Source organism: Meleagris gallopavo, chromosome 7, assembly GCF_000146605.3.
Source record: "Meleagris gallopavo isolate NT-WF06-2002-E0010 breed Aviagen turkey brand Nicholas breeding stock chromosome 7, Turkey_5.1, whole genome shotgun sequence".
Taxonomy (NCBI): domain Eukaryota; kingdom Metazoa; phylum Chordata; class Aves; order Galliformes; family Phasianidae; genus Meleagris; species Meleagris gallopavo.
Window position 1 is genome coordinate 32,040,813 of NC_015017.2, and position 64,623 is coordinate 32,105,435.

Below are 64,623 nucleotides of genomic sequence, written 5' to 3' on the forward strand. Positions count from 1 at the left end.
CAGGGAAAAGGCTGATGGAGGTGGAAGCATGAGCTTGGATCTGCATGTGGTAGGATGAAAAGATCCCAAGTTCTTATGGGTGAGTATTCAGCACAGGGAGCACGTTGATGGAGCTGTGGTGGGTGCAATTGCACTGGACAGATTATAAATGCACTTAAATATTTAGGGACTGAGCTCTTATACCTTCAAGAGTTGTGTGAGCTGCTCTAAATCTCAGCCTAGCATCAGCCGTTGACGTTCCCATCAGCTCTTCAGTTGTGGAGCCCTGGGAGCTGAGCCTAGCTGATGTAAATTGGCCAGGAGCTCCCTGATAAGTCCATGGCTGCTCAGCACTGCTGGTTGCTATTTAACATTTTGCTTCTGTTTTACATTTCTTTAAGTAATTTAGATGTTTAGATTGAATAAGGCATTGATCCCTTGATGTATCTGCTTTATCAAAAGGAAACTTTAGTTTTGGAAGATAGCTTTTTTTTGTTTATTCAAAAATATATTTTTTATTCCCCAGTGAGCTCCATAGTAGGGGGAAAAGCTACCTGAGTTTAATCCAATTTATACCCTTCCTAATCAGTGGTTCAGCAGATTCCAGGGGAAAGTAACATTTAGTGTTTGTTATTGTATGTCTTTTTGTAATGAGTAATTTTACTGAAGATAGGTAAAGACAATCCTGTTATCTCTATCTTAATGTTATTTCATTTAAGAAACCACTGTTCTCTCTTCAGCTGTTAGGATGCAGACCAGAAGGGATCTGATATTCCCAGTATCAATTCCTAGACATCAGCAGTTGTGTACATAAACTGATACAAGCATTCATTTGACCACATTACATCTACTATCTAATCATAGAGAAAAGTCTTCCAAAGACCAAGCTAACAAAGTTTAGATCAGAAATATCAGTGCCTGAGTAGATAATACCGATTGCTTGAAGAATATATTATGCTCTCTTTTATTTGATAGAGAAGAAATTAAATTTGATTTTGATGTTTGCATGCACTTTGTCTTTATGAGGATGAATGTATATTCATCCATCACTGTATGAGTAAACTCTATAAACTCTACCCTTACTCAGCCCAGACAGACTTATTTGTATCTTCTCAGACATATGAACTTGTGTATTCAGAGTAGCCACAAGGTAAATCAGGTCATAATAGATAGCCTATGATTATCATATTTTGCAAACAGATAAATAAGACATCAAGAAATGGCATGATGTCCTGTGGTTTTTCTCCTGTCTGAAGCACCGTCTGCAAGGCCAGCTCTGAAATGGGAGGCCAGAAAAATGCAGTGGAAAGAAGGGTCAGGTGTTTGACTTTGCTTGGGGTTTTGGAATTTGAGCTTAATCCCTGGAAAAGTGAATCCAGAAGCATGGTAAAATGAGGGAATACATTATTTCTCTGTAAAGCTCTGCAGTTTGTGAGTAAATTGCCTCAATTGTGAGCGATAAGTGTAGAAAAGAGGATGGTAAGGCTGCCAGTGAATATCAGGGTCTGAATAGGAGATTCTGGAGGGGATTGTGATTCCTTTTACTTACAGCAATTAGTGTAGTGTATATATTCAGGGGAGAACAAAATTATAATGTATGTTACAAAAGCCCAAATCCCAGGCATGTTAAATAAACCAGGAGCAAAGATAAATCTGCTCTTTACTTGCATTTAGTGTTAAACTACAGAATCCAACAAATCTTTCCTGACTAAGCTCATAGTTAGCAGCTGGGAACCTGTTTTCACTGGGTCGTGCCTGCTGGCTTCACATGATTTATTTTTGATTTACGTTAAGTGTGAGTGGAAAATATGGCCTGATTGCTTTTACTCAACAGTCATAAAGATGGCTTAGAGCACAGTGGAGATCATTTGGAGGTTGTACAGTAAGGTCTTTCCAAATAAAGTCATTGTTCTGACTTTGGTCATGGTATCTACAAAAATTAATTAGAACAAAGCACCAAAATAGAACATACTATTTATTTTTAAATAATATGCTTTGCTGAGGTCTTCACCAGATTCTGTGTCGAAAGATCTTGCAGAGAAAGAGAAAGATTTAAAATAAACTTTGAAGAGAGTAGACTCTACATCTGAAAATTAAGGATTACATATAGTAGAAAAGCATATATTTTCCATTCTATTGAACATTCATAAAAAGTCTGTCCCTCCAGTGATATCTATTTATTTATTTAATATTAAACATTGTGTTAGGTTGTATGCATCAAAGTTCTGGGTAGGGATTCTATTGCTGAAACTGGAAAGAGCAATTCTCTGATAACCTAACTGTTGGTGTTGTATATTTGCATCTACTTGTTTCCTTCTATAGAATAGAATAACCTTTAACAAAGGCATCCCAGGTAATGTTTTTGTACGCTGAAAATCAGAGTAAATTTAATCTTCAACCACAAAACCTGACATTTTCCCAGAATATTGTGTTCACTGTCAAGATTCTCTGAGAGAAGCTTAATGCATTTCATTGACTGATCATGGCAATAAGCAGGTTTGCTATGCAGAAAGTGAAGAGCTAGTCTGCACCTCATTTACCAAAATCCAAGTAGTTGTTTCTGCAAAGTCACTGAGCACAGTAAGCAAGGTGAACTTTTTTTTTTATTTCACAACTTTCTAATGTTGTCTGATATGCTGAGATGCTGTTAGGTCAATAGATCCTGCCCCCCAAAAATCCAGATTACTACCCTCAGGTGCTTTCATTAACTACTCCTCCTTGCAAGCACATCTTTGCCCAAATTACTGCTTTGTATTTTTTCATACTGATTTCAGCAGTTTTTGTCTTATTAGTGAAGTATGAACATAGTTCCTAACAAAGGCAATTCCTACAGGTATGCTAAATGTTCAAAACATTGCAAAATATCATTTTTGTCTTTATAACTAGTGGGTAAGTTTATTAATAAAGCCCTTACAGGATTTAATTAATGAACTTCCATCCTTCACCAATATTTAATTCCCTTATGTCAAGCAAATTTTGGAAGCCCAATTTTTTTTTTTTCCCTGGAAAATTTAATCTTTCATAAAATCATTGCACCTGTTAATTTTATTTTATTTATTTGTTTATTTATTGACTTTTTTTTTAATTGGCAAAATGTTAATCAAGATACAGAACATCATAGGGTGTCTTTATTTTAAATGTTAGAATCTTCTTGCATTTCTTTGTAAATTGAACACAACTGTTCATGAGTTCTACCTTGGATGATATTAAATAGGTGTTTTGTTCCTACTGTGAGAGAAACTCTTGCAGATGAGAAAAATGTGGGACGTGTGATGTGTCACTGCAGTGTAAAAATTGTCTGACTTGTGTTACAAGTGGCTTTATCTGCTTTAAAGCCATTGAAGAGAAAAATTGCCTTAAATGACTGTGGATTAATGTTCGGCCATATGAAATAAGAAGAGTGTCTGCTACAGACCACTGAAAGTAAGAGGTGTCATACTCTGTAGACATCTGTCAGTAATATTGGGGGAAAATGCTGTGTTGTCAGAGAGGACCTCAATTTGAGTGACATAATACTATTGGCCTCATGCTGCCAATTCAAAAATGTCCTTGGAATTTATAAATATTATCTGTGGCAAATTCCTATATTATCTATTACACATGGAGGTCTTCTATAAGAATTCTCACTTTGAAAGGGAAATAGATACTCATCATAGAAGTAAAAAGCTGTTCTTGAGTTGCTGAAAGTAATCCTAATTTGAAGCCTTAGATATGTGCTGAAAGCTTTGTACCCTTATTCATGTTAATATTCTCAAAAGCATGGACTCAGTGCATCATGTCACAGGCATTTTACATGGAGTGGTTTCACATTCTGAAATCAGTTATGAGCCTGGTCAAAGCAGGACAAAGAAATAAAAAATAACTAAGTGGAACATTAAAGTGGAATGAATAGAAACACACAAAAACAATTAGCACTTGCTTGTCCATGAAACTTTATCTCTGTTCTTTTCATAGAATCATAGAATTACCAGGGTTGGAAAAGACCTCCAATATCATCCAGTCCATCTGTCCACTTAACACCAGTATTTCCCCACTAACTCATGTCTCTTAATACAGCATCTGAACATTTCTTGAAACATTTCTTTTGCACGTCTCTTCTGCATGTCAGATTTCACCTGACCCTGAGGACAGTGGACATGAACAGATGTGGCTCCTGACAGTCACCTCGCAGTACCAAGCACAACCATGTGCCACTGCTGATTCTGTTCATTTGTTTGATCCCTCAATAGTCCTTATTGTTGTCCTACACAAAAAGGAATTTCGAACTTATGTGAAGATTCTTTGAAGCAAAGCCACAGGCTTATTTTCTGATTTGAAAAAACTGTTAGTGCTTCAGAATGTATTCAATTTTTTTGAATTCTGACATCTCAAACAATGATGATAATATTTCCTTGGAGGTGCTCTTATGCTTGAATTTTCAGCTGTCTGCTTTTGCTTACCTTCTGTTCAGCCTTGAGAGGAAGGAAGCTTGCTTTGGCCAGCAGTGATGGCTCAGATCTGGGGAAAAAAGTTACAACACTTTGTCAGGACTTTTTACCACTATTTTCTTTGAAGAGCTGTACACCCAACAGAACTGTTTTATGTGAGGGTGTAGTGTCAAGTCAGGTTGTTTGCCCCAGGCTTGTGGCTGCTGCCCTTCTTCCATCCTTGAACTATCACGAGCCAAGTCTACCATACTTCCTGCTTGGTTGTTTTGTAATTCCTCACACTGGTTATCTTGGAAACAGAGAAGTTGTAATGCTGGTTTATGAAAGGAAGCAGAAGCATGTAAGATGTCAGCCTACAGCACTTTTAATTATCATGACACTGATGGGGCAGTGCTGCTGCCAGGAATTCTAGATATGTTTTTGCTATAGGCTCTGTTACATGTGGTGGTTAAGTACAAGAATACTGTCATCTATCTAACGTGTTGTACAGGTGTGCTCAAGCTACGAATGATAATTTAGGAAAAATGAAAAACGTGGTATGGAAACCTCTTTGCCTTCCTGACTGATTTGACAAAATTATGACTGATCTTTCCACAAAGACTTCAAAGACATATTTCTGATGTTTTATATAGATTTTTTGGCAATGCTGTATAATTGTCACACCAATAAATTGTTTTACACTACACTGTAAAATAACTCACCATCAGGAAATGCCAACTAAAGGCTGCATTAATGATACAGCTAACTCCCCTGTGTTTAATGCTTAATGGAGTTAAGTCCAGTTGGTGACCCGTTTCAAGTGGTGTCCCCCAGGGTTCAGTACTTAGGCCCATCTTGTTTAATATCTTCATTGATGACCTAGATGAGGGGATTGAGTGCACCCTCAGTAAGTTTGCAGATGACACCAAGCTGGGAGGTGGTGTCGATCTGCCTGAGGGTAGGGAGGCCCTTCAGAGGGATCTAGATAAGCTGGATCGCTGGGCTGAGGTGAATGGGATGAGGTTCAACAAGGCCAAGTCTTGGGTCCTGCACTTTGGCTGCATTAACCCCATGGAGCGTTACGGGCTTTGGGACGAGTGGCTGGATGATTGTGAAGAGGAAAGGGACTTGGGGGTGTTGGTCGATGCTCGGCTGAACATGACCTGACAGTGTGCCCGGGTGGCCAAGAGGGCCAACGGCATCCTGGCCTGCATTAGAAATAGTGTGGCCAGCAGGAGCAGGGAGGTGATCATCCCCCTCTACTCAGCACTGGTGAGGCTGCACCTCAAGTATTGTGTTCAGTTTTGGGCCCCTCACTACAGGAAAGACATTGAGGCCCTGGAGCGTGTCCAGAGAAGGGCAATGAAAATGGCGAGGGGTCTGGAGCACAAGTCTTATGAGGAGCAGCTGAGGGAGCTGGGATTGTTTAGTCTGGAGAAGAGGAGGTTCAGGGGAGACCTTGTTGCACTCTACAACTTCCTGAGAGAGGTTGGGGTGAAAAGGGGTTTGGCCTCTTCTCCCAGGCAGCGAACAGAACTCGGGGAAATGGCTGCAAGTTGCACCAGCGGAGGTTTAGATTAGACATAAGGAAAAACTTTCTCTCTCAGAGAGTGTTCAGGCACTGGAATGGCCTGCCCAGGGAAGTGGTGGAGTCGCCGTCCCTGGCAGTGTTTAAGAGGCGTCTGGATGAGGAGCTGCGAGGTATAGTTTGGTAGCTTGTGGTAGCAGTGGTAATGAGAAGACGGTTGGACTAGATGATCTTATAAGTCGTTTCCGACCTTGTGATTCCATGATTCTATGATTCTACGTCCAACAGATGTGTTAAAGTGCATACAAAGCTCTGACTACATTATGAGTTTCTTCAGTCCCATTCTAAAGAAAAATCACTATCAACTTCATTTATTGGGAAGAGATGCCTCAAAAATGATATCTGGATCTCTTGGAAGAGTTGAATCTAAGCGTGCATCACGCAGTCCAGAAAAGTTAGTGCAGGGTCTGGGTTGGATTTTGATGACAATGCACTCATTTCACCATAAGAGGTGAGAGAAAAAGACTAAATTTACAAACTGAGTTTGTTGGGAGAACTGGCAGTCTCCAGACTGATGGTACTGTTGTTTCAGCAGGAATTTTGTTAACAAGGGCTGGAGCCAAATAAGAGCAAATCTGAGAAACAGACTCCTTTAGCTACTGTGATTGATCTTCAGCATTGCCAGAGGAAGTTCCTTGAGTTCCTTCCATCGGAAGTAAAGACCACATTTCTGTCACACCATCACACCTGTGCTACAGCATTTACTTTGCTTTTTAAGTCCAGAGAAAGAGAGGGCAACAGGAAAGAGGAGGTGTGAGACAGATTCTTAGTTGAATCCTTTTCATCTCTATTGAGAGAAAGGTAAAGCAATTTGTCAGAAGGATTCAAAGACACTGAGAGGAGTGTGGCTATCAGATGTGTTCAATAGCTGCTTTAAAACTCTTTGAAAAGTTTCCAGTAAGGAGAGGAGTCTGACAGGTTCACCACTCAAATGGACAAGGAACGGAACTGGGAGGAGAGGGGCATGAATACCGTGTGGATTTTAGCCCTTCCTTTTCCAGTTTTCTGTGGCTGCATCATAATATGTGCATCTCTTTGGGTACAAAGTAAAGCACTTTAAGGGAGTGATCCAACAGCGTCTTTTGAGTATTACTTTGCTGGTGGCGTTCCAACGTTCAGAGGAAAAGCAAGTTTCCACTGTTTTCAATCTCAGGAGAATCCAATTAGCAAATTCTTTTAAAGTCAAATTAAAATCTACTTCTGTGGGATGATCATAGTATGTCTGCATGAAGATACAAGATGTAAAATGTACACATATGCTTCAGAACCTTGAAGCAAAATATACATCATGTCAGCAAAAGGGGATTGTTTGAATAAAGGATAGTGATTATTTACAGCCTTGGAGCTTTACTTAATGATTATTTAAGAATGACACATAAAATGCTTGAATACATTTAGAGCCTATTCGAACATTTTTTGTTGTGTAGATGAAGAAGTCTCTTTTTTCCTGAGATGGCATGGTAGCTGTTACTAGTGGTTCCTTTGCTTAATGCCAATCCAGTGTGCTCTCTTGTGCCAGTAAGTTAGAGGGTAGGGAAATGTGGCTGGTGACAACATCCAACAAGCTGTGTCATCCTCTGCCCAGCTGTCTGGCACTTTTGAGCCCTTTCTGCCTGTTTTGAGTGATTAAATGCAGATTTTTCAGCGCCAGTCCACATGCACTTATTTCACAGGCAGATAGCAATGCAAAACACAGAAAACAATGGATGAAACAGCAGTGGGCTTACAGACACAAATAGAATTAAATATTTTGAATATTTAAACTTTGGTGCCTGCCAGTTTGGCAGGCTAGACTTCTTGATGTGGCTTGGGAGAAACTCACCCATGAGCCTGTTAATTTAGACAGCTTAGGGGTTTGTTAGAGGGACTGTGAGCCAATGTGAATCCTAGCAGGGAGCTGCTGCCATGGGTTTGTGCACTGTGGTTTTGCATCTTTTTCTCTTCCTTCTGCCCACAGCTGGTGATATTTCTTGGAGGCTGGACTCAACCTGGGCTTTGCTTCTCCTTTGTCTCTTTTAATGTCAGGATTCCTGAGCCTCCTTACTGGGGGCCATTTACTATCAAATAGCTCCTTCGTGTTTCTCTGATGTTGTACTCTCAGAGTCTTCTCCTCTCAAAGCCTTTGGTAACTTTGCTTTGTGTCTTTGCGAAGCCAGCAGCACACAGGTGAACCATGGATAACCATGGTGAATGTGTATTGAGGTGGCAGGACTGATCTGGCCCTGGAATTTTGTAGAAAAATGCATGAATAGAGTAGTGGCGACACATAAGGCAGAAATAGAAGTGATTGGTGTCATCATTTCAAAGGGAAAGGATGTGGTTGCTGTGGTCTTTTATTTCATTATCATTTGCAAGGCTCATTTTTGGATACACATCTTTTTATTTGGCTGAAAGAGCGCATCAGATGGTAGCAAATGCAGTGATACATTTTGTAAATCATTTACTGTTTACTTTTTTTCCCCTGTATTACTTTCTGTCCATACACACTACAATTTTGTTGATGGTTTTGGGGTCAGGAAAAGCATAACAGCACTTCTGCAGATTCTAAAACTTTGGCACAGGTAGGGATTATGTTATAAAGCAAAATGTGACATGAGTGGCCCATACACACTCAGTGAAACTCCCAGAGAGCACTATATGTCACTTTTCTCTTACCTATTTTGATCTTTCCTGTTGTGCACTGGTAATGTCAGAATAGTTTGTGCAGCCACCACTTCATACCTTTGTAATCAAGGTCTTTTATCGAATAAGAGCACTTCGGTAGAACATGTTACTTCTGAGAAAAATTAAATAATAGTTTTGATGCACCTCTAAGAAATCTCAGTGTGTGTCCCGGTTAGGTGTATTTCATACATCTCTTCCACAGGAAAAGAACCATGCGAGTAAGCCGTGTCGCAGATATATTGCCATTGTTCCTGCAGGGTAGGGGATTGTAATCTTTTATAGTAAATTTTAAAAAAATGAACTGCACCGATAAATTTCGTGTTTTACAATGAACACACTCAACATGTTAATCTTTTATATGGTCATTGTCCAGAAGAAATATACATGGTGGACAGTTAAGACATCCCTGTAAGGCACCAGGGCAATATGCCTTCTATTTTAAATTAAGGTAGCCAAGCAGTTTTATTCTTTAAGGCTGCTGTAAAAGCTTATCTAAATGAAAGATATTAAAAGGTGAAGTTACATACAAGAGTGTTTCATTAAAGTCTTCCTGGAAGGTGATTCTGTTTTTTTAATTCTTGGTGTATCTTTAAGGGTATAGAATAAAGCTAAGGAATTTGTACTGGCCGAACAAGCTTTGCACATTTATTGCTTAATTGAAGGTAATTGGCCTGGCCATAGAAGTGTAGACCTTGCCATTCCAAGATCATGACATATAAAGGTTAAGTATCACTTCCAGTAAAACCTTCTCAGGGAATTTAAAAGTTGCAATACAAAGTTTGGTAAGACATCTAATTTTCTTGCTGACTGTGATTTTGCTATTTTTAATTTAAAGTTACTCTGGCATCTGGTTATAACAAGTATAACCTGATCAAAAATTATTATTAAAGCATCTAATGTTACTTTAATAATAGCCTAGATTTTTTTGTTGTTTTCTTTTTCTTCTCTAAATGGCTGCTAACTTGTTAAAACTTATCTCCGTGTAGCATTATTGTGGTGAAATTGAATAGGAGAAAAACGATATTCTTCTATGAGGAAAAAAAAACAATGAGAGAAATTTAATATTTTCATCTGCAAATAGGACAAACCTTCTTCTTGGACAAAACAAATTGTGAAATAGCCACTCATCAACATCACTACACTGAAAAGTTCATAGATATTTTACATTGCTACCTCAGAACAATCTACCATAATTTGGTGGCAATACTTGTGTAACACAATTTATTTGTGTTTGCCTCAATAAACTGAGTTAGTGACTGACTTAATTCTCAGCAAAGGCTCATTTGAACTTGGATGCTGCAGGAAAACTCTACTGAAGTGCTGCACATGCCAGCCAGAAGTGCTATACATTAACTTATATGGCATTTCTATTAGAAAACAAGACTTTTAGGTATTTATGACTAAGCTGTAAGACTTGTTTCAAATGAAATGCAAAGACTTTCATCTTATCTAACAAGTTTGCCTCTCCTATTTTCAGATAGAACAAATTTATTGTATTGTGTGTTGTTTGCGTTGCAGTTAATGGTTACAAACATAACATGAAAGATGATGATTTTTTGCAAGTTATAATTGCACTGCCCATATGTCCCTGTAATATGGACATCAGATGCAGATGGATCAGGCTGCAATTTTGTAGCTAGTTTGAACAGGTCTAAGTCTATATTAGCATAGAATATATCTTCCCTTCATCCCCAGTTCTGTCTGTGTCTAACCTCTACCCTTCTTGTACATTAAAAAAAGAGAGAGAAAAGGGGAAAAAAACATCACCCCAGTGAATATCAGTGCTGGCATAGGAGAGGGTCTGGATGCATGCAGCCAAGATGAGAGAGGAAACCTGTTATAAAACTGTGTGCTCTATTTAATTTCTCTATAATAACAAAGTGAAAAAATTCATATCACGGAAAATGGAGAAGGATTTGCATTATTTTCCCAGTGGCATATACTGATCACCTTCAGTTTTCACCATGTTATGAGCTGCCAGAGGTCATTTATGGCCATGTGAATAATTAGAAAATGTTCTTATGCAGGTGGATGTGTTCTCTGCTAATCACATTTGTCCTTCTAAAGACAGAGGAAAAAGTGTACGTAATTTTTCACAATACATTGTTAATTAATCTAACATCCGAACATCTTACCTTCTTACTGAGGTTTGGCGTTAAAGCACTGATTTGGAAATTAAACTTTAGTTTTCTGAACACACATGGCTGTTCTCATCATGGTCATTCTCCTTAATTATCAATCGCTCCTTAATTAGCACTAGCATTTTTATTCAAGTCTAATATATGGACCCTATGTTGCAATTACCTTGTGCATGGAACCACTGCAGGTTCCTGATGGAGGACCCTCTAGAGGCCGATGTGTGCATGAGAATTATAGAAGCATAAAATGGCCTGGGTTGGAAAGGACCACGGTGATCACCCAGTTCCAACCCCCTGCTATGTACAGGATCACCAACCACCAGACCAGATTGCCCAGAGCCACATCCAGCCTGGCCTTGAATGCTCCAGGTATGGGGCATCCACAGCCTCCTTGGGCAACCTGTTCCAGTGCATCACTACCCCCTGGGTGAAAAAATTCCTCCTAATATCCAAGCTAAACCTCCCCTGTCTCAGTTTAAAACCATTTCCCCTGATCCTATCACTATCCCCTCTCATAAAGACAAAGGAGAGGACAACATGGCTTCCTATCTCTGTGATGCCCCATGCTCAGCAGCTGCTTCACCCCAACTCAGCCACCCATGGTGTTGCTGTAGCTCTCAGCAGTTTCAACTCTTTCATGAGTAGTACTTGCCATGGCACTGAAGACATTTATTTATGCATCTTTTTTAAAAATTATTTTTATTGTCCACAAGGATAACATTCTGAGGCAGGAAGGTCATAAGTACAGTAGTAGGTCATAACTAAGACTTTTTGCCCTGTAGTGGGAAGACTTTTGAGAGGTTTTATTGGTGACATTTATTACTCTTTTGTACTGCAGGAGCTGTAGAAGAAGCTTGCAGTGAAGCTGAGAGCTTGGCTGCCCCTAAGCTGCAGACACTGCATCTCAGCACTGCTCTGAGAGTCTTGAAAAGAGTAATAATATTTTAAGTGGGATAAAGAGCGAAGTTAGATATTGACTAACAAAAATTTGCAATGACCTGTGGTGATGTGCTTTTCCAATCTACCTCAGAAACATCAAAATTATGGTGTTGTCTTTTGTAAAGCTATGATCAAGCATTTCTTTGATAAGCCCTGGTTTCAGGCTTTTGAAACAAAGCGTAGAGGAAGAGTGGGAGACATGTTCACTTAATTCTAATGCAGTGAAGAAATACCTCACCATGTGTGCAACAAGTTTTCAAATAACTAAACTAGGATTTATTTATATATATTTTTTTCAAAATGGGAAGAGTTGAGAATTTCCTTCAGGTGAATATTTTCATTTCAAAGGTGGGTTGATATTATCTAACAGATTGGACCTACTGGAAATGCTGACCAGAGCTCCAGCACCTGTGTTGATGCAATTATTTATCATTATTATATTTGTGAAAGCTCATAGTAGTCTCAGGAAAGTATTGGGATCCTTTCCTATCAGACTCTGCACATCCATAATGAAAAAATGGACCTAACTCAAAAGATTTATCTCTAATTTAACTGATCGAATTCGTGGCCTCATTTTTTTTCCACTTTATGGGAGAAGGAAGGCGAAGAACTATCTGGCATGTAAAGCACATGGAGATGTATATGGTGATGAGCCCTTAGATTAAAAGTTGTTGGGAATGTTTTTCTCCAAAGTCAAGTGAAACTTGCTGTCTGTCAGAAAAGTGCTGCTGGTGCCACTGTCAGGTAACGTAATTTTTATGGGCTCTGTCATTCAGTTCTCAAATTCTCTGCCTGGTGCAAGTTTATTCAGCTTATGGTGGTAGAAAGCACATTACGCTTTTTGCTTCATTAAAATAAGATTAGGAAATCATATTTCTGAGATAAAAAACAAGATAGGAGGAGGGATTTTTATAGTTCCTCTTTTGTGTGTTTGTGCAGGGGACTCTCCAAGCCCAGTTCATCTCCCCTTGTGCAAAAGAGGATTTAACTGCATGCAGAGCTGTGTCTTTGTCTTAAACTGAGTAGAAGCATGGCAACTAAGACAATAATTCTGTTTGACAGTGTTTATTCTCTAGATTCCCTTTTACAGAAAAGGTCAATCCCAGGTAATCCTACCCATTAGATGTGCAGGGTGAGAAACCACAAGCACCTGAGCCAGCGGGGAGACACAAGCTGGCCTCTGGAGCCCAAACATCTCCAGATTCCTATCTCTGCTCTGTGTCGGACGTACTTTTGGTAATGATGGATCATGTGTGATAAACCAGGATTAACAAAGAGGCAAGAAGCTCCCTTGGAGGCCTTATGGCAGCCTACAGATCCTCTTAAGAAGCAGCCAGGCAGTGCTGAGAGCTGCTCTCTGGTGACAGCGATAGGGCCTGAGGGAACTGCATGGAGCTGTGTGAGGCAGGGTCAGGTGAGGTTAGGGAAAGTTTCTGCATCAGGGAGAGGTGGGCATGGAACAGATGCCCAGGGCAGTGAGCACTGCTCCAAGCTGCCGGTGCTCAGAGAGCATTTGGACAGTGCTCTCAGTATCATGGTCTGATTTTTAGGTGGTGCTGTGTGGGGTTAGGGTTTGGACTCAATGATCCTTATTGGGTCCCTTCCAATTTGGGTTATTCGACGGTTCTACAATTGAAGTGATTGAACAGGCTTGGAGCTACCTCTGATACACAGCAGCACAGACACAGTTCTCCCATTTATACTTGAATTGTTTCTTAGAGTAATTTTGTTTGACACATTGCATTCCTACAAATGACTTTGCTTTCTGCAAAAAAAAAATCTGCATTTTTATACAGATAACATGAATTTAAAACAAATTAAAATGAACTAGAAGAAACAATATATATACATTTGTATTTCTTAAGAAGGAATAAATTTATTTAAAAAATAAACTTCTGCATTTAATTTTTTGTGAAACGTTTTAAAAGCCTATTTTATCCTTTTGTATCATAAAACTCATTTCCTTCCTTTAATGACTCCTCACAAAAGTCTTCAGCGCTCTAAACTCTAGTTTTATCACAGTAGATTTATGTAAAATATTGCTAGTATTTTCTTCAAATCAATAAGCAATTTTCATGCCAATAGACGGTAGAATTGGTGTACTTTTTTGTAATTCAAAAGTAAATCGTATACTTTCTTAAAACCTGAGACAAATCATTTTTCCACACAGATAAATAGCAGAAAGTTCCTGCTCATCCTTTGGCTGAAGTCAATGGGCAGCTCTAAGAGGTGGCTCTTCTGCCACAAAAGATAAGTCTGTATCAGGGAGCTGAGTGGTACCTACTGTCAAGCTGTCTTTCAGATTTCAGAGTGACCATCACGTAATTTATCTCTACGTTTGTTTGTTTTCATCTGTAAGCATTTAGTCTATACGATATTATTGAGATCCCACTATGTTATATGTGAAATTTTATTTGCCACTAGAAAATACCTAGAATGGTGTGTGCCTTAAATTTGTCTCATCGCTTGTGGCTCCTTTCACTGAGCTGTGACCCATGAAACATTCTGGGCTTTTGCTTTTCTAGTTTAGAAATATATGAATTTATTACTTGAAAAAATGACCTTGCTTGTTTAACTGCTTTCAAATATGTGGACATCTTACCATGATTAACTTGCTCTTTGCTGGTCCAGATATTTATGTATGCCTTAGTGGCACGTTGTTAAACTGCACCTTCAGGAAATGGAGATACATAACACAGTTAACCACCTCCCTCGTTGGTGCAGTGGTTGATTTAGGCTACAATGCCACTGAGAACCGAAGTCTGGACGACCCTACTTTGGACCAGCTATTTATTCTTACTATTTTGCCCACATGAGTTCTAGCACCTGTGCAGATATATGGCGGAAAATTAATCCAGCTATTCAGTATATATGGCTCCAGCTCATGATTTGGTTATAGAAGTGCTAGTGTTAGCAAAAAAAGTAGGGAACATTAATGCACACTTTATATAGTGATCAGACCTGTCAGCAGCAGCCAAGCCTTGCACCAACTTAAAATGAGTGGGGAACGGCAACCTTTTAGCTCCTTTCTTCAACCTGAGAGATGTATCTCACCTATAAAGCAGTATGGAATGGTGAGTGAAGTGCAGGGCATCATGGTGTGTGTGACTTGTGCTGTGAGGAGGCATAAATAATTAACAAACAGAGCAGAGTTTGGCATGGTTGGTTGAGCGACAGTGACCTTGAGCGTCCAGATATCTGCTCTCACCAAAGCAATTAGTGACTGATTCAAAGGGCAGCCGAGGCAGCCAGGAATCGATAAGGTGTGAGATATTCCATGGACACTGTCCTCCTTCCTCAGACCTGGTAATGACTTTGAATGTTCATGTATGTTTGCATGACATTGCCCTAGACATATCTTCTGATTATGGTCTCTGGTAATGTCTGTTTAATTATTATGTCAGATACTTTTATTAGTGGAATATTCAAATAAATGTAAACAGCACCTCATATTGCTACAGACTCATGCTCCCAGAATATAGGAAAAAATAGACCAAGGTTTTTTTTTTTTTTTTTCCAGAACTGAAGTTAATTGCAGCAAACAGTGCACAGCATAAGTAGCCATCCATCATCATACCTTACATTTGGTAGAACGTCAGAATTCAAAGCATAGAAAAAACGTGACACAATTAAATAAAAGGGTGAAGGTACACATGGCATCCTTCTCACATCACGATTTGGTGCAGAAAGGGTAAAATCCTCTGCTTTGTGCTGCTAACATTGCCAGCAGAGTTTTGGAACTCTAAACTCCTGTCTCTATTATCAGTGGGAATCACCCCAGCATCCCCTATAGAAAATATAGAAAAGCCATTTCCAACTCCAAAGCCACTGCCACCTCCCTTTCTGTGCTTGTTCCTGATGCCTTCTCCTGGTTCTGGGATATTTTCTCAGATGCTACAAGTTTGACCTAAACCTTGCATTATATCCTAGCATTCTGCCACAAATCATGACATTGTGTAGGATATTTACACATTTTCCTTCCTTGCCACTGATACTAAAACATTTTTTTCAGTGTAACCACACACCCAAATAGTTAACAATCCCCACCAGGCTTGGTATAATAAAACCCAGCAGCTGCAACATCTTCAATGTCATTTTCTGAGTTCTGCTACTTTGGCTGTGCTACACATTCTTTAAAATATTTTGTATTTTATCTTTAAAACTACATTCAGATGAAATGATCCAGAAGTAAGCAATTTGCCAAAAGTCTCTGTCTTTTTTTATTTTATTTTTCTTTTTGTGCACAAAAGAATGTACAAAGCACCTTGGCAAATAATTAAACATTCTAATTTGAGGTAATCTTTGATTAATGAAGAAGTTGCTTTCGAATGCTCTTCTCTAGCTCTAATAATTGATCTCTAATTGTCCCCTCTAAAGGTTATATATCGCCTTTCCTCATGATTGTGTCCTACTAATGCCTTATAACTCAGATCCAGCTATTAGCCACGTTCATTAATTCCTCTTGAAAATGCTGTGAACTTTCCAAATTGAAATAATGCTTTATAAAACCAAGTTTAGTTTTGTACAAGTTGTGGGTCTCCTGAGAAAGCTACACTGAGAGATGTCACAACCATGGTGCATAATTGATTCAATTCTAAATTATTTTAGAATTATATAAAAACTATTGGATGATGTTGGGCAGAGGAAGTGTAGGAGGATAACTTAATTAAAAATAATAGCACAGGTGCTTTTTGTTCTCTTCCTGTAAGTAAACAAGTGATAGATTTAGAATGAAGTATGTTATGTCTAAGTGGTAAAGGCATTTATGCAAAAATTGGAAAACTATAGAATTTAGGACCTGGTGAAATAGCTGGGATAATAGAAAATAACTGTGTTGTTTCACACAGATTTTACTTGGATCTTTAGCAAGCGGAGAGAGCTGAGCACATTTACTTAATTGTTTTACTAATTGAGAGATGAGGCTCCTTCTAAGAATAAGTTGTTACCTCATTTCTGCAAGCAGTTTTTTAAACTCTTTCCACTTTAGCAAGAAAAAAACCTTTTTAACCTGTTTTTGACAGGTTGCATGTTACATAGTTTAAGAAAATGGGCTAAATTTCCTCTTTTTTCTTCTAGATATTAAGCTGTGTACCCAAACGTCAGTGTGTGCCTGGTGTCTGACCACATCATTACAATGGTAGTCTTGCAATTACCCTGCCTGTTTTCTGCGTAGCCTGATATGGAAAAATGGATAAGGTACTTGCATAAGCACAGATTTTTACAAATATGTCTAATTAATACAATTTGAAAATGCTTTTACTTCCTTTGCTCCTGAATTTTTCAGTCCAATTTCATTAAAGCAAAATACTTTATTCATGTGCTGCTTTCCCCAATTTTGGTTTAATTGTTTCCAGTCTGTACAGTCCGGCTGTCTGGAGATGTTTATTACTGAGTAAATGTATTCTGGAAGGAGAAAGTCTGGCTAAATTGCTGGAAAGAAAAATTCTACAATCTGACCTTATCAAGACACGATCCAGAAGGTTCTTATTTTTCATTTTGACTGGGGACTGTTGGCAAGGAAAAAACAATCCAAAGAAGTTAACTAAAGTCTATCACAACGGTCGTCGGAGGTGGGGTAGGAAAAAAGACAACACAACACAGCACTGTCAAGTTTATAATCCATTCTGCAGAATTGCAGAAGAAGCATTACACATCCTGTAACGATCAAAGTTATTTTCTTCTGGATTTGGAAAGAATAAATTCTATTCCACACAAATGCAGTTGGTATTTAGGGAACCTTTTAATATACTTAAAGTATATGATAACGCAGAATGAATGCGAGACATCAAAGTGTTCAATAATATAGTTTGAGTGATCTTTAGCAATTCTCCTGAGCATTTATGACTTGCTAGAGGGAAATGCACTTTTCAAAGATCATGAGCGGTCCCTATGGAGACCTGTAACATTCCTCAGAGCAATTCACCACAGACTGATAGGTCTGATCACTGCACAGGGGAGGCAGCCGGTTTAAAATGCTCTGGATATGCCCTGAGAATACTAATATGAGCCCTGTGTCTGCTGAGTCATTGCCTGCACCCCGAGGTTCAAGCAAGGGGTGAGCTGGGGATTATAAATATCGGTAGGAAGTCAGCTATTGACACAGCTTCGTCCAGACCTTGGCCAGTTTGTGGTCTGATTTGCTATATAAGCATTTTATTAGGGAATCAAAGGAGGATTAAATCTGCAGCAGTCAGGGAGGGCTGAGAGGCTCAATAATGGGGACGGGGAGAGAAAGAGGGAGCATGAGATGCAGAAAGGACACTGAGACATGAAAAAGGAGGTTCTGAAAGGAGGTTGTAGAAAGGTGGGGGCAAGCCTCTGCTCCCAGGTAACAGTGATAGGACAAGAGGTAACAACCTTAAGTTGCATCAGGGGAGGTTCGGGTTGAGTATTAGGGAAAAATTAGTCTCAGAAAGAGCAATGATGCATTGGAACAGGCTGCCCAGGGGAGTGTTCCAGAGCTGTTGAGATGTGACACTGAGGGACATGGTCAGTGAGAATGGTGGGGGAGGGCTGGGGTTGGACATGAGGATCTTCGTGGTCTTTGCCCAAGTGTAATTACTCTGTATTTCTATTCTATGATTCTATAAGCACGTATCTTTGCTCTTTTAGCCTGAGTTTGGTTCTTACCTGTGATACCCATTGTACCTGCTGGGCTCGCTAATACATTTGATCAGAAGTCGAAGAAAGAGATTCTGACTGAAGAATATGCAGGCGTGCATACCCTTCCCAAGCCACTACCTGCTGTTGTGGTATCCCCAGGTGTAACACCTCACCTTGCTGTCTGCTGCTACTCTTTACATACATACTATTTGCTTTCCCTGCTGCTCTGAGGCTGTTCTGAAAAGCAGCCCATTGATACAATCAGGCACAGCCAGCTTTGCAGCTCCAGCTGTTGAAATGCTCAGGTCTGCTGGGTGTTTCTGGCTCACCAGCAACACACCACGTGGCACTCAGGTTTTTTTGCACATTTCAGCTTGTTATTTTCCAACTTGTCTTCTCTTCCCCACCCCAAATCTTACTCCAGGTAATTGCTGCAAGAGCTTAAAAATAAAATCGAAAGTGTGAAGTACATTCACTTTTATGGAGCTCCAGACGGGGCAGAGGAGAAGGGAACTGCAGGAGTGTCGTTTGTCTAGCTGAGTTAAATTAATGTCCTCGGTGATTAGTCAACCTGTAGTGGTACAAAGAGCATCATAAAGACATGGTACACAAACATTTAAAAAAATAAAAGCTCTGGTATTATGGAATGCCTCACGGTCAAGTCTCGTTGTTGTTATCCTGTTGTATCTGGCCTGTAGCTGAACTCTGGTTTCCTTCTTCTCAGAAGCTCTTTGACTGCAGGCAGGAAATGTGCTGTGAGTTGATGAAGAAGTTGGCAGTTGTCCTGTTGTGTCCAGACACACAGCTGGTCATTTGGTGGACAGAGAGCTGCAGATCTACCCATGCCTGGAGGCTCTGTCTGATACAGACACCTCTATCTGCCTTGGAGAGGATCCTGGAGAAAGGGTGGCTGGGAACACTGTAAATCCCCCTCCCCAAAGCAGCAACATTTATATTTGAGAGTGTTATGCGAAACATACCAAGCAGCTGCCATAAGAAAAATGGGTGCCAGGTGCCTGTTCTCCTTTCAGTCTCTCAAATGCCTCTTTTTTTGTCATAGTGATGTCCCTTAGGAAAGACCAATTGCAGCCCCGTCCTGCCCCTGCCTTTGGTAGAAATGACTTTGAAAATCCATGCTGCCCAAAGCAAACATTATCAACAAATATTTGACCTGGGAGGGGAGGGGGGGAAGGGGAAACAGAGTGCCTATCTCTTGCAAAACTTCTTTAAGATAGACAGTGATAAACATTTCCTTATAGCAAAAGGGTTTTAAAACATCTGTGTATGTGCATTCTGCCTGGAAATTTGATGAAGGCATCAGCAGTACAGAAGTCTTTTATTAGTAGCAGCTGACTTGGAGAGATCCATGGAAGATTCATCTATTCAAAATATATTTTCTTGCTGTTGCAGCTACCATGGAATTATCTAAGCCAGGGGGAGTTACTGCTTTTGTTTTTCTTTGTGTGGAAATCACTTGACCCCAATTCCCTTATTGTCCTCCTCTAACTATTACCATTATTAGTGTAGTGGTGGTATATTGTTCTCTAAATGTTACTGCAGGAAAGTAAATAACTTTTTGTTTATATTCATCTATTTTTCACTGAGACTCCACTTTAAAAATAGACATTAAAAGAAAAATTCTTAGAAAGAATAAAGACTCAGAAAGAAATGAAAATGATAATTGATATTCAGTGCAGAGGAAAACAATGTTGGGAGAAAGTAAGGAAAAAATCTGCATGTATTTTTGGAGATGTGCCTAACAGTCCAATTGAAAAGGAAATATATGAAATAAAGATTTCAGAAGCTCACTTTAGCTACCCAAAACGCAGCCAATAATTAAGAATTTCATCACTAACTCTTCTATGAGAAAAAAGAAAATAAAAATCCACTGTTTTGGGTCAATTCTCTGTAAGGAAAACTAACTTAGACAGGGAGAGCCCCACATCAACATCACTCAAGCAGGCCAAATACACATGCTTGCTTAAAGAAACAAAACACAGCTGTTATGGCCTGGGAGAGGATAGGGTGAGTGACGGCAGCTGTAGGATATTTTAATCAAGCAGGGTATAAATGTGACCTCAGCTGCAGTAGGAGCTTTTTGGACAGAGCAGGTGTGTAGGTGGAAGGTTAGCAACAGGAATAAGAATGCTGGTACATCAAGCTGGACAGATAGAAAACCAAAGGTATTTTTTGTTTTCTTTTTGTTGTTTTTTTTTGGCTGTTTGTGTAGTTGTTGCTGTTAAGTCTGAAATGAATTGTATCATGCAGTTATAAAGGTATGATGGGTACATGTTATGCTTTTAAAAAAAGCTGTAGGACTTGTCTTATGCTGGTAATCTTAGTTTTCCTCAATAACTTTGTGCTGAGCAATGCGGTGTGGGCTGCTGTCCTTGCCTTACTGCTACTTTTTTGACTGTAGAAACTGAGGTGTGTTTCTGCTCAAGGGCCTTCCAGGTTATTTTATCCTGGGTAAGACAAGAGTTTTTCTGTTAAAGAGAGTCCTTTTCTAGTTTATTTTATCCTATTGATGGCAAGAGTGCTGTGGGCTTGCTGACCTTATGTGCCAGGTGTCCTAGCAGGCCATCCATCACAAAGTGGGTGAGCTTGAGAACACCTTCACTTATTTGCTGCTGCGTGCCTTAAGAATAACACATAAGATTCCTCAGGGTAACAAATGAATTTTATGTAAATGTTTACATAAGAAAAAAAAAAGAAAGATTGTTTCTTCAATCCAGGACCAAGGCTTCCGTTGTAAGACCTGGGGTGTATTCTAGTGATGTTGTGGGTGAATAACAGGTGGATGCAGCAAAAGAATAGTGTAAAAGATGAGATGAAGCTGTATCAGCATATTCATGGACTTGTCTGGCATTGTGCATCTTGAGCACAGTGCAGTTGAGCACATCAGAACGAGCCTTCTTGTTTATCCCCTAATAGCTCCTTTGAGAGATGAGTTGAGGCTGCCCCCCTCCTGTCATGATATTCCTTCCTTCTCTCCTAGCACACTGAAATTCTATCTCATGCAATCTCACTCTGCAGATAAGACTGTTCTCCTCTCCTGTTTGAACTCACCTGTTAGAGAATTGACTCTCTGTAATAATGACACGCATCTGCACGTTGCTCTTACTACAGTTCACAGTGGCTTCATCTCTTGTCCACTAGTTACTTAACAGCATCATGGGGGTGGGGGGGGAGAAGACAGGTCGTTGGGTTAGTTCTCAAACATTTTATATATTTTTTTAAGTTGACAGATTTACTGATATCTTTAGCCTTGAATTTTAGGGCTAAAGGTTTTTGTCATTGTTTTTCTTTCATCTCATCTAAAGAGTAGAGAAGAATAGCCAGGAAAAGGGGGTCAATATTCCTACTATCATGAAAATCTACAAAACCATAGTTGGTCTCTGCCAGCATAGCTGTTTTTGTGCTGTCACTGACAATCATGGATAAAACTCAAAATACCATTTTCAAAGGAAAATGCAGTAAGAAAGCTTGCAGTCTGTTGTTGTTGTCTCTTTATTTCCAAGGACATGCTGAAAAATTGCATTGTACTTTAGCTTGTTGTGATTTAAATGGCCAACCAAAAGAAACATAAATGCTACTCTGGGCAGAATGATGTTTATTCTATTACTTCAGCACCTGGAGTGTCCCTGCATCCTGCTTTTCTTTTGGCCCAAATTCCTGGTGGTACAAATTGTCTTGCTTAGTCCCTTATCAAGACACTTGGACTCTTGCTCAAGACAAGTAGTGGCAGGTCTAAAAATTCATTTGACAATATGAAGCGAGTACAAGAACTGATGGCTTGAAGTTAGCTTTATTTTGTGTCTCTACTGAGTGCCTCAATTTTTTTTCTGAGATGAGAGGAAGTGTTTCAGTTCAGCAGTGTCAAAAACAGTAATGTTTACTGAAAATGGAAATCTAGATAACAAATCAGCATTAGCACAGGCTTATGTGCACATAAGTCCATGCTGGAGTTGCAGACTAAATGTAAATTTGAGATAAAACTCTGACTCCTTTATCTTTCCTCAATGTTGATTTTTTTTTTTTTAACTTTTTGGTGCTGAATGAGGCAAAAGTAAAAATTCTTGGCTGAGGTGACTATGCTCTAGCTGTGTGTAGAAATGAATGTAACTCTAGTGCAGACAGTGGAGAGTGAGCTGAAATAGGAATACATAGGTAGCTTGAGGTGATCTTTACAGGAGAGCAAGTAGGGGTATAAACTCTATTTGTCTCTAATTTCACCTCTGATTCTTCTGTTTCCCACATTGCCAAATCCATGCTCCATGTAAATTTCCCTTGCTCGCCCTGCCACGTTCTTGTACACTTTACTGACTCCTGGCTGCTACTTATCGATCTGCTCCTTCCTTAAAGTGAAACAGCTTAGTTTAAAACCTCCTTCACTATGGTTGGTTGTGATCCCGTTCTTGCACCTCTATGGGAGAAAGATCTTAATCAGAGATTTTAATTTTGCAACGGTGATAAAGAAGAGCTATATATAGACTTATATATCCACATATACATGCAAGCCCTTGCTTTCGGTTAACTCTGGAGAGGGGGGGTGGGTCACGTGCTCAGCTTCTGCTCAGGTCAGAGTCTGACAGAGCAGATACATGACTACAGCTCTTTCCTCATGCATTTGCACAAGGGTTTCCTCATCCTCTCCCAGGAACGGCTGCCAATCTCAGGGTAATGTCACTTCTCTGTGGAGGGGGAAAGATGAGCTTTACACGTGAAATTACTTGTAACACTGAGTCACTGCTCGATGTTAAGGTCAATGTATGTCTAAATTGCTCTAAGTAACTGAGTTTATTCTAATCCCTTTGTCGCATTCCCTTGTTACAGCTGTGACACTGTTCTGTAACTTATTTAATTACACGTTGTGTTTGCTGCTGACTGTTGCTGGGTACGCTGCGAACATTGAGCTTTCTTTTCCCCCCTCTGCATTCCTGTAACGTAAACAGATTAATTGAAGTGTATTTAACCTGAAATAATCTAGAATGCGTTGCTTTGGGCTGTGTATTTTAGGATTGCCTTCTGCATTTCTGTATTCGCGAAGGCATCTTTCTTTGTGTAAAGATGGGAGGAAGGATCGACCCTTACGCACTGCACATAGCTGCAGGTTTTCTTTGTTTCAAACAGCTGCAATCCATGATGCCATTGGTGCTCTCACTGGGTGTGTTTTGAAAGCACGGATCGGTTTTGTTAACTTGTATGCTTACGTCGGTGCATAATCCCAATACTCAGAGTTCACTCACAGGGTCACCTGAAAAACTCAAAGGTCTGTGGGCTGAGCCATGTTTAGCAACCTGTTGGACAGCCATTGGAGGGCAGAAAGTGCAGGATCTGCTGTTTTTTCTTGGTAAACTCTCCCCTGAGGCTACTGACACAGCTTTTAATTAGGGATTCGTTGTATGCCCGTGTCAGCACTGTCTTGGGTAGAAAGACTGTGAGTAAAAACTTGGAATGCTTGAAGAGAATGTTTAAAGGGGCTGAGGGACTGCACAGTTCTTTTATTGAAGGCATCAAAATACAAACATAGGCAGAGTAGAACTGTAAAAATACAGTAAGCAATCTAAAAATAGGAGATTTTTCTTATAATTAAGCCTAATGGACCTTTGTGTGTGAGTTTGATAGGATAGCTTGTTAATATTCATACTTATTTCTGTTTAGTCAGTAAGTTATGCATAAAGGACTAAAGAGAAATAATCACGTCCATGTCATTTGCCTGACTTCCTCATCCATTGTCTTTTATGGTCTTTCCACTGTTTTCTATGGGTTGAAAATTGTGAACAAAATGAGTTGGTACTTGTGCTGATCAAACACGTAATGACTTTTCTTAATTTTGATTGCATGTGCTCTTTTTGAAAGCTGCCACTGCCAGCACTTGCTGGTGAGTTCTTTACAGTGAATTCCTGCATATACCAAGAGGGTGGGAGAAGTAAGGGCAGAAGTGGAGAGTACCTCGGGGAGGAGAAACTAGTGAACATCAGGAAGAGATGGAGAACAAAAAGAAAAGCTGCAGAAGAATTAAATCTTACGGTAGGGGAAGTAGTGAAGACGTCAAAAAAAAAAAAGCTGACTTCATGTCCTCTTTCTATTAAGCCAAGAGCGCCAGGAAATTTGAAGGAAATGAGGAAAATGCTTGACGTTTTTATTATACTTCAGAGAGAGTCGTAGAGGTTTTTCATAGTATTGTTTGTTTATACTTCAAGTCATATTAAAAAAAAAAACAACCTGATAAGGAGATGTGGGGAAGTGGGAAGAATACTTTGCATTGATTTTGATTTGAAGAGGATGCAGAGTATAGTTCTCAGTTAAGTGAAGATGATTGGGTGGAATAAAGCTGTACTGTTTTTGATTTAAAAAAAAAAAAATCTGCATGTAGAAAATAATTCATAATTTACTGTGAAATAACTAGATGGCACTCTGTTCTACTGCAATTAGGAAATGCTATAAAGTATATATTTTTTTTAAAAAGGACTTTTCTCTGAAGTCTAATTTTCAACTGGAAGAACAAAAGTGCTTTTTATTCTGGTCTCAGAGTTCGATTCTGGGATTTCATTCCTCAGTGGGATTTTGATTGATTGATTTTTATTTTAGTAGTTTTGTCTTATTTCATAATGCTTGTATTAAATCAGATACCTCAGAGCACTTAATCATTTTTAGCTTCTAGACCTTTGCATTGGATATTATATTTGCTGTCAAAATTTAATATAAGAATTATAATAAACAAAACTCATTGATCAGATGCAGTAAACTAACTACAGCAATGACAGGGAGCCAGAATCCTCATCCAGAAATTTGTCTCTAATAAAGAGATGCCTACTGACTTCATTGGGTTTTGGGTCAGGCCACAATTGGATACAAAACCCATTTAGGCTTTCCGCACAGGTCAGTGGATGACCTGGATTATGATAGCTATTAATCTACTGTAATAACTCTATGTGCTTACAATGAAATAAGAAAGAGACAGATGGAAGGATGCTGTCATGTCTTTGTGTTGGGAAAACAAAGAATCAGAGCCTAGATGAGAGGGCTCTGGTGTGTAAAACAGAAACAAACAAACAACCCCACCAAACTATCCTTCGAACATCCTTACACGCCTGCTGGTCATGAATTGCAATGGAATTAGCTGGCATTACCTGTATGAGCTAACTAGTGGAAGCTACATTTGTTGTAGTTTCTTATCCAGGAGAGAAGGTGGGGATGGCAATACTAATGGTCTACATTACCCCTCCTGTGGACCTGTTCTGTGATACTCAACTCCCTGTCAAGTACACTTGCTCTGCTACGTAAAGAGCCTCAGCTCTTTACAGACATTGAGGTCTTAATTCAGGAACTATGCTCATGAGCAGCAAACAAATCTAGGCATTAATGAGAGGAAAGGGAAGCCTGGATGTAGGAAAGGCTGCTGGGTGGCTCTTTTATCTGGAATGAGGCAGTAAGGAAGGAGATATTTCCATCTTCAAGGATTTTCCTTCCTCAGTGTGCACTAAATCTCAATTTAAAAACAAAACAAAACAAAAACAACCAATTATATCTTGCTTTTGTGTGTACTGGACATTCTTTCCATGATAGCGTTGCAAATAAAAAATCTTTGGAACTTTCCAAGTGCTGACTCCTATATTGCTTGAAAATAGTGCTGGTTAAGCCCATGCCTTCTTAAAATTTATAAGTGGGAGAAGTGTAAACTTTTGCCTCAGTATCTTTATACAATAACAAGGTGCTTGTGCAGGTGGTATCTGTACCATGCCTGTGATCCTAGCTTGCTTTCCTAGATATTTTGCATCTACTGGAGGAAATAAAGATCTCTGAACAATATTCTCTGATGAATGCCAAGAGGGTCCAGAGTACACTTCTGACCTATAGAAGATGGCAGATGTTACCAATACCGCAGCAGAGGAACTGGGAAATGCAAGGTCCAGAAGCTGCTGCACAGCTGTGGAGGTGCTGGGAAACGGATCCTACTGTATCTTCCGGGGGTGATCGGTTGGTGTGAACTGTTTTCACCCATGTCAGCTGCTCTTTTAGCGCTGCACCCATCAACTCGTCACATTGTAGCTGCTCACCTCCTAGAAGCCATAGAAAACACTGACAAAAGGGATGCTTGAATATCTTTCTATCACTTTTCCAGCATTCCTTTCCTTTTTAGTAGCTAAGAAGCAATTAGGATGACTGGGTAAGGATGATAAGTTTGGTGATGATGAGGAAGCGTGAACGACCCATGTTCAACAATTGGTTATCTCCAAAGGTCCCTAAGAGAAAGTGATTATCAGTTAAATGACAGCTTTTTGTTTTCCCCCTCTGCGTTGCTGAGATGGGGGAAAAAATAATAGTATGAAATGTATCTACTCTGGAGAGGAACATTCTGATCATAAATCAAATGATTAAACCAGATAACTGGCATCATGCTGGCCATTTACCTAGAGTATAAAGAGCTTTGAATTAATTGGCACTAATGGAGTTGCTCTATTCAGAGGGTTATATTGAGATACCCACAATTGTCTTTCCTGTATGTGGTGATGAAGCTCTTTTGGATGATGTTCAGGGGCTGGCATTAAAACTTGATTTAAAGAAAAAAGCAACAACAAAAACTCACTAATTTACACTCTTGTGCTTATTGCTTGGCTTGGGCTTTGTCCATTTTTTGGAACAAGGGAGGTAAGACCACAGGATATCTGATGTAGCTGGACTTAAAATATTTTAAGGTCTTGCTTTTGAAAGCATCTTATAATGTCTTTTTTACCTGTATGGTTTCTGTCTACCCCTGTACATTAGCACAATGGGCCCCTCCTATTTGGCAAGGAAAAAAAGCTAAGAGAGTCTGAGCATTGTACCTGGAAACAACTTTCAGTGTAGCTATGCACCTGCTATCTTTAGGAGCACAGACTGTAATAACAACAATGCTGCCTCTGGTTTTCAGATCCAGCAACTGTGAATGATGCTTCAGTGTTTGTAACTGCTGTTGGTCTGGTGGGAGAACTGGGAGGCTGCTGATATAGCTTAAAAAGGCAACAGCAGTGTATCTGTGGAGCTGGGGGGGAAAAAAAGCCTTAAAAACAGAAATACGCTGCTATGTATTTAGTTGAATTGATCAATTTTGCCATTATTCATTCACATTTCGCTGCTTAAAAGCTTTAAATCAAGAAAATGTGGGGCCTTGAATACTGCAGCTTTAGTGGCTGCTTATCAACGACTCGTGAATATACATTCTGTAGAAGTTAAACTGTGGCACTTCTCATTTTAAGGTGAAATTGAATGATCTGAAAATGGATCCATCTCCTACTGCGCTACCAGCAACCATTATAGAGCAAGCTGCCTCGCGGCTAGGATGCAGCCCAGCAGACAAGAAACTTGCTTTTTGCTTAGATGAAGAAGATGAGTTAAAGCATCTTCGTGAATGTTTCTATATCCCGAAAGTCAAGGATCTGCCTCCAAGTGAGAATTATAATTACAGTGGAAGAGTCGGGGGAGGATGGGGGATTCTTATCTTCTGCATATGTTTACCACAAATCACTGGAAATCATTGTCACTTATGAGATAATTGAGCAATTGCAGTTATATCTGAGCACAGTGTGTCCCTGGTGTTGCTAAATCAATCCATCAACTTACTCTAGCACCAAAAGCTTTATGCTCTCGTTCCCTTCCTGAATAAAAAGTGAGGATACAGTGCTTGCATGGTGCTTATGCTGTCAGTCAGCTGCTTTGAACAATATAGTGACTGATTGAAAATTATAGGCAGAAGCCTTTCTAGCTAATGGTTTGAAACAGCAATGTCGCTTACAACTTCTAGTTCAGCACAGTTACTTCCTCAGTATAATACAGCTTGGTGTTATCTGTCTAGTTGCAATTATTTTAGTTAATGAATGGGACAGTATGTATGTTATCTTCACATTTCTCCCTTATTGCTAGTAGTGGAGATGATTTTCTTCCTGAGACTAGATGAAGACTGTGCCTTAAAGCAAATAATTGATCTCAGCGAATAATTCATGACAAAGCCTTTATTTGAGGATTGCTTTCCTCATGAATTGCCTACAAACAGATCACTGCATGTTTCAGTGTAGCCATGCAAAAGAGTCTCTACCTTTTTCTGACTTGCTCCTGATATGTAGGTTGTTCTGAGGAGACTGGATGTGCGCACAGAGGAAATTCTGGTCAGGTTGTTAAGAGAGGACCTGGTGTGTAAGCAGCCAGCCAAGAGGGCTAATCCAGGAGGGATGCTTTTGCTTCTTTTGTTATCAGCACTCCTGACAGAAAGTGCAAAGCATTTCCATGTTTGGATACTCTGGTGCTGTGCTTGGCACTGCAGCCAGTGTGTTCTGTAGCTGCTACTGCTGTTGTGTGTTGTGTTGTGCCACAAGCGAGCAGGGAAACTTGGTGTGAGCATCTACTTTCAAAGGCAATGTGCTCTTAGGCTCTGCTCTACTTCCCAAGTCCCATCTGGGTTTATTTTCATCTAGTGTCAAATGCATGGGGGACAAAACTTGAAGTCTTTTCAACTGGTATTACCTTGGATGGCGAGAATGGCTATGACTATGCATGGTCCTCCTCTCCAACACGCTCCTTTATGGCAGAAAGCTTTTATTAAAAATTAAAGAAAAAAAATCACAGGTTTCTTGCAAAATATTTTTGCTAATAAAAGCAGGTACAATTTCTGCAGATTTTTCTGAAAAGGATAGTACTGATGGAACCTGAAAAATTATAGTTCCACTCATGAGATTACTCTTGGAAAAGGTCCATAATGGAAAACTGTCAATTTCTTGAATTTCTGAACATTTTTTGAATGTGTGTTACTTCAATATCTCCTTACCTAGTAATCTGGAATGCTGGGAATGCAGTGTAGTGGTTTCACTCTCAGGTGCAGTTGAACTCCAGTGCAATGCCTTAGCAGCTTCAAATTAACAGAAGTATCAAAATCTACGTACAACTCACGAGATACTTCTGTGACAATATTTGTTTCTTCCTTTCTAACATCCTCTATAATATGTTTGTCAATTAGCATATTTGGACTAAATTTGAATTTTTTTCTTTTTTACCCAAGTTACTATAATTCGTATACCTGAGATTGTGAATGTTTTTGTGAAGTTAAGCAGCCTACTGATAGTATCAGTTGAACAGCCTAGAGAACCCATCATTTTTATATTCGCAAATTGAAGGTTCTCTCCCCCCCCCCTTTTTCCCTGTCTCTGTTAGAAGCAGCTTCCCTGCTGAACAGTAGAGGTAGGGAAAAATATATATATTTACACTGCCAGCATAGAGATCTCTCATGACATTTATCTTGGCACAGGAGCAGATCCTAGATAGCATGCTTAAGATAAATGTCATTACAAGAATTAGCCATCAAATACATTTTTATATATTTACATAAAGCGTACGATGAGGTTTTAAAATGAAGCCTTAGAAGAAGCAGATGAGAACACCCGTAAGAGACAACTGTAAGGTCACATACGTGAAAATATTTAGAAAGTCAGTATAGTAGCTTAATTTTGTTTTCAGCTTAGAAAGTGTCTCAACTGTCTATAATGTTTATTTGTTATATTGATCAGGTAGAAACAACTAGCAGTCTTAACTCCCTGGCAAATCTGAGGTTTTATGGGCAAACCTGAGGGACATTGCACAGGTGAGCAAATAAGAAGAGATAATAGGAGAAGATTTAGGGAAACATTCACATATCATATCCTTCTGAAATGACAGCATAGTCTCTTTAATGTTTTTTCTTGCATGTTGAGAGAGGTAGGAATGACTGTATTGTGTTCAGGTACCAAATCGTCAGTATGATTAAGGCTGTGGCATGTTTTGTCATCTCAAAAAGGAATTGAGCATCATTTGCTTTTCTTGTGAATAAGAAGTTGTCCTGGAGTGAAAGTGGTAAGCTGTATTTCCCTGAAGAGATGGTTAAAGGTACTGTTAGTCTTATAAATGTGGCTCTTTGTTTGGAGGGCTTGTTGGGGATGTGTGCGTGGGGAAATAGGAAGATATGGAAGAGCTGATCTTTCATCCTTCAACAAGGGGTAGAATTCAAGTAACTTGTAAGCAGATTTAATCCATTTCTGGCTTATGAAAATATTATTTCTCTTTGTTTGGGTTGAATGTTTCTGAAAACATACTTGCTTTTGAAGTTTAGAAGGTATAGAAATACATCTCTAATGCAGAAAAATTATGTAGGTCTGACCAATCCACGTGAGTTTGAATAGATGTAGGAGTCATTGGTAATGTATCCAATAAATCTTTAGGTAAATCATTGTCCATGTACCTTATCCTGCTCTAAGGACACGGTTCTGTAATTATCTATCTTTTTGTACCAGTCTTTATCTCATCAGTAGATCTTGCTGCTTATCAGAATATTTCATAGATCTATTTATGTCAACCACAGCTCCACTAGGAATAAAATGGGCTAGTACTGCAAGAAATAAGGGTAATTTGGTGAAAGATAACTTGTCTTAAACTTGATTGTAGATGATATCACAATGACAGTGGAAATCTTGGAATATAGCGATATGCTGATCGAAACCAGACAAACTAAACAATGAAGCAAACAAAACCCTAGAATAGTTTGAGAAGCAGCAGTGGTCCAAAATGAGTACTTTAATGATGCCAGGGAGGAGGAAATAAACAGCCTTTTGTGAAAAGGAAGAGTGTAGCCTCATATAAAGGCAATAGCATGCCAGAAAATAAATATCAAAAGTGACAGATGTAAAAGTAGAAAAATACATTTTGTCAAAGAAGTAATGCTGCTGCTTTCCAACAGCAACCCAAGAGGTGTTTTATCTAGAGAGATCTGTGGTGCAAGAAAAGCTGCCTTGTTTATAATTCCTTACCTGTTTTAATGCTTGATTGAAAAATAAAGACTAACAGTGAGATTTAGAGCTTGAATTCTTGAGTGAAGACCCTTCTTGCTGTTCCCAATGAGACCATATTGTTGTGCTTCTTGATAGGAAGAGAACTGTTAATAGAACCAATTTAGGACCATGGATAATATTTATACCTCTCTGCTTTCATTCCTATTAAAATATGGATGAAAAACAGACATAGTATCTGTAAAACAGATTAGGCTGAAATTGCTCTCTGACTTATGCTTTTTAAAAGCTTCTAAAGCTTTAAGGAATAAATTACTTAAGTTGCCTATACTTCTGAAATATGTGTTTCTGGTGAAGTTCAATGAAGTTGGTAATTGTTAGTGTGAAAGGTAGTAAGAGACCTCTTCCAGACGTCTAATCTATTTTTCTACAGCTCTAAAATAATATTTTCAGACTGAAATGCAGACTTATTTAATTCTAGCATGCATCTTAACATATTCCCTCATTTACTAAAAATACAGGTAATGTTAACTTAGGGTTTTGTAAGTACCTGTATACATGCATGCAGATTGCTTACAAGAAAATCATCTGTCCCTCCAAGGATGTCTAGTGTGAGAAATAACAGAAAAAGACCATGTTTGGATTGATAGATGATGGCATGGGGTAATTAGATTGTTCAGCACATCGCTAGAGCTATTATTTATAAATTTCCAGGCCTTGCTTTCTCCTAATCATTGAAAGAATTTGTCAACATACATTTCCTCCTCCTCACCAGAGGATGGCGTGAAGTGCAGCCCGCTATATATGCTGACAAGACAAGAACTTTTGTGATTGCCTTACAATATTCCCAAAATGAATATTTCTCTAGATAGCAATTTATTTCATGCAGAGAGATCTTAATGAAAGACACAAATTTACCTAGTCTTAACTTCTATTAAGCATACAATTGAAGTAGTTTCACAGCTCAAAATAGTGATATATTGATGATGGAATAAGTGAATGGTCTGGCCAGGGAAATGCTCCATTTTGACTCACTGTTGATTACGAACCTGACAAAATCTGTACTGGTGGCTGCTTTCCATACAGCTGAGAGACCTGGGGATTTAATTCTGCCTGAACTCACATTGGTTCCAAAGTGGATGTGCGTGCACTTGGCCCCAAATTGCAGGAGTGTGAGGGAATAACCACTTGCATGTTGCTCCGCTGTCCTCCACCTTGGAAGAGGACACTTTTATGATGAGGTCACTTGTACGGCAGGAGGAAGGCTGGGATGTTGCATGCGGAGAGCTCTGATGGAGGCAGTTCTGGGTGGTGGCACGTGGATATATTCCTTCCTTGTGCCCACTTGTGTTATTTGTGGTTTCCCACTGCAGCTGACCTGACCCTGGTGAATGGAGAGGAGAGCTGCATATACTTTGTTGGGAATTCTCTTGGACTCCAGCCAAAGAAAGTTAAAACTTACTTGGACGAAGAACTGGACAAGTGGGCTCGAACGTAAGTAGACCCTGTGAAACACCACCCTGTGCTTTAGATGAGCACACTGCTTTATTCTAGGATTTGCCTTAGAAATGCTTGAGTAAAAGAACAGTGTGCTAAACCCTCCCCAGCACAGGAATAAAATGTTCAGTGTTTTCCTAGAACTGTTTAAATCTCCTTTAAAAGGTGTGAGCAGCAAAGGAGGCAGAGAGAAATTTTCAGCTATGATGACCTGTGCTGCTCATGATGGCTCTGCTTTGACCCCTCTGAAGGGCTGTGCAGTTTAACCATCCCCATCCAATTGCTGCATAAGTTTATACACAAGGTGCACGAACTTTACTGCACCTTGTGGTTACTGCAGTTTGCTAAGGAACATGATTCAGTTTCAGGACTTGTGATGTTTTTAATTCATATTTTAACTGCTTGTGATTCACTTGAAGGAATCTACAGTTGGGTCAGTTCCCCTTGAAATGGCACAGAGTACAAATGCTGATATCTCCCCAGTAGCACTTCTTCTTGACCCAAGTTGATGTTGCAGATGGAGGCTGCATGATGTAAATGTGAAAAGTTTGTGGCTGCTGTTTGCCTTGTTAATAGATGGATGCTGTGAACTAATAAAAATGGTTTACTGTTTCTTATTTATTACTTCTTTTCTTAGAAGTGAAAAGAAGGTTGAGAATGAATGGGAATGGGATTGAACTTTGGGAAGCCCTCTTTCCTGCTGGTTATTCATTCAGTGCAGCACTGCAGTTTCTACAGTCATTTGAAAAAAATTGCAACCTTGTCCATTTCTGTATGATTATCGTACTTTATCAGAGAAACAGCTGAGTTCTTTCGAAAGCTAAAAAGCAGATTTTATCTGTTAGTGATGCACCGCGAGTGCAAATGTATTTCAGCTCCCTCAGTGCACCTTTTTATTGGTTCACTTCCATCCCTAGGTTTGTCTTTGCTACAGTGAAGCATATATTTTTTCTTCCCCCTCAACGATTATAAAATTTTGAAAGAAAAGTGTAGGCAGCATGTTTCTCCAGAAGATCAAAAGCCCCTTAAGTAGCTGTATCCAAGGGGGAAATATGGCTGGATGTGATTTCTAGCCACCAGAAGAGAGGCAGCAAACCTAAAAAGGCTATTTGGATCTGAGTTGTATTTTTGGCAAACAGATTACCCGGAATACATCAAAGATTTCAAGAAAATAAATTTACAAAAAAAATTTCCAAAATGGTGCTGGCTGCAGATGTACTTAAGGCAACTGAGACAGTCAAGGTGAGATCGAGCAAAATTTGAACTAAGGAATTTGTGTGAAGGAAATGATGGTGGCAGGGAGGGAGGATCAATTGATGGGGGCTGCAAAGGGATAGGGAGCTGGAACACAAATTGTTCTTCTGGTCACCAAGGTCAGCTTAGCAAAATCCGGTGTAAGAGAGCAGCTGAAGCTTGCTCAATGCCTTCTCTGTTGGCAGTGTTGAATTTAGTGGCTGTGGCTGGGATAAAAATAAGTAGCAAGACTCTAAGAAATGGTGTATGAATTAGAAACATCCTTCAAGTCAATAGTGATACAGATTCTGTCTCTCTTAGAAAACGTGATAAACCAATTTGGTTGCTATGTCATGGGACTCATCTTAAATAGCTGCTGCACTGTCTATTTAAAATGTTTTCACTGCTTCTAGCTGGTGGCAAGAGTGAAAGGGACAATTACCTGGGAGCCACCACTGGGGATGAGAAGCTTGTGACTCTGAGTGCTGATGGCCATAACTCATTAGCACAAGGCCTGGAAAGGAAAAGGCTTTCACGTGTTTTCTTCTTTCTTGTGTTCCCTCTCACACTGGCACTGCGTTCCCCCCACACACAGTTCAAGTGGGGGATTATTGCTTGCTTTCCTTGCTGGCTTTTCTGACTCCAACATAATTTCTGGTTTGGGATTTTCTTCTTTCCATGTTCCTCCTTCTTCTCTTTTGTATTAATATATAGAGACTTCAGAGATAGATAGATAATAGAGATTTAAGCCACTGATGCTCTTAGTGTAGATTAAAATAAGAGCATTGGAGACTTCATCTTTTTTGTTTGCTTGTTTTGATTTCTACTGAATGTTAGGTTTCCTGAATGGAGGCAAAGAGATGAAGGGTTGTCTCCTCCATGCTTAGCCTAGAATCTCCAAGAATCTCCAAGATTCTACTTGTCCACTGTTTGAAATCTAAAAGATCAAGGTTCCAGTGACTTGCCTGGTTGGATGAAGGCCAGAAGATACTTTACAGTATCTTTTTTTCCTCTTCATCTGCCAAAGCTGTTTATGCAATTAATGCATTTTATAGAATAATTGCATGCAAACATACTCAAAGGTTAAAAACAAATAAATAATAATTTTAAAAAAATTGCCTTTTGCAATAACTCATTGAAGTGGAGTTGTTAAATCAGGATGAAGTCTGCTGTAGGTCAGTTGTGCTTTGCAAGGAGATGGCAAGGGAGGGGAGAGCCTGTGATATGGAAGTCTGAGGACTGAGCTTGTTTAGTTGGGCAAAATGAAGACTGAAAGGAAAAGGATTACTGAATGTGTCATGATATAAGCATTAGGGGGGAAGGAACAGCATGTGAAATAACATACTGGTATGGAAAATATAAACTGAGAATTAATACACTCATGGTAGAAACTAATTAACTATATATACTAGGAAGCATTTAAGCAATCTAGTAACAACCTTCTGGTATAATAGAAAAAAATATCCAAGTCTGATGAGGGCTTTACCATATGGCACCTGCAGTACCAAAAGGCTGGTTTTAGTGCATCAAAAGGTGTCTTTCCTGCTGAACTCACCCTGCAGTACATAACAGCCCTGTAAACAGGAGGGCAGCTTGGGCAAAGCCACTTCTCTGCCATACTGTAAGAGTCATCTCTGTATTGTACGCTTTAGCACACTGTATGTTAGGACTGTAAATGTCTCCCTTATTGCCCTGTTTTTGTTTTGTGTGTGTGTGTGTGTGTGTGTGTGTGTGTGTGTGTGTGTGCGTGTTTCAGTTTTATCTTTAATCTATTACTCCGTACAGTTATTTTTCCTTGGGTATGTTCTTTCCTTTGACTACTTCTTTGCTTGAAGCCAACAAGAAAGTTAAGAGTCTGAATTGGCTCCTTAAGCAGCTTGCATCATTTTTGGCAAAGAAGCAAGAAGGAAATGTCCATTTGAACAAGATTTGGATGAGTGCAGAAGATTCCTGAAGCTGACAGTTAATGTAAATCCCTATTGTTACCTCCTTTGGAACCGTGGGATCATATCAGAAAAAGTGTTTTTAGTTTTCATAGTGACTTTTAAATCAGCCAGGCCTCAGCAAACAAAATGTGGCATTGAGATTTCTTCCCAAATTGACAACAAAATGGTAACTGACAAAAAATTAATTTGCAGAATGAGAAGTTCTGTCAGTAGCTTAAGGAATGGATCTATTTATATGACGCCTTACTATTTGATGAGATGTGTTTTGTATCCATTAATTTGGGTACTCCAATTTAAATCTCTCTTGCTATCCAGAGTGCAGTGGAAGCAAAATAAGTTAGGTTACCTGTGTCTGAGGGGAACACCAGAAGCACTGCCGTTGTCCTTAAAGATTATTACCCCCAGTGCCTACCAGAGCTCAGAGAAGGTGGCATAATATACAGAGAGATAAATTCTCTGAGGCAGAGCATAGAATTTTACAACCTAAGTGGAATAGGATGTATTGTGCCATCAGCAAAGGCTACAGACTTTCATGTGATTAAAATTAAAAAAAAAAAGTCCAAGAATATGCCTTTAACTACCATTTTAGCTGCAATAATTTTTGTCTCTTGGCATTTATATTGGCCATCAAGAGGAAGGCAAGCTGTAAGATGTGCCATAATAATATGAATAATAATTAATGCTGGTTCTCCCCTTTTTCACTGTACTCAATTTTTTTTGTGTGTTTTCTTTTCAAAATAAAATAATCTCATGGCTAATATCTTGTATCTGTCTTCATGATAACTTGGAAATTTATTCTGATTTTTTGTTAGTCTTGTATGTTGGGAGAGTGAGCTTTTGTCAGTAAATTCTCATTAGAAGGACACTAATGGCTATAAAATCAGAGAAAGCTAATGAACGAGAATCCCATAGCTAGTTAGGGCTTCTTTTTCCTATCTGATTATGTTCAGTATTCTCTTTCAGAAATGCAGATTCCTTCAGGCCAGGAGCCACTGAAAATCCGTTTGTGTTTTTCTTTTTCTTTAAAAAATAAAAAAGTAAAAATCTGTATTATGCCAAATTTTCTTGATCACTGTATTACACTTAAGGATAGGAAGGAAAACTGGCTATAAGTGTCTTGCTGTTTGTGGAACACATACCTCTGTCTTTAGGGAAAGCAGTTGCATTATGTCCTGATTGGAGAAGCTAGGAACTGTGTTTCTCCATTTACCCAGCTACTGCTCTTATTCTTCATCTATGAAATATTCTTGTAAATGAACACTATTTCACCTGCCTGCTTCCTCATCTCAAGATCTCATCAGAGAGTAATTCCAAAACTGAGAAAAGCAGTCAGCTGGTGAACTGTGACCTTATCCAAATTAAGGAGCGAGGTCCTCCTCTTAATCTCTGTGGAGTAAGACTGGTTGAATGTAGGGAGACTGTATTTTGTCTGTAAGAAATGTTCAGTATTGCCTGTGTTAAGCAGTAACTAGCCCAAAATCAATTGGTATTTCACAAAGAATAGGCAAAAAATGTTGGAAACAAATTGTATACTTTGTGCCAGTTTGTATTTTCTTTGCTTGGGGTTGTGGTTCTTCTGGAAATACCCCTAAGAGGTGTGAGTTAGAGACAAGGTAATCAGAAAATCTGACTGTAAAAGCATCCAGGTTATCTGTGTAGATGGAACAAAATTCTGCCTGAGGCAGGAAATTTGGAGGTGGATGGGTTAAAAACAATCCACACAAATAGTGTGAAGGCATGGGGGGGCTGGCTGGGATTCTCTCATACGCACTCCTTTGTCACATCTTAATCTGCCAGAAGTCTTCTCTTGATTTTAAGTGAATATTGTAGGCTCATTCCTCTTTAAAAGGTTTCTTACGTGCTGTTTTTCCTTTTTCTCATTGCAACTTTTCAGGCTTATTTTTTCTACTCTGTTTCCTACTGTCTCAGTTTCTTTTTGAAGCTGCTTTATACTTGGTTCCCATGCAGCCTGGCATTTCTGACTCCACAGGTACCCTGTGGTGCTCTGCAAATGTGAAAATCATCCAGTGTGAGATAGAATGAGATGGAAGCCCAGAGCAATGTTCCCCTGGATTAGCACCATTATTGCTTTTCTCAATCTGCTTTCATTTGCATTTAAATCTGAACGCCACCTCCTGTATGTTTAAGGAACTTTACAATTTTTTATTTTGTATGCATTGGTGACTTCTTTAAAAATTAAATTCTGTCATGTTCAAAGCAAAAATAAATAAATAAATAAAGGCACTTAATCCAGAACTGAACAGATAAGTCTCTTTGGAATAGTGATGCATTCAGATCTATAGTGCTTGCGTTATCCACTGTAGGCAGGAACAGTTTTCAAAATAAAGTTTAAAAATACCCTCTGTTAAAGCAAAGACATCTAATTGCATATCTAGAATAATCTGACAGGGAGAAAAGAAGCAATTTACACATAGCTGTTTGGGCAGCTTTATGCAGATGGGTGAGTTCAGAGAGTAGACTTGTGTAACAGAAATTGATTGACAAGAAAAGTTGAATAGACTGCCCATGGAGATGCTGGATTCACCATCCCTGGAACTGTTTAAGAGAAGGGGTAGATATGGCACTGAGGAACATGGTTAGTGAGCGTGGTGGCGATAGGTTGATGGTTGGACTAGATGATCCCAATTGTCCTAACCAGGTATATTTCTTAGGACCCACCCAAACGGAGCAGTATGTTTTCATGCCTTACCTCTCTTTCCTTGCAGAGGGGTTCATGGCCACTTCAATGGGCAGCGCCCGTGGGCACTGGCGGATGAATGCCTCGTGGACCTGATGGCTGAGCTGGTTGGTAGGTGTGAACTGCAGGGAAAACTTTCTCTAGAAATGGAAACAAACTTCTTTTAAGATGGAAAGCCCTTAAGCTCTTAATTCCTTGTATTTTTTTCATGTAGAAGTAGTTTTTTTCTTATTGCCTAGTACATGGAGTAACACTTTGTTTTAAGACTGCAAGTGATTTAAGAGATGAATGTAGGCAATAATATACGAGCATACGCATATCACAGATCTAATTGCAGCAAAGGGTTTCTTGGAGCCTCATAAACCAATTGGTCTAACATGTGAAGTCCTTTTAAAGAGCACTTGGCATTACAGACTCTGATCCTCCCTCCTAAAAATGTAATAGTGAACTTTCCCTTTTGAGAAATGATTTCTACCTAGACATTTTCTGCTTTTCCTTTTTTCCTCATCACTAAATCCAGCCTCATATTTGAGAACTGCTTATGTCAATGAAGCAAGTAATTGGGGCAGGACCTGCTATTTGTAAGTTCCCATTACCCTACTGTACTCCTTGAGGAGTCCAAGTGCTGCAGGATGTGGGCAGTAAATGCAGCTGGTTATTTTGGAGATTGAAAAGTAGCCCTGGAGACTTCTCCTGGTGATTTTGCCAGCCACAAAAGCAGTCATCTGAGTCTGAATGCAAATTTCCTCTATTGCCTCTTATTCTGGCCTGTTTGCTGTTGCTGAAATAACTTTCACTGGGATTTTGTTAAGATTTGTTGCTATCAGAAGGGGGGAGGAGAGATGTTACTGACATAGTTTGTCTCAGACCCATTTTCTCCCCAGTCCTTACAGCTGCTGTCAAGGTTAGGTTAGGAGATTCTATTAAGATTTGTCCAGTATTTCAATTTATTTGTTGAGCTTAATTGTCAATATTGATCACTTAAACCAAATTATCATGTGTTCATTTATGCATTCTGTAAGGATAAAATATTACTATTGTTGACCATTCGTATGCTAGATATTGTCTTGTGTAATTTCTTCTCCAAGTCTAGACAAGAGCTCAATGAGAAAGGTGTGTTTTTCTCCTTCAGGCGAAGCTAATGGATTCTGAACAGCAGGAAAGGGAGACATTAAAGAATGTTTAATGACAAGTGTACTTATAAATTTATTTTATTCCCAAAGCAAATAAAGAGAACATGTGCCAACTTTGACTTCTTTGTGAAGTTTCCAAATCAGTAGAACGTTGGACTATTATTGGAGAGGAACAAGTACTGGAACACATTTTTATACTGGGCCTATCTGTTATGTAAGTGACAAGATTATATAAATATTGGTGAGGCTATGATGAGCATCAGTGTGCTTTGTGGAGCAATCCCATTTGCAGAACGAAATGAAAACCAAAATGCAGATCTGTTCTTCTGTCCTCCTGTATTTTGATTTTGGCATTTGTTACTGTAGTACCTAGTATTCCCAAGAAAGTGAAGAAATTGCTTTTTTTTTTTTGCTTTCACAATGTACAAGGGCAAGCTCAGCGTACATGTATCTGATAACTATCACAGAATACAAAAATGTTAGATTATAAAGGGGAAGTGTGTTGAAATGCTGGACATAGATGACCTAGGGATTTCCGTAGTTTGACCAGTCTTTCCTGGCAAGTTGATGCTTTTTGTTCTTTTGGTGTTGAAATGGGGAGCTGTGGGTAGGTGGAGAAATGCAATCAGTTACATAACTACTTTGATGCATAAGAAGGGCTTTTCAGTTGTAAACCTTGAACTTCATTAACTGGAGGGCACTATGGACGCCTCATTACTCATCAGATCTGAATGATATCATGAATGTCTGCTATGGATCTGTTCCCAAAATAGGGTTCCTGATCACCTTGTGGGGTGCAGGATTGAGCTGGGCACTGATCTCCCATACGTGCCAGCTTCAATTTGGCACAGTTTTAGGTTAATGTCACTGCAAAGAGCTAGGAGTCATTTGGGGGTCTTCTCCCCTTTGCCATCTGTTGAGGCTGCCAGCTCAGTCCATTTTATTTGTTTAATTAAAAAAATATTTTGGGTGCAGGAGTAGGGAAATGAGTTTTTCTTAAATTTTCTCTAATTTCTTGTCAGCCTCCTTATTTTTCTTTCCTTTTCCAAACTCCGAGTGACACGGATGCTTTTCATACCAAATGGACCAAAGTACCCTGAACTTATTACAACAGCTTGTTTCATTTTAGAGTGTATAACTCTCTCTCTCTATATATATATATGTTTTCTATGAAAGTTATGGTGACTGAGGTCACCCTACTGTTGACCTATTTTAGTTTTAAAACACTTCAGTGGGAAGCTTTTTGTTCTCTTGTTGTTTTCCTCAGCAGTATAGTCAAGATTATCATACTGGATTTTGTCCTCCAGAATTTTCTCAGATGTGTTTAATTAAAAAATGGAATAAGTTTTGGGCTGAAATTTGATCTGCACATTCACACATCAGCAGGTTTTTATTTATATAATATCTTTACAGCATTTTTCAGAACCTATGGAAGTAATCCTTAGAAGGTAAACAAATTAATATTTTGCAAATAATAGATGCATTATAAAAATGGCATTAACCTGTCTATATCAGTAAAAAGACAAAGAGAATAAATGCAGGAAATGTGTTATGCTAAAATGTTGTTTATTATTATGTACTGTCTTCCAGCAAGATGCAGTGTATGAGTTGAGTGAATTCTGGATTTCTCTTTATAGTGACTTTGATGTAAGAATGTAAACATAATTTTATGCCGCTTTTATTCCATATTTAATATGTTAAGGGAAAAGAGGAATTGTCAATTCTCACTCTAAGTGGTAGTGAGTGAAAAATATTTATTCAGGAATGGGCTAAAGACTGTAAAATATTTCTGCCCATCTAATGGTTTATGGTGCTATAACATTCTTGCTTATTAAATGCGGTCCCATTTTCTTGTTCAATGAAAGTTACAGTAGTAAATATGTTGTGAAATGCAGAGTCAAGGTTAGTGGAGGCCAGAGCTTTTTTCCACCCTCACACCAAGCGGCATAACGCGATGCTGGTAATCTCAGCTGCTCCTACCAGACTTTATTAAAACATTACAACCTTGGCAGGATCACCTTCCGATGGAACAAGATTAACTGTGTGGCTGCTGCTCCACGATGTGCTCAGACAGGTCTCTGTTGAGGGAAGACTGAACACCGAGCAGATTTGTAGTGACTTTGAGTGATAAGGAGTATTTGAAATAAGCAAACTGCTTATAAAATGGGAGCCTTTAGTCTTTGTTTTCAATCATTTCACAGAATGCTTTTTACTTACTCTGTTGTGGATCAATCTCCTGCTGCAGACAGAGAGGAGAAAGATGGCAGTGCCTGCCTAACACAATCATAATTGTCTCTGAAGTTGTCTTTTGCAAATGCTGCTTCCTTTTATTAAAGAGGAGATTTATCAAGCAGAACATACAGGTTTTAGCCTGTCTTGGAGATATGGTATAAAGTTAGGAAAGAAAGCAAGCAAACGTAATTTTGTCTCCTGTGTGCTGGGTCTTTGAATATTGTAATAGGTTAATTGGATCACAGAAAGGTTGTTTTCTGAAAACAGAGCAGGTTATAAGGGGTAACAGTTTTCCAATGACACGGATGAGGTTTGTTTTGTGGGCATGAAATTCAATAATGGAAAGCTTTTAATAAATATATAATTTACGGAAGACCAAGACTTACATGACAAATGTAGTGTCATATTTAATTTGGGATGCTAGCATGCAGCTAAAAGTGATCTACAGATTAACCATTAGTTTGATATGGGAGTGGTGCAGTGAGCAAAAGATTGCTCATGCAGAATTTGCTGTGAAAACCACAGGTTTCTTGGAACGAGCAGAAATAGAAAGGAAAGCACCATTTTTGATTTTATTTTTTTTTCCCAGCCTCAAAAGATCCATAGAAACATTAAGGCTGCAAATAACACTGTTTTGAGCTGCAATCACTGGCTAGCTGTCTTTGTATCTGCAGTAGAACGGGCACAAGGTGACCTCTTCCAGCAGCATGGAGCTTGTGGATGCAGTGCTATGAGAGGGAACAAAAACCAGAGGAGAACAGTTTAAGTGACGAAAAAACTTATTTTTTTCTGCTCAAGAACTAGGTTCATTTGTATTTCTTCTCACAAACTCCAAGTTCCTCATGTTCTGATTTTCCTCCTCCAAACATCTTTTATTCCTTCAGGATCATCCTCTGAACAGATTCTTCAGGCTCACTGACAGCTATCAGCAGGTCTTGCTGTTCAATAATGACAGATTTCAGCAACATGAAGAAGGTCATTGAACCTCTCAATCAAGGTGGTTCATGGCTTTTCCTGTGGTGGCAGAAGCTGAGACCTGCCTGGCAAGGAATGAATAAACTCTTCTTTTTCACAGATTTCCATGTTCTTTGATTAAGTTTCCTTGTATTGAGCTCAGCCCATGACTATGTCTCTTTCCAAGGCTGGTGAAGTTGTAGCTCAGGGAAGCCATACTATTTGGGATATAGTGGGAGTGTCTCTCCTGTGTTGATTGGGGGCCAGGACAGGAGAAACGCAGGTTTCGCTTCTCCTTTCCTTGCAGCTCCTCTTCTTTTTGCCCCAACATATTTTCCTTTCCTCTTTCTCCATCAGAGTGGCTGCTGCCTTCCCTGCCTGCTTGCTTTGCCTTCATCTCTCCCTGTCTTCAGCCTCTTTTCACCTTCAGCAAACTCCACTGATGGGTGATGACTACAGCAACATGCACAAGCCTATCTTCCTTCCAGCTGAAGAAAACTCTCAAAGCACTGATTTGTCAAGGGTGAATTACTACTTTTCAACAACAGACATCAGGCAAAACAGAAAGAAATAGGAATTGATTTTCTCCATATCTCAACACAGTACTTTGCCTAAGAGTCCCTCATCCTGCCTGAAACCTTTCACCAATGGTTGATAAAGGTTTGAGAATTCGTTGCTTAATACTCTGTAATAACAATTAGTTGTTACTCCATTAGCTCTGTCTGTGATTAACTGTGGCCAAAAGGCATCTGTTATTCCCCTCCCTAGAGCTATGTAGCTATGGCTGCTTCCTGTTAAGTTGCCACATTAATAATGGCCTGTTATATTCATTAGGCCATTTTGGCTTGTTTTTTAATTAGAGATGAGGTTTATGTTGACAACACAGCTGCCACCTACGACAGATGATTGTCTCAATATGTTTTCTTACTTGTTTTACAGATAAACTTACGACAAAAATAAGTCTGAAATCTTGCTTTACGTATAGGCTTATGACCTGATTTTTGTCTGAGGTATTAATGGTAATAAATCTGCTAGTGTTTTGCCAAGAAATGGAAATACTTCATTGCTTTTTGTTTTTCTGTGGCTGACCTGAAAAAGAAATATTTTCCTGCTAGTGTGGTGTAGTGAGTCAGACAAGAAATCTTTTTCCTTCTCTGTGATGACACCTCAAACATTTGTTTACTTTCCTGTTTTTAGAGAAACATTGACTGAAGACATTTTTCTTATTTTATTTTCTCAACACTTCACAAGGTTTCTCTGAAATTGTGAATCAAATCCAAAACAGTATATATATATATTTTTATTTCAGGTGCCCAAAGACATGAAGTAGCCTTAATGAACGGACTAACTGTTAACTTGCACCTCCTTATGGTATGTCTTCATGATGTTTATCTGATGTGTTGACAAATGTTTTTTCCTTTATTTGTGAATGGCTGTGACAAATACGCTCTTTTTTATGTAAGTAAACTGTTTTGTAGGGATCTCATGAAGGCAACACCAGGCAAAAACTTAACTTTCCTTAAGCCCTTGAAATAGTATCTTGAGAAACATCATTTCTGTACAAGACTTGGCTCCACTAGAACAGAAAAGCTGGACAGAAAGATGATTTCAAGGAACAAGCTGCCCAGGGAAGTGGTAGTGTCACCATCTCTGAAGGTGTTTAAGGGAAGGGTAGATGTAGTACTCCAGGACATGATTTACTGGACAGTACTGGTGGTAAATGGAGGTTCTTTCCAACCTTAATAATTCTATTCTATGACTTCATAAAGTTTGAGCTTTTCTTGCATATGCTGTATGTCAGTCCTCACAGAGGATATGAGAATATTAATTGATGGTAATTAAACATCCTAAATAGCTGCTCAACTCTGGATTCTGTGCCAAATTTGAGAGCTAAAGAAAGACAAGACCAATGAGTAAAGATGGAGTAGTAATGTCTATTACATGTCAAATCATTATTTAAGTCCTGCATTTTATATAACTACAAAATGCAAAACATCTGTTTGTTGGTTTTATGACACCGTGGCCTTAAACGTGGTTTCCTTTTAAGTAGCTCCTTCAACAGTTATATCCATGGTTCTTCATTGATTCCAAAGTTTGGATCAAATGAACGATCACATGAGGTTTTGCATGGTCAACATGTAGAATAAACATATTAGCATTTAGATCTTGTCTGTAATGTGTCTCTGAATTTCTCAAATTAAGGCACCTGAAGCAGGGCAGGGTGGGGCTATGTATAAGCTAATTAACCTAATTGCTTTGCTGAGAATTAGGTGCAATGCAGCTAGAACTCAAGTAAACAGGCTACACTGAGCCCTGTGGAACCATCTCTACATCATTGTCATGAACAAGAGGGCTCCTAAGTCTGCTCCTACTCCTCCTCTTGGTGATGATGATGAGTAGGAAAGGCCATTCCCCTGAAGGTGCTGAGATGGTCAGAATGAGGTCTTTACAGAAAGCTTGATCCTTTCATCCAGCTTGTTTCAGAGGCAATGATTTGATAGCTAATGTTTTAGAGCTGAGATGGAAATGCAGTTCTTTGTGCTGTTTGTTATTCCCTGTCTGCAGTCAAATCTTTGCCGTTGATTCTTGTAAGAGCAAGTTTTCACTATTGGATTTTTTGCGACCTTCATTATGAATCTATAAAATACAGTATTATAATGTTCTCCTACTTTGATAAATGTTATACGGACAGAGAAATATTTGTGATTTCTGGGGGATTCTCTGTAGTCTGCATGAAAGTAAAACAGTCTTTATTAAGTTACATGCTGGGAGCATCTCTGCTGAGGTACATTTCAACATATCTTTTTTTTGTTGTTGTTGTTCCTAACAGCTATCTTTCTTTAAGCCTACTCCGACACGCTATAAAATTCTTCTAGAAGCCAAAGCCTTTCCCTCTGACCATGTAAGAAATTAATATTTTACTATATTTGTATTATTAATCATATTTTTCCTAAGAATATCAGTAGCCTGATTTGAATATTTATTAGCTCATCTTGTCCAAGAAACGTTACAATAAAAAAATCTGTCAGAAGCTTTTGAGCTAAGCATATTTTACAGATCGTAACTTTATTCCTTTTGTTCAAATAAAAAATGTTACAAGAGGAAAAGATTGAATGGGCACATTGATTTATTAGTCTTTTTAAAGACATCGAGCAAACTACTGGCCTAAATCAACTCGAGTTGTAAATGTTTTATTAATTCTTGTTGCTGTTTTACTTTATGAAACCAAATCAATACAAATTCACAGCATTAACACTTATGTATCCCCAGACAGAGATGGAAATGTTTGTTCTTAGCACTTTGGATTACTAGTTCAAACATAATTTGTCTGCTATAAAATGAGGCACAATTGTCCATGCATCATAGCTTACAGAAAATTAATCTTTGCATTTGTGACCCACTGCTACTTTATCATCAGCTCTGTAAACTCATGGAAATTGGTAACAAATTTGATTTCTAAGGTGTGATAGACACACTCAAACTACTTACAAGTTTATTTGTGTTGAAGAAGGCAGCACAATTGTATAAACCTCAAATTGCCTTTATTCCAAACAAAGGCAATTTCATGCTAATCTTGCATTTCTTCCAGGTGCACTTGTACGCTGGGACTCCATCTTTTTAAATTTGTATGGTGCTTCAGTAATAGTCAGTGCAACTCCTGCCACTTTGGTTCTCGTCATGTAATTTTAATCTATTTCATGGTATTATTTGATAATTTTTATGCTATCTCCAGCACCATGATTTAAAAAGTCAGTGTGTAAGAATTTAGAACTCTCATTTCCTCCTGGCTGTGCAGCACATGAGGGTAACATGGGTAAGAATATGTGCCAGTCAGACCTGTTTGCATGGAAAGCAGTGCATATGTGACAACTTGGGAGTTGGTGTGTGCCAAGCGACGTGCATACCCACGGCCCAGGTTTAGCAGAATGAGCTATAGATTGTGCTGCTGTGATTTCATTGTACCATTATCTGTGCAGGTTTTGTTTGCTGACATGTGGCAAAGTGCATCTTTTGCCTTGTTTCCAACCTCATTCTGCTCCATGAGCCTATCCTAAAGAATTTAGGCTTTGGCTTCGTCCTTGCCATCTGATGTGAATTAAATTCTGATCTTTTCAAACCAAAGGAAATCTAGAGTGTTTTCAGAGAAGTTAGATTAGGCTTCAAGCATTAATTTTAGTGAAAGGCAAGCATCTGAATTGCTTTTCTGAAGTTCTGCTGTGCTTGGCTTTTTTTCTTTTAGTTGCTTTATCATGTACTTAGGCTAATGTGCTCTGCATAAAAATCTCTTGCAGTATGCTGTTGAGTCCCAGCTTCGATTTCATGGACTCGATGTGGAGAAAAGCATGCTCAAGCTGCGGCCACGGGAGGTTGGTGACATGCACGTCAGCTCTCCTTGCTAGTCCTAAGGCAGAAGTGGATCTCATATAAGAGAAGGCATATGTTTGCAAATGTTCTAGCAGCTGCCTGCAGAAGTTATAGTCCCGCGTTCCCTATAATGCTTTTATAGTATTTGGACAAATTTACACAAGTTTAATGTATATTTAGGTAGAATTTCAGCTTTGTAATCAGAATTACAATTGTCTGATTCAACTGGTGCATTTGCCTTAAAAATGTGACCTCCCATCCCTCCCCCCCACAACCCCATTTTTTCCTATTTGCAGAAAGCTAACAGCATCCTGAGAGAACTGCAAAAATGGAACAGTTCATTGAGAAACCCTAATGTCCTTTTAGTGTCCTGAGGTAAAAGATTGCCATAACATGAACAGCATTGTGCCTTTATCAGCACAGGCTAAGGAAAAGGTCTGCTTTGAATAATATGCAGCACAGAGTAATTTGAAAGATTGCCTTGCTTCAGTGTTGCAGTATTAAGAACTCTGCCACCTAACTATAAACCAGTGGTGACCTTTTGCTTCTGAAATCTGAATCATCTTGTAAGTAAAGAGCCCACTACTGAATGCTGATAGTTTTGTGAGAATGGTTGAGATAACAGCAGTTTGCAATACTTGCAATTCAACAATCTTGCCCTAGCTCTTTTCAGTAACAAGTCTAATTTAATTCTAGCTTTTCACTGCCTAATTGATCCCTAGGTGCTGGTATGTTTTATACAATCCCTTGCTAGGAAGACAGAAGGAGGACAGGGCAGTTGCTTTTCCATAAAGAATCAAGAATGAGAGACTTTTTGTTAAAATTCTTTTACATGTAATGACCCCATGTTTGGGGATTGTTGCGCTTTGATGATGCGAGACTTATTGTTTTTGAAACAGAAATATAGCAAACTTATAATGGTTTCCTCTGGGATATGAAGTTTATCAACAAAGTATAGGATGAAACTGTTGGACAACTTTTAATCCTTGTGAATGTCACAAATTTCAGATGATATTTAAAAATAATCATATATGCTGGCTTGTAAATTAAAGCTGTCTGAAATATTAGAGTATGAAACATGCTAAAATATGAAGTGAACAGACATTTAAAAACTGGCACTTTCGAGATAAGTTTGCTAATTTTCTTTTTTGAAGTAACTCTACTCAGAGGCTACTTCATGGCTCTACCTTTGTATATCATTACTGCGCTAAGGATTTGCTTTTGATCTCCTTATGCAAGCAGCGTGGCTTGTGTTAAAATATAGATTATGAAATCAGAAATGACAGTTTCATTACTGCCAAAGTTGATGTAAAATGTGCGCTTTAACTTTGTTTTAGGGGGAGGAGACCTTGAGGATTGAAGATATTCTTGCTGTGATTGAAGAGGAAGGGGACTCCATTGCTGTTGTTCTGTTCAGTGGGGTGCAGTACTACACAGGCCAGCTGTTTGACATCCCTAGAATAACAAAAGCTGGCCAAAAAAAGGTAGGTAGGATTGCTCCAAGCCCAGCCTAAATGTATATATAGTGAAATATTTTTGATTTCCTCTTTTTGTGGAACAAACTGGAGCGTATGTGGAAAGCTGTGGGACTCTGATAAAAGGTAAAAGCATGCTGTGCACAGATCATTTGGGAACTGAGTGCTGCGGGAAGAAAGAGGGCTGAGAGAGCCGATTTTATAGGTAGGTCTTAAGGTATGTGAGGAGATTATGGAGATTATGCGTGACTTGATTTCTACCAAGCTTTCCCTTAAGGATAGAATTCCAAGAGGTTCAATGTAGTAGAGGAGGAGGAGGAAATTATAGCTTCTGTCTCTTTTTAAAGATTAATTTGTGCTAGATTTCTCCTCATTTGGCAGACTTCCATAGTTTTCCCTCTTTCCCTGTGGCCTCACTTTGACGGTGTTCACCCCTAAGGCAGGTGAGCTCCCACACAGCCAGCACTGCTCCAACCCTGCTGCTCACTTTTCCAGAGACGAACACATCAGCATCACAAGATGACTGTGTTTTAGTGATGACTCAGCCTTAGGAACTTGCAGACAGTGTTCTCCATGGGCATAGCTGCAAAAGTTCTTTAACCATCTCAATTGCCTCAGGAATCCAAGAGAAAACAGTTTTTAATCAAGTCTACTCTCCAGGAAGTTTCCAGGCTTTGCATAGGGGCATTCTTTTAGTAGATGTACCTTTTATCTCAGTGAAGATTAAACCACTTGCAAATGAATTTATTTAGTATCACTGGGCTTTTGCAAAGCAGCTAACTATTTCCAATTAGATGTTTTAACTCTGGAGATGTTCCTGACTCATATCAGAGCGTGTCTTCCACAGCTGTAGGTTTGGCTGTGGGCGTTTCTCTGAAGGTCAAGGGAGTAAGGAGCTGGGCTCTGAAAAATGATAGTAAAGAGCAGAGCAGATGTGAGAAGAGCAGGTGCAGGGGCTGTGGATTATTAAAAAGAGGGGGGTTCTGACTAAGCAACACTTGATGACAGAACTGGTCCTGAACATAATTTAAAACAGCACCAACCGGTGACACAGATGTAGAGGTCCGAGGAAGAAAGAAATGAAGGCAATCAGCTGCAGGGGCAAGCAGGTCTGTGCATCAGCTCCAAGTAGCTCTAAAATCAGCACCTTTGTGGTGCCTTCCTCTCCCAGTGTTTTTCTAAAGGTAAGCAGTTAGAAGGGTGGACTGCAACATCTGAAGGGCAGACAGGTGATTGATGGGGTGATGCCAGCCAGTGCATTGCTCACTCATGCTCTCTGTCGCAGCAGAACTTTTTGCTCAGCTACCAACACCCACATACAAACCATGCCTCCAAATTCATTCTGTGAAGGGTCTGAAAAATCTGAGATCTCTCTTCACTGTATATATGAATGATTTGGAAAACTCTCTTCACATTCTCTCTTACAGATGCTCAGTGGACTATGGGCATACATTTCAAGGAGCAGAAGCTCTGCGGCTTCAGTGAAAGCTATGAACTAACTCAGTGACATGCTGAGACATGTTCCAGGGGAAAAATAGTCACTGATAGTTTGTTCATACAGAGCAAAAATGGGCTTGATGGTTATATTATTTGAGAGGATAACCAGGATGTGTTATAGAGAGCTTAATGTTTCCATAAGGCTGTGCAAGTCAAAATATTAATTCAAGCAGGAGGGTGCGTGGGCTGCTGTGTCCCTGTGAATGTTTCTGAATGAATGTAGACATAAACTGTGCACACAAGTAATTAACCTGTTCATGGATAGTGTGTGTTGGACTGGGAAGTGAGTACGTTCATGACCTGGAATGTTACTGTGTTTAAAGTATAGTAATAAAGTCTGTAGAAGTGCTTGAGTGACTAGATAGCCTTAAAAGCAAAGCATAAGGCAGCTCTTGTTTTTCCCCCACTGTCAGATACATTCAGCTCCATATCCTTATGGATTCTGCCTCTGGGCTAAGTGATGTTTATATGTTTATACAAAACTATTTTTTAACATACAGTTTCACCACACTTAAACAATCAGCATACTGCAAATATTTACTTGAGTAGCTATTAAATCAGCAATTCATGGAGAGTTTGCTGTGTTAATAGCAGTAAGTTGTTTTCCTGTAAGCTGCTGCTTCTTGATTTTGGAGATTCTGGTTACTGAAAGCAAAATGCTGGGTCCTCAAACACAATTGGCTCCTCTCCTCAGTTCCCAGGTCAGAACTGATGTTAGGAGCTGATCTTGAGCCAGAGGAGAGCAAGGAACAACTGCTGACCCAGCCTTAGAGAGAGGAGGAGATGTGATGAAAAGGAAACAGCCTTTGCTGCTTAAGAAATTTGAGTTCAGATTACTAACCTGGATTGGATTTAATCCGGTGCTTTTGGTCCTCAGTTTTGAAACAAGTTGAACTTGACATGCAGTGTCAACTAGAACAAATCTTGACTACACTGGACAGTGAGGCTACTGAGATTTCAACCATCTAGGGCAGATTCCAGGTAGTTATGATAAGCAGCTATTTTTATTTTTATTTTTTTTCACAAGGGCTTTTCCATATGCTGTTTGAAGAAGTACTTTGCTTTTATTTTATTGTCTTTTCCTCTTTTATGGACCAGTTAGGGAATGTTATGAGAACTTAGGATCCAGAATTCTCCCCGAGTGTTTTTTGTCATGCAGATGTTTCAGTGTCTTAAAAGGTCAACTTGGTGACTCAAAGGGAAATTCCAATGCCATGGAACAGATCAAGCAGAGCTAGATACATGTGATAATACTGCCTGATGGGATTAGTCATTAGCATCCATATAATGTCTATAGGTTTCTTTTCTGTATAGTACTTATGAAAGTGTGTCAGCCCAGGAATAACTTGAAGACCATTTCTTCTTCAAGAGCTTCTGGACCTGATGAAACCAGCAGTGGTTAGAATGACTGTCTCATACATGACATTAACATAGAACAGCTGAAGTCCTTTAAAATGTACATAAAAAAAGACTGTGCCTGAGAAGTCATGTTGACAACAGAAATACAAGGCTCTCCTTACTGGTATTGAAGAGTAGTGAATGGTCACATGCTCCTGAGCACAAGTAATGAAGCTGTGGAGAGCTGACAACAAGAAATTGAGAAGACAATAGGAGACAGTGTCATTTGAGAAGAGGGGGAAGAATATCACTAGTCAACTGGTGTGGCTGAGGGGAAAAAAAAAAAAGTCCAACAGATGGTCTTAATTATTGTAATGGACAATTGAAATAAAGTCCTGTAGTGCTTTACCCCATCAGGGCTTAGCTAGAGGTCTGAGCTACAAGCTCTGGAGGTCTGGAAAATGTCCTAGGATCCTTGAGGTCAATCATTTATGAATTAAGTTACCAATTTCCTTTTACATTTTTTAAGCCAATTTCGTAAGTTCTCTACGTACGTTAAGATTCTTCCCAGAGTGAAAGCTCTGCACATAGACAGCTTCATTAAGTCATTAAATATTAAATGAACTAAATTAAGCTTGAAAAATTACCTCAGGCTATTTTTCCATCTTAGGTCTCTCAGATAAATCAAAATTACAGCGTATTGTGCTAGAGACCCATCAGCAGGCTGAAAGAGGATGTAACAGTTTTTCTTGTTCCACATTTCTGTGCTTGCTGTAGAGGTTGCAGGAGATTTAGTTGTTTTATTCCTCTGCAAGCAAAGAAATGGCTGACTTCTAGGAGACTGCCTTTCAAATATGATTTTCATTTTATAAGTTATATTGTACTTTTCACTGTCTCTGTACAGTATGTAAAGTATTTTAATCTCTTGAGTCCCAGTAGGAGGAGATTTAAGATCCTTCATCTTCATTTCTTTTCCCGTCTCACTCTAAATGTCCCAGCTTTGCTTGTGTGAGGCTGTCATTTCTCTCCGTCGCTGCAAATGTCATTGTCCATGCTGAGTTGTTACCTGCTGGTTATCAGCAGCTACCCAGACACGTTGTAGGAATGACTTTTAGATGTTAAAATAAAACGGAAGAGGCAGGGGAGTGCTTGCGTCCTTTGCTTTGCCCATAACAGATGGAGAGCTCTGCTTTCCCTGTGCTTGGGGAAGTGACGTTCCCACGCAGTCCCTGCTCTGTGTGGTGTGTGTGGGGAGAGCTGTTTCAGTTTGTTTTATTTCTTCCATGAAATCTGTGTGGCAAAACATTTGCTGTTCATGCGACTCGTGCCAGATGCCTTCCTAGGAAAGCCAAGCAGCATCATCGTTTTTGGGGATGACAACTTGAGCAAAACATGAGTGGGATTTCCCGAGGTGGTGCAGGAAACCAGCACAGAACCCAGGTTCTCAGGCTCATGAAGTTTAATGGCGCACTGTGGGATTTGCCAAACCATTTCAAAACAGTGGGGATTGGTTGAAATGGCTGAGGATATGTCCCATGGGTGGCATGCTGGTGGCTGTCTGCTTGGTGGGCTGCAGGTGCATGGCATTGATGCAAGGCAACACCTACAAGCTGGCATCAGTGCTCAGAAACACTGGGACATACTGAGGTTACAGGCGTAGCTCTGGCTATGGAGCATCTATTTACCGTGACTGCAAGGGCATCCAACCTCCAGGTGTCACAGAATCATATCACAGAATCACAGAATGGCTTGGGTAGAAATGGACCTCAAAGCCCATCCAGTTCCAACCCCCTGCTGTGTGTTTGTTGCCCCCCACCAGATCAGGCTGCCCAGGGCCACATCCAATCTGGTGTTAGGCACCTCCAGGTATGGGGTATCCACAGCTTCTCTGGGTGCTTCACCATCTTCTCTTATTTTCACTCTACTATCTTTTCTCAATTATTCATCTTGCACTTAAATATATTGTAGAAATTATCGTTTACATGTAAGGAAGGAACACATGAATTCAAGACAGCATTTACCATAGGGTTGCATTTTTTATTGACTTTTTTCATGAGCAGCAAATACTTCTGTATTAATATTGTTAATGTGCTGCCACACTAATTCTCCAAGACTCCTAACATATTGTAGTATGTCTGTCTTTCACTGTAACCAATGAATTTCTTATAGCAGTTTTAAAAAATTGGTGTAGTTCATATGCATGTAAATGTTTAAATCCAGACAACGGATGTTTTGAAGCCGGGTTAATGTCTTAAGCTTTTTCATTCACTAACAGATTGGCTTTAGTATCTTATTTTCTGAACCTAAACCATTTTATCTCTGAATGAGAGTGTTCCCATGGGCATCCACTGTACTTCAGCCTCTCTGCATTAACCTCACCATTTACGTTGATTTGTCCTAACTTACTCCTGAGCGTCTCTATGAAGGCAAGTTGCAGTGTGTGTGAAGGCTGGAATATTTATTGGAATTCTGGTTCTGTTTAATAGCAGATGCTTATATTAAGCAAATACTATGGCAGTGGATTTTCTTCTTCCCATCGTTTTGGGTTGGTTTTTCCAGCTGATAACTTCACTAGTTCCTCCACTGGAATTACCGTTGGATCTTCTTAAAATGCTGCTTCATTCAAATTGTTATCTATCTTATACAGAGGATTAAATATACCAAAGTATTGTTTAAATAATTCAGTTCAGACTCCCTTCGTGCAAGAAACAGCAAGAGATTCTTGGAAAAAAAAGAAAAATCCTTTGTTTTATTATTGGATGCTGATTTTTTTTGGAAGCCTGGGCTCTCACTCTTATGCCTACCATGCTGTTTTCAAGCTGGCTGTTTGTGGTTTTTAAAGCAAAATGCAAAATAGCATTTTATTTGTAGTCTAGGCACAAAAGGCAGTTTTATTTCTCTGTGCTTAAATAAATAGCAAAGTTAAGAAGACTTTCTTAGTTTAAAGAATGCTGCCATCCAGTGGCTGTTTTGTGTGTAAAACTGCTATTTGTGACCTATACATCTGCATTCTATGTCTTTTTTTCTCCTTCCTTACATAGTGCCCCACACAAGTTTTGGTTGTAAAAATACATTACTTTTAACAGAGAATTGTAGTGTGTTAAGAAATACAAAAATCCCTAAAAATCAACATGTCTCATAGGATGCTATCTCACTAATTTGGATTCCCAAAGAGCAACACCAGGGTTTGAAAATTGAGGGGATTTTAAACATAAGAAAACAGTAAAATCTAACTGCTCATCTCTGAATAATGTCATTATGTACATTCCTATTTTTCCTCTGCCTACAGCTTCTCTGAGTGCTTATTTCAAGTGATTCCACTTTACTGTATGAGGGGAAAAAAAAAATAGAAATCTAAACTATCTCCAAGTGTCCTTGAAGACAAGCCCATAAAACAATTCACAGTTTTGGTAGATACCTACAGCATAGAGCTTTTATTCATAGTAAAAAATATGTAGATGATGGAACTTGTTATCAAGCCTGTATAGAGAGCAATACATACAACTCTAAAGATACTTTTTCAAAGTAACTTTAAGGTGTTGGTTATCTTGATAAGCAATACATTAAATATCTTTCCTGCAGGGTTGCTTTGTTGGATTTGACCTGGCTCATGCTGTTGGGAACATAGAGCTCCATTTGCATGACTGGGGAGTGGATTTTGCATGCTGGTGCACCTACAAGGTAAAAGAGATTCCTTGTATGAGGTCCTCTATAATCTCATTTATAGAGGTAAGATGAGTCTGAGCTATACCTCAGATGTTATTATTCAAAGCTTGGGTTGAATCTTTGAACCAGCTGCAACATCTCTTGAAGGATACTGACTTTAGTGGTGCTTTTGTTATGAGAAGTTCCAAAAAGTAAGCAGCAATTTTTGTTGTTAGTGTTAGTGGATGTTGGTGGATAGATGCTAGCAGTGGCTAGACATCTGCCCTGATGCACATTCACATTTGTGGCCATGGAACCAAAGGCTCTCCTCTTATTTCCCACACGGAGGAAGTCTTGCCACTATGGGATTTTTGTAAATTGTCCCTCAATTAGAGCAATTTCCCCTAAACTCAAAGAATTTCAGGTCATGCAGCAGGGTATCTATTAGCTTTCTTCACTTTCTGTTGAGATTGAGAATCAATAGACACAGATTAATGAATTATTTCTCTGTATATTATAATGTGGGTCTGCTTCAGCCTTTTGTCTGTTAGATTTCAGATACGATATGTAAGCCAAGAATATTTTTAGAACTAATTTGAAAAAATACATCTACTTCTACCTACGTTAGCACTTTGAGACAAGTGCTAAGATCTCCATTTTAAAAACCATGAGAAATATTGAAATTAGTCTCTTTTATAGAGCAGGGTGAGGTAAGAAAAGCTATACATTACAGATAACGAGCACAAAAGATGCTTATATTTTGATTTATTCTTTCCAGTATTTAAATTCTGGAGCAGGAGGCCTCGCTGCTGCCTACATTCATGAGAAGCATTCCCAGAGTATTCAACCAGCGTAAGTGTATTTCTGTACTTAAATAAAGGGAGCTGCAAAGGTATACAGGATTCCTGATCATAGACTTGTAATATGTTTGCATGGATGGATGCAGAAAAAAAATTCCCTGCTTCAAAGAAGATTATTAGACTAATATTTGTTGCTGACTTATTGCCTTAATGAAGAGGGTAGTGCAAGTTTAGGTAATCTGGTTATCTGACTTTGTTGTCTCAGAAGGGTTATTTATGCTAATTTGGGTATATTTTGAAATTGTTAGTGTATGAACTCACATCTTCAATATTTTTTCCTTGAAGTCTGCTATTCTAAACTAAGTGTAATCATAAAAGAGAATGCTTATAATATTAAAAATAAGAAACCCAAATCATGCCTGTGAGATTGCTTAATGTAAAGAGAATACTTAATATCTTCTTTTTAAAAATGGATTTTTTTAATCATTGAAGTATTTTATTGGTGAACAAAATCAAAGGCAATTTCAACTTTGTGTCTTAATAGCTCTTTAATACTGGCATGTTTTCATTAAAATTATATCCACTGGTAAAGCTGGGAAGCATTACATGGAGATCTGTGCTCTCAAAGACTTTATAATCCAGGAAAAGCTGTGCTATCAGAACTGAAGTTAGCTGCATTAAAAAAAAATACCTGTAATTTAAAACATGATGTCTGCCCTTTATGTATATTAAGAACAGTAGGATTAATACTTTTAATGCATTGACAAATGTAAACACAGTCTGGCTTTAATGCTTGGAGAATTTGCTGGCACTTGCTTTCATTTTAGCTTGAGGAAGGCAAACTAAATCAGGTTTCAGAGAAATAATATTATAATAAACAGCTTTGCTGTGCTATGTGTTGGTTTCAGACTGTCTAGACTCTCAGGAGATAACAAAATAACGCAGATAAGTTCTTCTCAGTCACCCATAACAGAAAACTCATTAGGATGACATATGACCTGCTGTGAGCTGATTTGATCTTCATGTGTGAATGCTGGCAAAATATTCCAGATATTGGGATAGCGCTGCTGGAAAGGTGTCTGTTAGTCCACCCTTAGTCAGCAGGTGCAGGCTTGGTCTCCTGGCCTCCTGCTTTGGCTGTGGGATGTAGGGAAGATGCTATGCAGCGGTGGAAAAAGTGGACCAACTGGAAATCACAGAATAGCAATAGAATGAATGAGAAAAGTCTCAAGAACTTCAAGTCTTTCTTCCTCCTTGATGAAACATTGGAACTTCAGGGAGGGTACTGGCTTGGTAGTGTAGGGAAGGGCTTAAAAGCAGGTTTTTCCTGAACTTATTCTTCATACATAATTGTTAACTTGTGTATTGGATCTGGATGCTGAATGCCTTAAATACAAATGCTTGTATGAAAGTTTTTTCAACCTGAGACTCAATTAAGAATATGATTCCAAGCTTCCTGTGTAGACCTTCTGCATTATTTAATCACAGTTACTTCATATTTCTTAAGATTTGATAATCACTCTCAAAACTGTTTGTAGCTAATACACCCTGTTTTTTTTTTTTCCTTCTTCCCTACCAAACCAGCCTTTTCAGGTTTCCAAATAAGACAGTGAGACAAAGGAGAATTTGTCTTTGTCAAAGTATTCAATTTTATAGCTGATTTAAATGCAGAGCAATTTGCTGTATGTTGTACAATCAAATAGAGTGGAATTTAACTGCTCTGGAAGTTGCAGTTTTTATGTTGAATCTAAAAAAGTCTTTGGCTGTCGTCTGAATCAAGGATGACACCCAGTGGCCAGACAACTTCATTCAAAACCGAAGCACTAAACACTTTCTTCACTTCCACCACATCTACACATAAAGGCTAATTAAATTCCATTCCAGCTGATAGCCCTTTGTCATTTAAAGCACCTGAGATATTGGTTTTTTGCTCATGATCAGCATTATGGATGTCACTTTACCCACTTCTATGGATTTGTTTCAACCTTTATATTTTTTAGAAGTTATTGACTAGGTAGTTATTTATCTATTGGAATTATATATCATATTTTAATATTAAAAAAATATAAATATGTTCTGGCCATAATTCAGAGAGACAAAACCCAGAATGTTTGCCAAGTGCTTTTTTCTATTACTTTGGGGCAAAAAGGACTTAGGTACTTAGTGGAAATTAAACAACTTAATCCATATTTCTTTACTAAGACACTCGTAAGCACAGCTACTGCCTTTCATCAAAGGCACTTAAAGGTGTTTTGTTGTTGTTTTAATTTCCTTTATTTCCATATGTGTGCTTTTTTCCTTGTGCCCAGAGTCTTGCTAATATGAACATTGCAAGCAAATGGACATTGGTGTTGTAGGTATGGCTGCTATATTCCCCACAGAGGTTGTTCCATCCAGAGTTGCTCCCTGGACTAGAAAACAGTGAAAACTCTGCTGCTTTCTGTATTCTATCTTTATGCATATGTGTATGTAAAGAGAGATTTATTAATTTTTTAGTAGCCTTCTCACAGCAGATAGGGCCATCTCAGGACTGATCTCTGCAAACGGAGGCGTTATGGCAGCCTAACTGCAAATCTAACACCTCCAAACCTGCATTGTGCAGTAATACCATGTCCCAAGAGACTGAAATAATCACCAGTCTCACTTCTATTTACGCACAAGCTTCCCACTAGCTTCTCTGAAATTAGTAATTCACCAGTTCAAGAGTTGGGTTTGATCCCTGGGCCTGGTGATCAGAAGGTGGAAGGTATGGGCAGCACAAGCTTATCTGTCCCCTTCTTCTGTGTCACCAAACACTATCCTGCGCTTCAGCTTAGCTAGGTATGGTCCTCTAACTCATAGCAGGGCCATGACTTTAAAAGTTACATTTTGTAACTATCCTAATTAATATCTGTACCTGAGTATTTTGGGCAGTCCTTCACTAGTCCACTATCTTTCTTCCCACAGTAGTAAAATTTAATCAATCTGACATATATGGGCCCCATATATCCCTATTCTCTCATGATCTCAGCTCCTTTGAAGTCCATTTTATTACTTGAATGGCTCTTTTTAATACCTGTTCTATCTATATCACATATATCACAGAGCAATATATTCTTGGCTAATTGTGCTAGAGCCATTTCTCTGTGGCAGTAGACCTGGGCAGAGTACGGAACACTGCTGATGCATTGACCACTGGCTGCATGCTGATCCCAGGCTACTAAATTTCCATTTGAATTCTGTTGTGTAGATTTCCAAGACAAAGGCAACACTAAGGTGACAGACTAATACTGAAAATCAGCTTGACTTGCATTTTGAGCTCACAGAAACCTTTTTTTTTTTTTTCCCCAGTTCTCAATTTCTCCATTTATGAAAAGAAGGATAATGATAATTTGCCATGCAGGTTAGCTGCATTATGGACATGGTTAGTGGGCATGGTGGGGGGTGGTGGTTGGATTTGATGATCTTAGCGGTCTTTTCCAACTTTAATGATTCTATGATTCTTTACAGAAATGTGAAAGTTTGCAAGCACCTAGGATATATGGTACAGCAGCAGCCAGGTATTCATAGCAGCTGTGAATGCATGATGAGCTTAATCCTGCTGTCAGCTGACATAAGGGATGGGTAGGGGACAAACTCTCGGAGTCTTGAGATAGGAACGGAACAAAAGTCTTCTCTGAATCCTTGTAAGAAAAAGTAAGGCACAATTTAAAAAGATGAAAGGGAAATAAATGTATGTAAAGTAGTCGGGAGAATAATAGATAAGACTTGGCAGAGGATTAAATGAAAACTGTACACAGCCTAGCGTTTAAAGCAAAAGGATTTATCAAGACTTCAGCACAGACTAGCAGCAGGTAGAGGTTAAAAATGAAAAGTTTGAGTGATGTGAAGAAGTGTTGTATGTGCAGGAAGCTGCTGATGTCCAAATCACGTCTGCTTTTGCTATAGGGTAAAAAATTAAATTAAAGAAAGCAACCATTTCATAGTACCTTTGAGAAGGACAAGATACCCTCAGACAAGTTCTTCGTACATTGAGGTGAAAAATCAACCGTTTCTCTTAGATCTCTTTTCTTTTGAATTTCTTGAAAATTGAAAATATCAGAGGACAAAAGGTTTCTCTCTACCTTTTTATGTAGACCTGCATGTCTTTGGTAGGTGAACTATTTCAGTGATATGTGATAAATGTAAGCTGTGTCAGTGCCTGATGTCTCCCCTTCCCTCCTCTCCCTGGTCCCCACCCTGCTCCCATGCCAAATTCTCTCTTCCCAATTGCTCTACTTTGGAAGTAGTTGCTCAGTTCCTTCCAGGGTTGATAGATCTGGTTGTTTTCCTTCAGTTATTCTATCGATTTCTGGGGAGATACCGTATTATCCCTTTTAGAATTAGAGCTGCTTAATCCCCAAATGAAGTAGCTGAAGCTTCTTTGACGTTGAGAGCAATATGGCTTTGGAGTGAGGTGATTATTGTCAAGCGTGAGGGAGAATAACAGAAATGTTGGGAAGGTTGCTTTACAACTACAGTACCAGAAAGAAATAAAGTTGGTTAAAATGTTTCTGAGAGCAGGGGACTGATGTTCCAATTGTTGCCCTTGTAGTCTGTCAGATCTGAATATCTTGACACTGCTGAAAACTTGTTAGAGCACCCTGGCCTGGCCAAGTCGGTCTGAACAAGCAATGCTGAGACTTCCAGCACACTGCACTGAACACGGTGTGTTGGAAAGTCAGGGGTCACAGATGATAGCTTGTGCTGCTGTGTGCAGAAGGGCCTGTCGTGGTGCACTCAAATTGTGGAGTGATGTATAGGCAATGTCTTTGTGGAGTGCAACACATGTCCCCGGAGTGCATGAAGTGTTCTGTATTGAGGTAGAAAGGAACTGTTTCTTTGCCAAGGAGATGAGAGCAATTTAGATCCTTGAGCTAATTTAGAAACCAAAAGTTAATACCTCCCTTGGGAAAAGACTGTTTAGGAATAAAGGCATCGGCTAATTAGGCTTAATTGCATTGTCTTGGGACAAGTGATTTATTAGGCCAATCTAGAGCCATGATGAGCCTGCAAGGGTGTGTTCTCATATTCAGCAGCTGAATGGCAAATATCCAGTAGTACTTTTTAACTTTGGAATAAGTCTTTGGGACAAAAAAGAGAGGTTAATGTGCATTCCCACTTTCATCTTTTCAGTTCTGTGCATCCTTTTATGTCACTGCCATGATTTTTAGCTTGTTCTTTGTCAAACTTTTTCTATCTTCCTTCAAATCTTCCCTTGTAATTAAGCTTCATCTTCAAGCAGTCTTGCTTCTTTTCTCATTATAAATAATCCTTCCATTTTCTCCTCCCTGAAGGTGTTTCCTTATGTGTTGTCATCACTGCCTTGTTTAGGTTTTAAGGTCTGCAAGAGAGGGCGTGTGTGTCTCCTTGTAAATTCAAGGGATTATGTACAAGCAAAGTTGCTGGATATCAAGTATGCATCCCCTATAGTGCAGCTGGAGTGTGTAGGAAAGTAATGCACTGTTATCATTCCCTTTGTGTCCTCCCACGATATACAGACCTTTACTGTAAGTTTTGAATTCTTAATCTTAGCAATAGAGCGTGTGGAAAATCAGAGACGTGTTTCCATTTATATTTCTCAAGTACAGGAGCTTTAAAAGGCATGGTGCTGAACTGATATCTGCTTTTGACTGTAGGCATCAAAATGCTGAAATAAGCAGAGATAAACAGGCAAACAAAAGCACTTAGCCTCTCTGAGTCATGTATTCTCGCAAGCAGCATTTATAGCATTGGTTGTTTTGGCTGCAGACATCTACAGATATCTTACAGGCAGATTTGGGGATTTTATGTGTATTTAAACCTTGGCCTGATCACTTGCTTTTTCATTTGTCCAAAACTCCAGCAATATGAAGAGATGTCTTTTCAAGCATTCTTCTCACAGTGTTTTTTTTCCTGATACTGGTCAAATTCTTTTAGTTCTTTATGGTATTCATTACCTAATACCAGAGTACATGATAGATCAGAGCCAGTTCCAATTTATTTTCAATCTCTCCTTCTGGACCATGCTGGCAGGACACAAACCACTTGTTCTGCTCTGTCACGGCCCCTTCCCACCTCTACCCTTGAAAGTGAGAGGAGAGGCACTACATTTCTCACAGGGGCAATTTCCCATCTGAAGCGTGAAGTTTTTCTCATAAGCTGGTGTAAGTCACAACTGCTTGAACACATGAAAGGAACCCAACAGGCTTAGGCTGGTGGAAAAGTGAGTGTAGCCTAAGGGCAACTCTTGCATCCCCATTAACTAGCGAGGAAGAAATCCTGGGGCTCTCCTCGGAGTCTATGGCTGCTGTGATCTCTTTTTCCCACTTCAAAAGATATGTGTTGCTGGCTGCTTGCTCTTTGCACCTCCAATCTCATCCTTGAGACAGTTAGTTCTGAACGCTCTTTTCTGCTGTGCCTTAATTCTACTAGTAAGGGAATGCAGTGAGCTGGCTTCCTTCCTGCTGAATGAGCTTCTTGAGACATAGCACTCACATTGGTGTCATACAACAAAATGGAAGGCAAGCTACCTTTGCATACCTTAGGTCACTGAGATATTATCTCCTCTCTTATGCTTCTCTTACTCTTTACTTTTCAGTATGCACTCTTGCTCAGGGAGGAAAAAACTGATGGAGAAGGACCAAAGACAGGGCCTCAAAGATGGTCAGAGGGCTGCAGCACTTGCCCTGCAAAGACAGGCTGAGGGAGCTGGGCTTGTTCAGCTGGAGAAGAGAAGGCTGCTGGGTGATCTCATTGCAGCCTTTTTATATCTAAAGGGAGCCTTTAGATAAAGGAAAGGAGTCAACTCTTTGAAAGAGTAAATAATAGCAGAACAAGGGGAAATGGTTTTAAGCTGAAGGAGGGAAGATATCAGATATTTATGTTGGATATCACGGGAAGTTCTTTACTATAAGCATGGTGAGATGGTGCAACAGGCTGCCCAGAGAGGCTGTGGATGCCCCGTCCATCCCTGGGAGTGTTCAAGGCCAGGTTGGATGGAGTCCTGGGCATCCTAGTCTAGTATTAAATGTGGAGGTTGATGGCCCTGCTTGTGGGTAGAGGGGTAAGGGGGGAGGGGGATGGGGAAATTGGAGCTTCACGATCCTCGATGTCCCTTCCAACCCAAATCATGATTCTACGATGATTCTATGAGGTTCAGGGTTGGCTGTGACTCCATGCAGATACCTGTGCTCACTCTGGTGCCTGAAGGGAAGTGCGATATTGTAAGGGACGCTATATATTCCTCTCTTGTCTCCTTCTTTCTCCAAGTTTGAATCCAATCTGGGAGCTCCCTTAATTTCTCGTCTTAGACTTCAGCTCAATAACATCAGTTTGAATCTTTCAGTGGCATTTAGTGACTAAATGTTTGATAATACAACTACAACATTCCATTGCAACTATTCTGATGCTTAAAACTTTGAATTTAATTAGTTCCAATCTCCGACATACATTTAGAACAAAACCGCTCATCTAATGTAGATTGCTTTTTGTTTCAGGCAAAGAGCAGAGGTGATAACTCTTGCATTTTAGCTAATAAGGATTCCAGTATGATAAAGGTCTTGCATTAATATTGTGATTGCTATATTCAAAAACAACAAAGACTCAAGGAAGCACATCTTCCCAGATCTTTAAATTTTCATATAATAGTTCAGTCAGGTACATTTATTATTTAGAAATCTATCTAGATATTATCCCCTCAAAGATCCATTCAAGGGATTGAGGAGACCGTATAGTAAATGCATCAAAATAATCAAAACCATCCAATTCTCCTTTAAGTCAGAATTAACAGTTAGAAGTATTTCTTGGAGGGAATGTTGCTTCTGTTTCTTGTTTAATTTAATCTGTTTGAAACAGCCTAGAAAAATTTACTGAAATCTGAAAGAATGCAATATGCTGTTTCTACTACCGTAATATAATTGGGAACTATTCAATACTTTATAAAAATAGCTGAGAACTTTATTAATATATCTATACGCTAGTTGGCTCCCTGCTTGATTTTTAATTTCTGATACAAGGGAGAATATTTGATTTTTACCTCTGCTAAGTGTGTTAGCATACTGTTGGCTGTATTTCCCCTTTTCGCAGATCTGATATTTCTCTAGCGCAAGTGATATATGAGCACTTTGTGCTAATAGTTGTTCATAAGCTGATTTAAGTTTTTAATTCATTAGCCTTAGAGGGATTGTTTTTTGTTGTTTTTGTAAGAACTTTTCCCAGAATTTAGTTTAGCCCACAATTTTGAGTGCTGCTTGATCGTGCTTTCCTTTTGCCTGATGATGGCAAATGAAGTTATCATCCCTCATCACAAGGTTTGGTGCAGAGCTGTCAGTCCTCCTGGCCCTGATCGCACTCAGGACAGTGGCAGCCATTCCTCTTCCTCTGCACTTTGTCTCTTGCTGCAGAAGTGAGCTCAATCTCCTTTCCTTCTAACCTGGAGGGGTAATATGGAGGGACATGTTGAAATTGGTGTATTCCCACTTGTGTCAAGCCTAAAAGACTAACAAGGAAAAAAATCGATGCAAGAGGAGCATGTGCAACCTCTGTCTTCAAATACCTACCAGCCGTAAATCAACTTGTGCTTGATTGACTGAACGGCCTCAGTTTTTCACCCAAGAGTCTCTCTAATTGTGGCAACAGCTGCATTGAATTCCCCACCCTTGAGAGCACAGGAGCTGAGAGCTGCCTGGTTACCTTTGGAGGAA

The 64,623-nt window shown here is 39.2% G+C and overlaps 1 protein-coding gene across 7 annotated transcripts; it reads left to right on the top strand.

Moving 5' to 3' along the window:
* The first annotated feature begins 20,431 nt into the window (after positions 1-20,431).
* Positions 20,432-57,133, top strand: LOC100543523 (kynureninase). Of its 7 annotated transcripts, none has more exons than XM_019617321.2 (10): positions 20,432-20,500; positions 27,560-27,749; positions 32,482-32,602; positions 38,511-38,593; positions 44,111-44,172; positions 45,632-45,703; positions 47,094-47,168; positions 48,504-48,650; positions 55,059-55,157; positions 55,900-57,133. In XM_019617321.2, exons 2-10 carry the CDS (start codon positions 27,581-27,583, stop codon positions 55,975-55,977), a joined length of 906 nt encoding a protein of 301 aa, XP_019472866.1. In that variant the 5' UTR covers positions 20,432-20,500; positions 27,560-27,580; the 3' UTR covers positions 55,978-57,133. The 7 variants fall into 7 exon arrangements, with proteins under 7 accessions (XP_019472866.1, XP_010712316.1, XP_010712314.1 ...); XM_010714012.2 differs by lacking the exon at positions 20,432-20,500 and adding an exon at positions 22,913-22,997; XM_010714013.3 differs by lacking the exon at positions 20,432-20,500 and adding an exon at positions 23,630-23,670.
* Positions 57,134-64,623: the final 7,490 nt, after the last annotated feature.

What these genes read in the sequence shown, in the direction of transcription:
- LOC100543523 (XM_019617321.2), top strand. Translation starts at nt 27,581, where the DNA reads ATGGATCCATCTCCTACTGCGCTACCAGCAACCATTATAGAGCAAGCT. An exon ending in CTGGACAAGTGGGCTCGAAC is followed by an intron (nt 32,603 to 38,510) that starts GTAAGTAGACCC and finishes CTTTCCTTGCAG; the next exon opens with AGGGGTTCATGGCCACTTCA. An exon ending in TCAAGCTGCGGCCACGGGAG is followed by an intron (nt 47,169 to 48,503) that starts GTTGGTGACATG and finishes ACTTTGTTTTAG; the next exon opens with GGGGAGGAGACCTTGAGGAT.